The following is a 72,089-nucleotide window of genomic DNA, read 5'->3' as shown; positions in this document are numbered from 1 at the left end:
TTCAGTTCAGATTTTTAAATATTATTTCTCACTCCAGCACCATGGTATGAATGTTGTTCTTAAGCTTTAGCTTGTTTTAGTCTTGTACAGTTTAGTTTTACCCTGTGAAATGGGTGTAAATCCAGAACAATTTTCATTAGTCTTCAGTACAGCAACTCTGGATTTATGCCTAGGTAACTAAGTGGCAATTTCTGTTCTTATCTTCTGCATTTTTAACTTAATTTTCCCTCTCTTGCAACCTCACTTGTATTTCTTCTGTAAAGAGGCGGCTGGCATTTTAAATATTTTCAGATTTGTCTAATTTATGTTTTGGTGGTGGGAAGAGACCAAGGCAATATTTTGGAACCACAATTCACTACGAAGAGTTCTCATCCTCCTTTTGTTTAAACAAAAATCTCCAGAATCTAAGATGGGTGAATTAGGACAGAAGAAACCAAACCAGATCAGTGATCTTTACCACCTTCTTTGATAGAGTATGTCCCAATCACTAAACTGGGTTAAAATTTGAGAAAAACTTCACTATTGTGGTATGCTGGGGAATTATGTAGCATCTTAAATGGTATAGGATTAAGGATCACCGTGAGATTATAAATAGTATTCTGATTGAATATACCTGTATCTGCCATACTCTAGAATTTATCTATACTCACAAGTTAATTCAGATTCAGGTAGGGTGTGAATTTAAAGCACACTAGTTATTTCAAAATAATTTTGAGTGACCAGATGGCCCTTTTATAGGGCTAATCCTAATAGTTTGAACTTTTTATTATATAGGCACCTATTATTCCCATCCTCATTCTGATTTTTCACACTTACTATCTGGTCACCTTAGAAATAACTCCATGTATAGACACTCTGGGTGTGTCTAGACTACAGGGTTTTGTCGACAAAATTGGACTTTTGTTGACAAAACTATACCTGCGTCTATACTGCCGCTGAGTTCTGTCTACATAACGGTGACAGAACTTGGCAGTTTTGTCAATGGCTGTAAACCTCATTCTGTGAGGAATATCACCTTTTGTCGACAGAGTTCTGTCGACAGAAGGCATTATTGCATCTACACTGTCCTTTGCGTCTACACTGTCATGTTGACAAAGCGGCTTGCTTTGTCAACAGAACTGGATGTAGTCTAGACACTCTTTGTCGACAGAAACTTTGTAGTCTAGACGTACCCTCTTATTCCTGAATTAGAATGACCTGTTCCAGTTGAATGTAGTTAAACTGGGACAATGCACTCTCATTCCAGAGCAAGGGCACATCTACACTATGGAGAAGATCGACCCTTTTCGATTTAGTAGGTCTAGTGTAGTCTCCCAAATCAAATGCTGAGAGCAGTCCCTGTCAGCATTGTGTATGCATTCTGTGAGGCATAAAGGGAGCTGATGGGAGCATGAGCTCCTGTTGACATCCCGCAGTGTAGATGCTGTGGTGGCTTGGCTTAAGACAAGCCAAATCCAGCTACACATTTTGTGTTGCTGGATAACGTACCTTAAGAATGACCTGCCTAGTCTAGTGTAGACCAGGCCCAAGAGTGTTAACACACAGAATTACTCAAGAAAAGTTACTCCAGAATTGCTATTTCTGAATAACTCCATGTGTGGATAAGACCTTATAAAATAATACTACCATATTCATGTTGTAAAAACACAATAATAGACTTATTATAAACAAGAGTTCTGGCCTAACAGCCCTTTTGTTTTTTAAAATAAGGACTTGCTTGCATCATGCACAAGCAAAAAAGAAGGCAGTCAATCAAAATGAAAAGCAAAAACAAAACAAGATTTTTCCGGCAAGCACTTCAATGATATTCACAAATAACTTTTCCCAGAAATGCCCACTTGTAAATCACTCCTGCTTAGGAGCAATAGTAATATCCAATAACTTCTTGTTGGCACAGCTTTAATATAGTCTAATACAGTAATAAGATGTACGCTACATTAGTTTTTCATTTTGAAAGCACATTACACCAAACTGGGGCAGAACAAGCAAACAATTAAAGATTAACTATTTTGTAACATACAACCAAGTGTGGTCTGAAATAAGGTATTGCAGCTAAAAACTTCTATTTGTTATATTTTTTTTGAAAAAAACATTTAAAATCCTATATTGGTAATAAAAATGATCAGTAAAAGAAACCTATAAATATTTACAGACCAAATTGTTACAATGCATATCACAACTTGATATAGGATGTTTTGATGGCATGCTTCTGACTGAAGGTCAGACTAAGGGTATGGCTACACTGCTGCTTTTCTCGATCCTTTTGTCGGAAGAGTCTAGATTTGTCTAGACTGGGCCAAATGTTGGGGAAAAAACCCTCTTTCGGAAGCCCTCTTATTCCTTGTAGAACAAGGAATACAGGGGCTTCCAAAAGAGCACGTTTGGTATTCCGGAAAAAAAAAAAGGAAGAGCAAATGCGTCCCTGGATATGGAAGAGTTTTAAACTCTTGTAGTCTAGCCATACCCTGAGGGTCACAACTGCTTGTTGTGAGAAATGTGAAGCTTGGGTGGATCCTATGTTATCATTGAAATGGTAACCTTCCTTATCAGATTCACAGAATGGCTTGTTGTGGGGAGGAACACTGTTAAAGGCTAATAATCAGCTGGTGCACTACTGAGCTATGTGATCCACTCTTAGGCAAGGTTACTGAATAACTGGCCAAAAGCAGCCTGTCCAAAATCAGATCAGGATCCATCAAGGAGACAGTGCTGTCCTTTTTAACTATAGACAATGGATATATTGTCCATGCAGAAAATGTTAGATCTGTCACAATAGGCACTCTGCATGCTACACAGGGGAGAGGAACTGGGGCATTGGCAGCAACCAGGAGTGTGCAGTTCTCCCCAGCAAGCAGAATATTATAGCTCAAACACCTTTGATTCAAATCAGAAAGAGCTTTGGATGAGGTCATTGGCAGAGCGGCATGGTGAACACCTCCACAATGGCAATAGAAATTAGGGGGAAATTAAGGCACATATCAGGATGACAGTGGTGAACACTCTAGCAGAAATTGGGGGGCCAAAATTGGGACAACTGGGGCATGCCATCCAAGATACATATGCAGCAACCATGATGCTGCTGTCTATAACAGAGGACTCTTTACAGAGAGTGACTCCAGATATCTGGAGGTGCCTCAGTCAGAAGACCCTGATTTGCAGCAGCACACTGAGGCAGTGCAGAGGAAGCTATTTTTGTGGAAGGAACATACCTTTAACCCATAAAAGGGATGATGGTTTCTGTTGTATATTGGGTTGTAGATATAGATCTTGTTGTTATAGTAACTGAGTAGGTCACTGGGGTCAGCCCAGCTAGTCTGGGCTTGTTCTAGTGAGTTCTGTGCTATGCAATAAGATGGACACTTGCACCACTTGTTATGTTGTGGGGAGTTTCACAGTATAGGAAGAAATCAGTGGAAAGGCAGAGAGCTTGAGTAGGTGCAAGTGTCCATTTTATTGCATAGCACAGAACTCACTAGAACAAGCCCAGACTAGCTGGGCTGACCCCAGTGACCTACTCAGTTAAAGTGCTCTTTTATAGCCGTGCACTTGGAGCATACTCAGTAAAGTGGAAGGGGTGTGGTTTCCTCATCCTTCAACACAGAGTTAACTCTCTTTTTGTCCATTGCACCCCATTACACGAGGGTGATGTCATGCTAGGGGTCTACTATGGACCACCAAACCAAGAAGAAGTGCATGAGGCTTAAAAAAAAACTAACAAAATTATCCAAAGCACAGGGCTTGGCATTGACTACTCAGACATCTGTTAGAAGAATAACACAGCAGGGCACAGATTACCCAACAAGTTCTTGGAATATATTGGAGATAATTTTTTTATTGCAGAAGGTGGGGAAAGCTAGTGGGGGAAGAGGAAGAGCTCCTTCTTGGTTTGATTTTGACAAATAGGGAGGAACTGATTGAGAATTTGAAAGTGGAAGGCAGCTTGGGTGAATGACCATGAAATCATAAAGTTCAGGATCCCAAGGAATGATAACAGTACAATAAAGACAATGGATTTCAAGCAGTCAGTACAAACTCAGGGTGTTGGTAGCTAAGATCCCATAGGAAGCAAGTCTAAGAGAAAAAACAACTGAAGGCAGTGGGCATTGCAATAATGCAAAAAGACATTACTAAGGGCACAAGACCAAACTCTTCCACTGTGTAGGAAAGATAGGAAGTATGGCAAGAGACCACTCTTGCTTAACTAGGAGATCTTGAAAGATTTAAAAATCTAACTAAGAGATCTTGAATGATCTAAAACTAAAAAAGAGTCCTACAAAGGGCAAAGGAGATAAATGATAAAGTAAAATCAACAATCTTTTTGTATGTTTCTGGGAAAGATGCATTGAATAACAGCTAAAGAAGGTGAAAACATGAAGTTAAATAAAATACTGACTAAATTTGGGTAATATCAAAAAATGAAAACTTTCAGACATACAGTTTTTTTATATGCATGCAAAGCACTGACCACATAGAACAATATGCCATGGTATTAAGAATCTCAGTAAAGCTGTGACTGGTGAGCTTGTTAGGCTTATAAGAAGCATACAGGATCTTTTGCAGGGGAAAAGGCAATATGTCAAATTTATTGAAAATCAGTATTGCTACTTCTAGACTACAAGCCTCTTTCAAAAGAGAGCGTCTAGACTACAAGCAGATTTTTCGAAAAAACGAGTCGCTTTTTCGAAAGAGAGTCTAGACGCTCTCTTTGAAAAAGCACAGTTTGCATTCAATACCACCTTTTTTCAAAAGAGTACTTTCGAAAAAAAGGGGTTATTCCTCATAAAATGAGGTTTACCATGATTGAAAAAACTGCCGCGTTCTTTCGATTTTACTTTTGAAAGGATGTGGCTGCAGTCTAGATGGAGGTGAAATTTTTTCGAAAAAACCCTGTAGTCTAGACACACCCTATGTGCGTTCACACACACACACACACACACACACACACACACACACACACACACACACCCTAAAAATGGTCTCAGGTACCAGCATTGCTTGAATCAATCTAATGGCCAGTTAGATTGAGCACGAGTGGAATGCTGGGTTCCATTGGTCAGAATTTGATGCTCCGAAGTCTTGCAGGATGAACCCAAAGAAATGTTGGCAATACACCTTACTTTTATAGTTGTAAGTTCCCATTCATGTCTATGGATTTGCAATGTCAGGTTGGAGTTGTTAATCCTTAACGAGTGGTTATTCCAAAGTAGTTCCCACCATGATCTTTTATCATCACATTGATAGGCATCACTGGAAGTCACCACCTTCTGGTTTTGGTTGGGCTAGTTATCTTTTCCTTGGAGTCTATGCCTATATTTTAGGGTCATCAATCTTCGCTTCTCCCAACACGGATGTTTTGTGATAATCCAATTCAGTATCTCTGAGTCTTCCACTCCCTTCTTGACCATCTGGGCCAGGTGTTCTGCATGCCTTGTTATCAGAGCCGGTCTTAGGGGCGGTTGCCCGGGCTGCCATTTTCAAGGGGCCGCCGACAGAGCAGTCTTAGGGGTGGGCCCGACCTCCCAAATTCTCCCCCCAGGTTTCTGTGGATACTCACTGCCCCCCCCCCCCCCCCGTTTTTTGCTTGACAACTTTTCCCCGGCATTTTATTTTATTTTATTCTTTGTTTGACAAATGTTTGTCCGGTATTTTTTTTTAAATCATCTGGTAACCCTATGGATGAGCCAGGCGGTTGACCAATTGGTTAGGACCGGCCCTGCTTGTTATGCATACATTCCTTACTCGTGCATACAGATCAGTAAACTAATGCTAGAGCAAAAACATCTCTTCTTTATACAAAGCAAGCAATTATTTCAAAGTACAAGGAGTAATCTTCTATTCAGCCTGAAATACTCAACCTAACTCAACCTAAGCCTCAGCATCAGGGTAAGCACTGATAGCTTATCGGTGTATTTTCCAATGGCCTTCCTGCTGTTCAGAGTAAAACACAAAGTCTAACTGCACTATCATTGAACTAAACTTAATGTAGTCCCTTTACTAAAGGTGCCTCTGCTTATTTTCTGGGAAGACCCTGTGTGCTGCAATCTAGCCCCACAGACTGCAATTCCCATGAGCTCTGGAGGAAAACAGGAAGGAACTGACTTTTGTTTTTGAGATCTGAGTCTCTTCATGGGTGTGGAGGAAGACTCAGCAGCCTATGGACTCTTCTCTTTGTTTTTGGAACAAAAGGGAGCCAGGCTGCTGTGGAGAAGTTTTTATCTAGTTCAGGACCTGTTATGTTGCAGTTACAGACTGGGACACAGAGCCTTTGGAACTGGGATCTAGCAGGCTGCTTTTGATTTCCCTAGAGGAGGGGCTCTTTGGCTGTACTTGTGGCTACAATAGTGATAGAAATGTAGCCGTGTTAGTCTGGTGTAGCTGAAACAAAATACAGGACTATGTAGCACTTTAAAGACTAACAAGATGGTTTATTAGATGTTGAGCTTTCGTGGGCCAGACCCACTTCCTCAGATCAAATAGTGGAAGAAAATAGTCACAACCATATATACCAAAGGATACAATTTAAAAAAAATGAACACATGTTGTGGCTACAAGCTACTCTGTATCCAGCAGGACACTGTGAATAACTGGGCATCTTTGGGAAAATGCTGCCTGGGACAGACCTCAGAGATTTAGACTAACTCTGGGTTCAAAGAGAGGCAGAGAGGCCAACCCAGTGAACCAGAGCTGCTGCATAGCTTGGACCCACATACACACTACCTACAGAGAATCTCCATTACAGCTACAGTTCTTCAAGCGTGCCCACGCAAGCAAGAGTCAGGGAGTCTGAGTCCAGGGGTGTGCACACTCTGGGGTGAGATAAATATTGGCAGTGCAAATGGCAGCTAGATAAGTTTCTTTTACTTCTGTGTACTTCGTTAATGGATGTTATTCACTGTTAATTTGTTAAATCCTGTTTCTTTAAGTTAAGTAAAGGTTGTTCATTCTAATGCAATCTATTAGATGTATATTATTTATGATTTGTAATTGTTGTTCTAGAGTTAGATCCAGTTTATTGCTGGAATAAGTTTATTCCTGGAGGCTCCCAAGGCACACCGGTAAGTGTGTACAGGGCCAGCCAGGTGGAGGCACTGCCATTGTACGTTCTTTATGAGCAAGGGACTGCAGCAAGGGGGTGAATAGGTTTTCCCCAACCAAACAACATCACCAGTGGGGGAATCAGGATCTCCTTTTATGTCAAGACCATCAGGCGCCCAAGCACACCTGTGAGTGTGACCTGCTCCCGAGTAACCCGGGGACAAAAAAGGGGGTTACATTAATATATATACATGTTTCTTAAACTTTCAATTGTATATATTCAGGCTACAAGCTGATAGAGTCTCTGGTCAGAGATAGAAGCATTTGTGGCATTAAAGACAGCATATTGAGAGAGATACTATTCCATGAAGGAGACTTAACTTTAGAAAAAGCTCTTCAAATATGCAGGATAGCAGAAACTTGTGAAAGCACAGGCCAAAAAACGAAATACACTAGAAGTGATTCATGTATTAAATATAAAAGAATATAGCCAGAATAGATAAAAATCAAAGAGTGGGACTACTTGCTATGACCAATACAAATCAAAGTAATTGGTTATTCTGGAAGAAATATACCAGTGAAGGGAATGCACATTGTTAATATCAGCCCTAAAAACATAGTTTATTGGCTACCTCATTGTAGTACTAAAAGAGGTGACACCAGTTTTGTCTGGTTGCATGCAAGGAATTCAGTCTGGTAAAATGGGTGCTCTCACTACAAGATCACACTGAACCTGGCTAATAGGCTTTCTTTGGGAATATCATGATATGTTTCAAGGGCTGGATTCCATGCAGGGTGAACATATAATTTGGATAAATGAGCAATGCCATTTGCACTCCATGATAACTCAAGGCTGAGCTTACAAGGATGGAAGCAATGAAAGTAACTCGGGAATGAGTGAGTTCCCTAGTCACTCTGGAGAAAAGTAATGGCCAGAGACCTCAACAAATAGCTTGACTAGCTGAACAAGGGGTTGGGGATGGATGGGAGAGCCAAAAATGGATGTTTTGTAACAAGGCTATAGAAACATTTTAAACTACCAACCAGAGAAGAGCTTATGGGTCAGTTTGCAAATACTCAATATTTCAGTAAATTGGATGCATTCTCAGGCTTTTGGCAGATAAAATCAAGTGGAAAAAACTCAAAACTCTGTATGTTCAATATCCTATGTGGAAGATGCAGATTCTTTTGCTTGCCCTTTAGCATAGCTTCAGCATCAGAAATGTACCACAAAACCACACACGTAATCTATGAACATATTAACTGTGTTAACATATCAGTGGATGACATAATCAGGGGCTCAATGATAGAGGAGCATCATCGTAGACTTCAGGAAACCCTGCATGCAACTAGAGCACCGAACCTCAAACTAAATAGGGAGAAATGTGTTTTAGGTGTTACAGAGCTGACTTTTGGGGACATTATTTCCAACAAAAGTATAAAATGTTAGAAGAGGAAGATTTCAGCTATTGAAATGATGTTATGTTCCCAGTCAAAGAAAGAAGTCCCTTGGTTACAAGGCATGATTAATTATCCTGGAAGATTCATACCTATCTATCAAAGTAGCAGCTTTCAGAAAACTCCTAGGGTATGTCTATGCTACAGAGAAGATCACAGCTGCCACTATCAATCTTCCAGGATCTAGTGAAGACATGCTAATTTGAACTGAGAGGGGTGCTCTGATGGATGCTGGTAGTCTGCTTGCACAAGGAGTAAGGGAAGTCGAAGGGAGAGTGTTCTCCCTTCGACTTCCTGCAGTGTGGACAGTGCCAAAATTCGAGCTAAGCTACTTCGACTTCAGCTACACAGTTAATGTTGCTGAAGTTGCATATCTTAATTTGACGTTGTCCCATAGTGTAGACATACCCCTAGAGAATAAAAATGAATGATAGTGGGGTGCAGAACAGGAGGAATCATGGGAAGATTTAAAATAGCTAATACAAGAACCAGTGTTGAAGTTTTATGCTCCAGGAAGACTTATTAAAATCTTAGATTATGAAGCATCTTCTGGGTTAGGTGCAGAGATTTTATAGAAGCATGAGGATTGCAGACAACTACTTGCATCTGCATTCAATCATTGACTGAGGCAGAAACCAGATACACACAGGTCAAAAAGGAGCTTTTAAGAATGCTGTTTGCCTATGAGAGACCCAATCAGTATATTTATGGACAGACAGCGGAAACAGAAATGGACCACAAGCTCCTTATAGCGTTATTTAGCAAACCGCTAAATGACTGTACCTTAAGGAATCAAAGAATGATGTTAAAGCTGTAAAAGTATGATTTGGTTGTGACCTACATGTCCAGTAAATTCATGTTCAATGTAGATGCACTTTCCAGAGCAGTGGCTCCCATGAATCCAGAGATTTTAGAAACAGAAATGTAAGCCTATATATATCTGACTGTAAAGTCAATTTATATAACTAATAGGAAACTGCAACACATAAGAGAAGCAAGAGAGAAAAAAATAATTAGGAATCCTTAAAGAAGTGATAATTAAAGAAATAAGCAGTTGCTGTCTAAGTATAAGAGACCGTTGGAACTGTAGACATATATTTACTGTTACAGATAGTGTGATTTTCAAGGGCTGTAAAGTTGTAATTCTAATGAGCCTCTGACAAGAAATGCTATGGAAAATGTACCAGAGTAATTCAGGAATTGAAAATGCAAATAACAAGCACAAGACACTGTTTTGGCTGCAGATCAATCACCACATTACTAATGTGGTAGGAAACTACTTTTCCTGGTTGAGAAGCAATGCCAACAGGCAGAGCCACTGAGAGAGACCTCATCCAGTTCACAAAGGCCTTGTGAGAAAATAGGCATTTATTTACTTGTCAATCAAAGGATTATTTAATAGTCATAGATTATTATTCTCTGTATCCAGAAATTTGCTCACTGTACAGTATTAATAGTAAGACAGTGGTAGCCAGCATGAAGGGAATTTTCTCTAGACGATATTGAATTCCAGATGAAGTCTTCATGGTCACAATTTTCCCATGTATATTTTAGGTCAGGCCTGGGCAAAATATGGCCCAATGGCCACATCTGGCTTTCCAAACTGTTGGATCTGGCCCTGGACACAGCGGGGAGCCCCCATATGCTGTTGAGAAAAGTGGCATGTTTGAACAGCTGGGGAGGGGAGACGCTTCACATGCTGCCCCTGCCCCCTGCACAATCCCATTGGTTGGTTGTCAACAAGCAGCTTGTGAAGCACCCTCCCCTTAGGTCCGTAGCTATTCAAAGACCATATGGCGCCTGTAGCCAGTGCGGGGATGGAACAGGCAGGGAGTCTGCCTGAGAAGGCTGCTGCCGGGATTCAAGCAGGTAAATCTCGCAGTCAAAGCCTGCCTCTGGTACCCCAACCTATTCACCCCCCACCCCACATAAACCTTCTGCCCCACCTCCTGTACTCATATCCTCTCCCAAACCCTGTACCCCAGTCCCCTGCCCCAGCTCACAACCCCCTCCAGCACAAGGTCATAACCCAAGCCCCTGCTGCACCCCAGGTCACAACCCAAACTCCACACCCTCTCCTATACCCCAGTCCCTTACTACAAGCTCCCTTCTGCACCCAGCCTCTATCTCAGACCCCACACCTCCATTAATATCATGGGAGAGTGAGGCCCTTGACCACTTTTCAAATTCTTGGAGTGCCACGCCCATAAAAAATGATTGCCCACCTCTGCTTTAGGCAATCACCATAGATTGAGATTCTCATCACAAACATCAAATTCAAATTACCCACAATCAAATGAACTAGTGGAAATGTCTATATGGAAACTAAAACTACCTTCTGAAAGACTTTTTGACAGTGGGGGTGGTTTGTCTAAAGTTTTATTGGTTTCACCATTCTCCAGAGGTATACTTTGTTTTTCTCCAGCTCAGATGTTAATGGGAAGAAAGATCAGATCTAATTTAACAAGAACTTGCTGAAATCTCATAACAATGAAGTCATACAGAAAATACATGAGAAGCAGAAATAGAAGCAGAAATTAATATTTTGACAAAAAGGCCTATGATCTCCCATCTCTTAACTTGGGTGATAGTATGCCTGAGGAATCATACCTCTAATTCTTGAGTCCAAAGAGGTATCATTGCAGAACAGCTGCAGCAAAGGTCTTATGAGTCTAAGCAGACCAGGAGGACATGTTTTGATGTAGTCAAAGGGATCACGGAGTAATCCCCAAAGGTTTCAACACCTTGAAAGCTGAGGTGAACTCTGGCTTTCCCATCTGACTGATCCTTTATCATCAACATGCGAAGGAGAAACTATCAAGGGACAAGTGAACAATTCAAATTCTAATGAAAGGCAGATAGTGAGACCAGAGTGGGAGATTAAACAGCCTGAAAGAATCCTGGAGACTTGCTAACCTGTCTGACAAAGTGGTATTTGAGAAAAGTGAGTGATAAAAACTCACTCGCTCCATAGAAAGGAGGGTTTACCTGCATGTCTTTAGGTAGATGACAAATTGGGATTGTGGAAGTGTACTAAACGGGTTGAGATTTACTATGTATTATTAGATATGTGTTTGTATGAGTTAATTTGTTTTTTTTAAGAGGGAAGATGTAGAAATGTTTATGAAAGATTGTGATTTTGAGACATCATCTCATAAGGGACTGTGTTGTGATTGTGGAAATTTGGAGATATGCCCTGCAGTTGGGGGTAGGGAACATTATGTGGCTGTGTGTGGCAGTTCACCAGAGATGCTCTCCAGTTTGTTTTATTAAAGTTTTACTCCTTTCTCATTCACTGGTTTGTTATCTAATGAACCCCCAAATCATTACAATTTCTTTTGGGGTTTTTCAGCAAGGAAGGATATGGATAGAGCTTTGAAATTTAGGGTTCTGCAGTGGTGGGGAAGGGACCAGACATCCTAACATATACAATTACCCAACATTTCCAGTGTCTGAATGAAACAATCAGATGTATGAAAAAGCCTGATTTGGAACTAAGCCAGGGCAAAACACGGATTATGTAGTTGGAAATATCACAAAAATCGCATGGAAAATGTAGTTCTATTCTGCTACAATACTTTTTAAATAAAGTTCTAATGACTCTAACAATGTCATGCTTTATTACTGGGCTTGTCTTGACAACCTTAACTCTCAATTTGTGAACATGTTATGCTTAAATTTGCAGTATTAGTATCGCGTTGATGTAGTTTTTTTTAATTCAGCATGCTGAATTGGAATGCTGCAGAAAACAAGCCTCTTTGGACCACTGAATTCTGATTCTATTTTATGTTAATTTATCCAGGCAATCTTTCTGTACAGTTAGTTTTTTAGATATATGAACTAGGGGATAATTTATCTATTCTGAGAAAGAGGAATCAAATCAATCTTTTTACGTTTAAAAATGCTAGATCTTATAAATGTGACAAATCTAAAATATTTGCTACAATAGAGTTTTCATTACCATTTAAAAATTTGTCCCATATTTTATCTGAAGTACCAATCCCAGTTAAAGTGCATATCACACTTTCAGGTCTTCCCTAATCTTCACAACTCAAAACTACACAGAACAGCAATAAAATAACCATTCATAAACAATGTTCAATATGGAAATGCTTTCTTCACTAGGGCCCTAATTCAGCAATCACTTAGCACATGTCAACTCCATCTCTGTTCATCAAAGCACTTAAGCATGTGTTTCATCTGTTTCAGTTGTACTCTCAATGTCTAGGCCATCTTTTCAATATGAAACTTTTCCAGAAAATTGTATTTTTGTTCTGTCTTCTCAAACCAAATATCCCAAAGAGATCCTATAGCACATCTATCTTTTAGTATCAAATTGTGACAGGGCGCCTGCCCTGTACTGGCCCTTTAGGGCCAAGACTCAGGCCCTGAGCCGGGGCTGAAAACAGAGAGGTCAGCTGAGGCCGTTAGGGCTAGTGAGAGCCCAGCTGGCAGGTATCTAGTGAAGCACAGTTGGCTTGAAGAGGCCAGATGAAGCCGTTAGGGTGAATGAGGGCCCAGCCAGCAGCTATATAGAGAAGCACAGTTTGCTTAGAGAAGAAGAGCCAGTGAAGGGTTGACTGTAGAGGAAGCCGGGGCTCCCAGGAGGTAGAACAGCTGGGGATAGCCAGCTAGGGCTGAGAGAGGGCCAGCCAAGACTCTTCCTGGCTAGGGGCCAGAGGCAAGGCCCAGGGTTCAGAGACAGATTACAATGCAGCCTAGGTAAGCGGGGCAGTAGGGATAACCCCAATGCCAATGATGAGCAACCTGTACAGACTGTAACTTGCCCTGAGAGGGGCTAGATGAGGACAGTCAGGGGGCACTGAGGCACGGTGGGGTGTGTGCACCCTGACACAGATCAAAAGAAGTTGCTTGTTGAATTGACATGCAAGGAAAAGCTAAACTAACAACATCTTAATTTTTCCATGTCTGGGCTTCTGGGAACCTAAAAAAGCATCTCTACAAAATAGTAATATGCCCAGCAAACTACAGCAGTGCAAAGGGTGGGGGAAATGCAATACTTCCTCCAAGTACAGGCCATAATAATAGAAGCAGATTAACCTGAAACACAAACATGAATACCAAATTTGAGAGAATTTCAAATTCAAATTTTTAAATTCTATAGTGCCCTCTGGCTTACTCAGGTTTAGCGATTGTATGTGGTGAAGGATAGGTAGATCTGTGTGTAAGCTGCAGTTTGCTGTTACTTGCATCCATGTTACATCCACTGGGTGAAGTGGTCATATAGGTGGGGGTTGAGATGGCCCAGAGAGAATTGATCCTGGAGGGATTCCAAGTGAGAAGGAGGTGCAGCGTCCCCTCATTACTCAAAAAATTCAGTACGGCTCTCACTGACAGGGACTAGAAAAGTGTATTTATTCTGAGAGAATGTCCTCAAACTATAGTCCATGGAATACTTCTAGGTGTCCATGGATCTGCTCTTGTCATCAAGTTCAGTACTTGTCCATCTTCAAGCAGTGATAATGGTGGTTGGATATAGTCCAGTCTAGAACTCTCTCAAGGCACAAGGATACTGAATCAAATTGCAAAACTCCTTCCTATGATTATAGCAGTGTAAACTGGAGGCAAAATGATTGTAAATGGTGCTAATAAATGGAAAGTCTGTTCTCAACAAAAGGAAATAAATTAAAGAAAAATAGATACAACATGCTGGTGCAAAACTGCATCTTCACACAGGTAATCTACTTTGACAACTGGATGCAGAACTACTTTTGGTAACTAGTGTCCTGTGCTGAATCGCCAGTTTATTTGTTGGAAAGCAGCCATTCTTTGGAAAGAGGACAGTAAATATAACAAAACATAGAAAATCTAGCCCCTGCTTTTCCTGAGTCTTCTGGGGTTATGGGAACAGGGTGAGGAAGAGGATATGGGTGTAGGTAATAAGTGCATGGAGATTTTGCTCTTTGACTTAGAGTCTCATTTCAGCTCTAATTTGGAACGTCTCCCAGTTCTCTACAAGAACTGTCAAAAAGACTGAAAGGCAAGCCTTTAAAATAATAAACTACATTAAGGGGGTAGTAGACTAGGATGTTAACATTTGAAGTAACAGCTGCAGTTTTTTCTTTTAGTCGAGGGCATTTTAGTCAAAGTGTAGCTTCTGTATCCTAGGGCAAGAGAAATTGGGTTTGGAGTACTCATCACATTCCTGGAAGCCTTCACTAATACTTAGCACTTTTTTACCTTCAAAGCACTGTGCAAACCTAAATTAGCTAAATTTTGCACCATCCCTGAGAGGCAGGTAAGAATGATTTCAGTTTATATATGGAGGATAGTGAGACAGTGTTTTTAGGTAATTTCTGAAGACCACAGAGTTTGTATTTGAACTCAAATTCCTGGCTCCTTGCTCTGTGCTAGTGTAAGCCACACACCTAGTCCACGTCTACATAGCAAGCCATTACTTCAACATAATGTCAAAATAATGTTGAGCTGGAGGACTTCTTACTCTGACTCCTGTAACCCTCATTTTACAAGAGGTAAGGAAAGTTGGAGGAAGAGTGTTCTTTCTTGGACTTCCTGCTGTGTAGACAGCGCCAAAAACCAAAATAAGTTATTTCGACTTAAGCTACACAGTTGACGTAGCTCAAGTTGTGTAGCTTATTTTGGCATTAGCAGTACTGTGTAGATGTGCCAAAACAAATGCTTACTGAAGCTTTATTAATTCTTCAAGTCACTTTGTTCACTCTAGGTTGATCTGTTATCTTTCAGTATTCCAGTCAAAGCCCACTCCAACTCCATTACCTTTTAAATAAAATGGAGTACAAGTGTTACTGGGTTGGAGAAGAAGGTATTGTGTGGTGTGAATGAGTTCTTAGCATTCCTTATCTTTTAGCAATGCTCATTCTTCAGTTTGTCCCATAGCAGCTGAAACATGCCTAGTCGTGCCAAAGAATGTGAGGAAAGTAGATGAAAGAGCATAAAGCACATCCCATCACTCATTCCCTGTTATCTGTGTGCTCACCCTGGTTTTGTCTAGTATAAAAGCATATTCAGTTAATTGAAAAATCCTGCTGTTGCTCATGGAAACAAAACAAGAAGCTCTTCCATTCATAATCCTTTGAAAGATGTTTTAAAAGGAACAGTGCTTTTCAGTATTGGTTTTGTTTTTAAAGCATATGATTAAAAGTATTGTGAAGCCTTCAGGGCAATTGCACATCTTCTAAGAAAAACTTCAAACATTCATGCCCAGAGCCAGCACCTTGTAAAGGGAAGCCTATTATTTTCTGCTGTGTGGCCTGACATTGGCAGTCATACAGCTGTGGAGCGTTCTTTACTGGCCCTGCTTTTGAAGGCATTAAAAGGCAGAGGAAAATAACTCCCATAATCCTCTCAAACTTCTGTACAAACAAGCCACACCCTTGTGCCCTCATCTCAAAAAAATTTCCCTTTGTCCTTGCTTGCAATCCATTATTTAGTAGTACTCAGATGTGTAAAACCGATGTGACTCTTATGATGGATTATGCTGATGAGCCTTAAATAATGAATTACAAATAGGACATTTTTAAAGGTTTGTTTTTTTTAATGTCAGTGGTTGAAGTGAAACTCAGGAGTTTCCCTTTCGCAAATGTGCTAGAAGGCAAAAATCATTCAAAAGCATTTCCTTTATTAATTTCTCTTAAACACTCTACCTTCCCTGCCTCTGCACTGTAGTTTCAAGGAGCCCAATGGGATTATTAGATTTTCCCAGTTGCTGAGTAAGTGTAAATTGTAACTGGGGTAAACTCCTCCTTTGTTGAAGAGCTCTGTCCTGAGCTCTCAGATGATCCATTATTTGGATAAGACAAAATCCAACCCTAAATCCTGACCATTTAATATCATCAATGAGCCAATGGCATTTTTGGCAAGAGTAATTATGTTAGCCCTAGAAAAATTCCAGATGCCGTAATTGAATTCTGCCTCCCTGAATGTTCCCTGTACAATACTTGGAGGAGGTTTTTGCTTCTCCTCTTAAAAATGTGCTGCAATGTTGGTTAAAATAACTGTGTTGTGAGGTATTATATAAATATGATTCTATAGTTTTGTATAGTGCTGCATGAACACATCAGGCAGGATCCCTGCCTATGTGAAGCTTGGAATCTACTAAGAATTTACATAGCTAATTGGCAGATAACTAGAAAAACTTAAACAATGAATAGTCTAGTAGCACCTTAAAGACTAGCAAAACATCTAGGCTACGTCTACACTGGCCCCTTTTCCGGAAGGGGCATGTTAATTTCAGCGATCGCAATAGGGAAATCCGCGGGGGATTTAAATATCCCCCGCGACATTTAAATAAAAATGTCCGCCGCTTTTTTCCGGCTTTTAGAAAAGCCGGAAAAGAGCGTCTACACTGGCCCCGATCCTCTGGAAAAAGCGCCCTTTTCCGGAGGATCTTATTCCCACTCTGTTGATGGCCTTGACCACCTGCACAGGGACACACAAAAGTGAGAGACACAGGGGTACCAGGGTGGCTGAGAGTGCTCCCTCCCCGCCACTGCCCCGTGCCCCCACTCTCCAGGAGCAACCTCCCCCTGCAATCCTGGCCATCACGGCCAGTCCTTAGTGCTGGTGGGACAGAACAACCCCCCTCCCGGGAGGGGACTTTCACCCTCTCACCCCCTTTTCCCTAGGATAGCCCATTCCCTCTTTGCACCCTCCCTCCTGGCACAGTGGCCAGAGATTGCCATACCTGCATGAGAACCGCTCTGACGGTGGATCTCCCCACGCCGAACTGGTTCGCCACGGATCAGTAGCTATCCGGTGTGGAGAGCTTCCATAGGGCGATGGCCACACACTTCTGGAGGGGAATGGCGGGCCTCATGTGCATGTCCAGTCACTGTAGAGCAGGGGCGAGCCACTCACAGAGCTCCAGGAGGGTGTCCTTCTTCATCCTGGAGTTCTGGGTCCACTGTTGGTCGTCCCAGCACTCCAGGATGATGTGGTCACACCAGTCAGTGCTGGTGACCAGACGCCAGATGCAGCGGGGCATGCTGGCATCCAGGAGCTGCAGCTGCTTCTCCACATACCCTAAGAGGGTTTGGATGATGGCATGGGGGTTGGGCTGCAGCAGATACTACAAGGCAGCCTGCAGAAAGTGCTGCCAGGCTTGCAGCAACACTTCCATGAGAAGCACGAGAGTGCCCTGGGGCAGCTCTGGCTTCATGTTGTAGAGTGCTGTGGTGTCCTGAGTGAGGGCAACCAGAGCTCGCAAAGAAAAAAATGTTTTGTTGTCCCTCAGCGGGGTAGGCAAGGAAGCAGGGAAACCTGAGAACCAGCTGTCCAGGGGGGTTTCTTTAAGCACAAGCCTCAGATAACTTGTGTGGCTGCTGCCCGAGGCTAACTCCTGACCTGATTCCCTGCCAGAACCAGTTCCAGCCAGCCTTAAATGTGATTCAGTGTGGACAAGCTATTTAGAAATAGCAAAATGCTATTTCGAAATGCATTTTGTGTGTAGAAGCGTTATTTCAAAATTAGATATTTCTAAATAATGCTGTAGCGTAGACATACCCATAGTGAATTAATCAGACCTCTGAGTATACCAGCAGACTGCTGGCAGCATTCAAATTGAAGCATTTTTGGGACAACTAGGACAGCAGGAGTTTACTACATGACCTCTTGGCTGGGCATCAGGAGGCCTGGATTTATAGCTGGATCTACCACTGCTTTACTCTATGAACCTATGTAAGCCACTTAGGCCCAGATCCTCAGAGGTTTGTAGGCACTTAACTCCCATTGAAATAAGTAGGAGTTAGGCACCCAAATAACTTTAAGGACCTAAGCCCTTATCCTTCATATTTATTACGTAGTTCATTTGTAAAAGGGAAGTAACAGTTACCTAAGGGATTTTTGAGTTGTACAGCTAAGTGTGACATCTCCATTCTTTGAACAACATGTTTAATAGGATGAATTTTCATTTAACTCCCCTCCACCTGGTTGTTAGATCATTGGCCTGCGAGTTAGGAGTCCCAGCTCCACCACTGACTTCTGGACAAGTTGCTTCATCTTTCTGTATCTGTTTCCCCCTCTCTCATGTCTCTTTAAAAAATAAATTATTTTTGGCAGAGACTTTCTCTTATTATGTATATGTATAATGCCTGGCAAAATGGGACCTCTAATCCTGGCTGTGCCATTTAGACATTAGTGTAGTACTGATAACAGTAAATAATCAAGTTACTAATATGCCTGTTTAGGTAAGAAATTAAAAACAATCTAGACCCCAGGAATGTCAATGTGTCCAAATTTAGAATAAATACATTAAGGAACCTTGCATAGTGTTCTCTCATGTTGACAAGTTATATAGTTCATGATTTATGTTTTGATTTTGCATGATTCATGGGCCACGCTTGATAATGTATTGATAAAATAAACATTCATTTCTTCTACATTTCCATTATGTACTTAAATACTGAGATGATATTGAATGCTTTAAAGTTTTTCTCAGTAGGCCATGAAATCGAAAGTCTGCTAGCATAATGATTGTAGATGCCTCTAATGCAATTTAAAATGTCAGATACAAGGAATGATCTTTACATCTTGATCTAACTAGAAAGACTGAACTTTGTAAACATTGGCAATTGCAGTGACTGTATAATTGAGATTAGCCATTATTTCTCTAGATGGATCATCCTTTCTAAACCAAAGCTTTCCTTTACAATTAAGTTTGAAACTCCTGTACAGTATCCTTGATTGGGTTTCTTTCTTATCAAAGCTTAATTACTCTCTTCAGAACAAGAGATGTACAAAAAACATTCTTGGTACTCCAGATATGAGTCTGTGAACAAATGGTTTGACTCTGGTATCTGATAGAGTACTAATGAGTTTCTAGTAGTTCCATGTCAGTACATTCTAAATATCATTTTATCAAATATTGCTGAACAGGGGCCTAACTTATGTGAGCAAAATGATGACTTGAAGCAGCTGGAAGTAAGATGTATAAAAATCCTCTAGCATCAACCCCTTAGATTTGGTTTTTAACTGAAAACTTATTTCTACTGTTTTAGGTCTTTGGAATTCCCATCTGATGTACAAGACAAGCATCTGTTTCCAGACTTTTCTGCACCAGAATTATTCCCTATTCCCTCAGCTCTACCTGACTTGTTAACACAGCTGTGGCTTAATTAGCCATAGTTAGTCAGTTCCAATGGTAATCTACTATCAGGAAGTAGCTGACAGATTCAAGATCCCTCTTATTTTCATCTGATCAGTTTACGTAAGTCTGTTGATCCTTCTACAGCTCAGTAAAGATCATACTAAACTCAGGACTGGTCTACAGTAGAAAATTAGATCAACCCATCTCAGGTGCTTTTGGGGCTTTGAAAAATCCACACCCTTGATTCGACATAGTTAAGCTTAGCTAAATTCCCATGTAGAAAGTGCAAGGTCAATGGAAAAATTATTTCAGGGAGGTGGATTTATTATAGCAAACTCCTCCCATTGCCACAGCAAGTATTATTCTGGAAAATGTTTTAAATGTAGACAGTCTACATGGAACGAGGTGTACCGGTAGTTCGGAATAGGAATCCTAGTCCGAACTACCTAGTTCGAGCCCTGTGTAGCCGCGCTACATGGGGTTCGAACCAGCGGGGATTTAAAAATGGCGGCTCCCTGCTTATGCAAATGAAGCCCGGGAAATTCAAATCCCAGGCTTCATTTGCAAGTGCGGTATGCCTACATTACCCCGCTAGTTCGAACTAGCGGGGTAGTGTAGACATACCCTTTGAGACTCTAACAAAACATGTAGATGGTATCATGAGCTTTTGTGGATACAACTGACTTCTACAGATTAACTCGGTTACCCCTCTGAAGCTAGGAAAATGTGTTTCTTTTCTGCTCTTAGAAGGATTGGAATAAACAATAGTAGTTTAGAAGGAAAAAGGTGAAGGTTAGATATTTCATACACCATCCACAACTCATTAATTGTCTTTACCCTTACACAGACTATAAGAGAAGCAAAATCTCAGTACAAAGATAGAATTTAAAAGGACATATCCCCAGGCCTTGTAAAGGAAAAAGGATGGCAATTTCATCCTCCCCTTCAGTGGCTTTTCTCTCAAGAATGTCTGCTTTCAAAAAAGCATGCGAGTACGATAGAAGGAAGCAAAGTAACCCCAAACCCTGCTGTGCAGTTCCCTGAAAGCCTTCCTTCCTAGACCCCAGATTAAAAAGATGGGGAAAAAACGTTTCTTAAACAGACCATCCTGTGACACCATCTCTGTTTTCAGAATATTGTACTCTGTGGGGTTTCCTAAATCCATCTGCATCATTAGAACAGTCTCCAGGATAAACAATGAGGTAACCATACTAATGTTATGGTTCCTCTCCTTCAATTCCTTCCTTTAAAACACATTTCTTCAAGGAGGCCAGTAAACCCCAGTCTATTCACTCTCCCCCATCTCCTAGCTGAGGTGCTAGCTAATTTTATTTGCTGAATAAGAGCCTGATCCAAAAGCCCATTGAAGTCAGTGCAAAGGCGCCCTTTGATTCAAGTTGGCTTTGGACCACAAGTGCATTTGAAGAAAAATTCCAAATTATGGAAGTACATGATCCATGCTTAGCTTTTTTGCATACATTGTTTTCCGTCCCTCCTCTTCTTCACACTTTCTATTTTGACTGAAAAAATTCTTGTCCTGTAGAGCCTTCAGTTTACTTGTAAGATTTACTAGTACACAATGGGTCCAATCCAAACAATAATAACATTTGTTGCAACTCTAGTTGTACTTGGAGATGGTCCTGAGCTACAAAGTCTGCATTTGGATTCCAACTTCTTCATAATTGAGGAAGTAGGTGTTTGGAGTAGGCATTTTAGTTCCAGCTTCTTGTTAGATGTGTCAATTCCAAAAATTCCATTTCCCTCTCAAAAAACACATGAAAATGATGTCTTAACTACAGTGCTATACTTTGTAAAGTCTGTCTTGCCCTTTGTGGCAGTAGTCCTTTAATTTTCCTTCTTGTCTGTTTTAGGAGAGGAAAAGAGTGGTAGATTTCTCACTCTTCCTAAAATGCCTTTAGTTGTTTACAGCAGCAGGGGTTTAAATATGTGTTTCTCTTAACTAAAGGTAAGGATGTAGCCAGATTTCTTGTTATTTATAAGTGGTGATCTTTTCAAACCACTCACTGAAAGACCATACCCAAAGAGTAGTTATCAATGCTTCACTGTGAAACTGGAAGGATGTATTTAGTAGGTCTGGTACAAGTCAATATTTTCATTAATGACTTGGATAATGGAATGGGGAATATGCTTATAAAATTTGCAGATGATGCTAAGCAAAGCACTTTGGAGGACAGGATTAGAATTCAAAAGGACCTTCACAAATTAGAGAATTGGTCTGAAATCGACAGGATGAAACTGTATAAAGAGAAGTGCAAAGTCCATCGCATTCTCAACTATATCCTGCACTTAAAACATTCTGGCCTAGTGCTGTCTTCTCTCAAGGTTCACCTTGCTGCAATTACTGCCTTCCGACAGCCAGTGGAGGACTCTGCGGTGTTTGCTCACCCGATCACTAAGAGGTTCATGAAAGGGGTGGCAAATCTCTACCCACCACATAGAGAGCAGCTTCAACTGGTCCTGGATGTCCTTCAAACCCTTGGCGACCTGCTCTCTACTGCTATTAACTACCAAGGTTGTCTTCTTGTTAGCAATAACATCTGCATGCAGGGTAGGGGAGCTTGCTGCTTTCTCTGCTATACTTTCCTATACAGTGTTTACAAGTCAGGGGGTTATACTCCACCTTCAACCGACCTTCCTACCAAAAATAAACTCGGATTTTCACATCAACGTGCCTATCATCCTCCCAACCTTCTATCCCAAGCCACACTACTCCCACTGAGATGCAAGGCTCCACACATTAGATGTACATAGGGCACTGGCCTTCTACATCAATAGAATACAACCTTTCTGGAAATCTCAATGACTGCTGATTTCGAAGGCTTATCGTTCGAAAGGTGAGTCTTTCTCTGCACAGCTCCAAACTCATCATTTCATGTATAGTGCATTGCTATTCATTGCAGAACAAGCCTCTACCAGAGACACTAAGGGTACGTCTAGACTACATGCCTCTGGCGACAGAGGCATGTAGATAAGGCTACCCGACATAGTAAAATGAAGCGGCGATTTAAATAATCGCCGCTTCGTTTAAATTTACATGGCTGCTGCGCTGAGCCGACAAACAGCTGATCAGCTGTTTGTCGGATCAGTGCGATAGTCTGGACGCGTGGGTGTCGACATCAAAGGTATTTGTCGACCACCCAGGTAAACCTCATCCCAGGAGGCATACCTGGGTGGTCGACAAATACCTTTGATGTCGACACCCACGCGTCCAGACTATCGCGCTGAGCCGACAAACAGCTGATCAGCTGAAACAGCTGTTTGTCGGCTCAGCGCGGCAGCCATGTAAATTTAAATGAAGCGGCGATTATTTAAATCGCCGCTTCATTTTACTATGTCGGGTAGCCTAATCTACATGCCTCTGTCGCCAGAGGCATGTAGTCTAGACATACCCTAAGAGCCCATTCTACCAGGGTAGTAGCAGCTTCTATAGCCTTTCTCAAGGGAGTTCCCCATGTGACATCCGTCGAGCTGCCACATGGTCCTCTAACTACAACTTCGCAAAGTATTACGCTATCCCCAACAATTTCATTAGTGACTCAGCAGTTGCCTCTGCAGTGCTGTCCACAGCGGCGAAACCTTAAGTCCAAATCCCAACTTCCTTATTTCCAGGCCACTGCTTGAAGTCACCTACAGTGGAGCACCCACGGGGACACCACTCGAAGAAGATGAGGAAGTTACTCTCCTTGGTGCAGTAATGACAGTTCTTTGAGATGCGTGTCCCCATGGGTGCTCCACTACCCGTTCTCCTCCCTGCTTTGGAGTTTCTCCTTTGTTTCTCAGATACTTGGCGATTAGGAGGAAATGACGGGAGCTGGACTGCAAACTCTAAGAAACGGCATCAATGGTACAAGATGCCTAACATACATGCACAGTCCAGCAGACTACTGCTGATGAATATCCGATCTGCAGCGCTGGGACAAGCCTGACACCTAAAGTGGAGCACCCATGGGGGCACACATCTTGAAGAACCGTTGTTACTGCACCAAGGTGAGTAACTTCCTCTACTTCACATAGGAAGGAAACATCAAAGGCACAGCCTCAAAAAGGGGAATAACTGGCCAGGAAAAGACTTTCTGGAATATAGTGGATCACAAATTGACTGAGAGTCAACCATGTGATGCAACTGTAAAAAAGGCAAATATCATTATGGGGTGTATTAACCAGAGTGTTTTATGTGTCTTGCATACAAGGTAATTATTCCATTTTACTTGGCTCTGAGGAGGTTTCAGTTGGAAAGTTGTGTCCAGCTCTGGGCACTATGCTCTAGGAAGAATGGACAAATCGGGGAGAGTCTAGATAAGAGGAACAATAATGGTGAAATTGGAAAGCCTGATCTATTAGAAAAGGCTAAAATAACTAGGAGATCTAGTCTTCAGAAAAGAAAACCAGGGAAAGACTGGCTAAGTCAGGGGTGGGGAACCTCAGGCCTAGGGACCAGATATGAGCCCCAAGGCTCAGCTCCCCACCCCCCAGCATTCAGGAGCCCATGCTAGCGCTCCAGCCCCCCTGCTGCTTCACTATGGGGCTTGAACACACAAAATCTAGTAGGCTGGGGCTTCCCTAGGCTCTGGCATGTGAGAGGAATGTGGGGAATGTATTCGTGTTTTTTTCCTGCTCAGTCGTGGGCTATGTCAGTGAGGGTTGTTTTTTTTTTTTCTTTTCTATGGCTCAGCAGCCTACAGCCCAAAAAAAGTTCACTACCCCTAGGCTAAGTCTTCAAATATGTTAAGGGCTGTCATAAAGAGCATAGTGATCTATTTTTCTCCATTTCCTCTGAAGGTAGGACAGGAAATAATCTACTTAATTTGCAGCAAGGGAGATTTAAGTTACATGCTAGTGAGTCCATAATAACATCTTACCACCCACAAGGTGATCCTCAGCCAGAATGATTAAATTGGACTCTATTAGATATGCTGGGGACTTTACACCCAGAGCAGAAAGCATCCTGGAGCCAGCATGTGGCATTTTTGGTGCATATCTACAATGCCACAAAGAACGATGCTACAGGTATTGCCCCATATTTCTTGATGTTTGGACGAGAGCCAAGATTACCCATAGACCTATGATTTGGAGTATCAGGGAATGGAAAAAGCAGTGAGGCACATCTACTGTATATTTCCCAACTAAGAGAAAAGCTGCAGGATGCCTATCGATTGGCTACAGCTGCTTCCAGCAAGAACTCAGATTGTAATAAGCACCGGTATGATACAAGAGTGCATCCGTAGGAGCTCCAGCCAGGGGACATAGTTCTTCTGCAGAATTTGGGTGTTGTTGGCAAACACAAGATTGGTGGCAGATGAAAGGCAATACCTAACTTAGGTGTGGAAAAACGTAGAGATCTGCCAATCTACAAACCTGAGACAGGGTCGGGGCAAATAAAGACATTTCATAGGAATCTCCCACTGCCTTTTGGAGAACTTGTAGGTGCCCCTCTTGAAATGGATCATGATATGAGGCCTGGAAGAAAAAGAGGTGCTGGGCCAACTCTATCACCCAGTACGCTCAGTTGGCCTCATGTGGCTAATCCACCCTTATCTGAAAGTGAAGCTGAAGAGGAAGATGGTCCCATGGAGTATCTTAGGATGGAGACCGAATTCTGGACTCCACCAACTTAACATGGGGAGAGCTCCACTTCTTTGGCACAGAATCCTATGGTAGAAGTATTTAGGCCTGTGGCTGGCAACCCACCATCCATAAGATCCCCTTACTCCATTCAGCTCACAAAGTGGGTTGTGCCCACGAAAGCTCATGATACCATCTACATTTTTTGTTAGTCTCTAAGGTGTCGCAGAACTATTAATTGTTTTTTAAGTTTTTCAGTTACAGACTAACATGGTTACTCCTCTAAGACCAACATGGGATGATGAACTTGTCCCACCCACATTCCCAGACCTCCTGGAAGAAAAACAGACCTGTGTAGAAACACCATGATTGGTGGACAGAGGGGATGTTCAAGTGGGAGGTGTCCCTGGTGCCTTGGAATCCCAATACTTCAGCAAGTAAAGAGGGTACCTTTATGAGAATCCTCATCATTCCTATCCCCAGAAGAAATTCCCACAGCTCCTGCTGTGCCCACTCTCAATAAGCGCAATAGGATTATAAGGCCAGTAAACAGGCTAACTTACAATGCACCAGGAGTGGTTAGTGGTGATGTGATACACTTAGCTCACAGGCTTGTGGAAGACATAATGGGCTTCCTCAGACCCTTTTAGGAGAACTCATGTAGTTGTATAATCAGGAATGTGATTTGCCAGAATGATAAATTCTCAGCTGGGAGGAAGATGTAAGCAGGGTCTGAACCAATGCTTCCATCATTACAGCTAGCTGAAATGGGAGATGAAACCTGGGTGTGTCTATGTAAATACAGTTTGCCTCTGCTTTGCTTGGATGTGTTAGAGATAGTCAGCTGATGAAATAGTGTTTTGCTTATTGTAATCAGTTTGGCTGATGATGGGTCACAAATTGTGTTAACACTAATTGCAATATCTGTAATTATTGTGGGAATATGAAAGAAGAAAGTTTGTGCTTAACTTGGCACAACGGAGAGAGACACTGCCAGTGTAAATAAACTTGGATGGACAGAAGCTCCACTTCCAGAGCCCTGGAAGCTTAAGCTGGGGAGCGTAGGACTCTGAGTCACCAGGCTACTTGCCCTTCAGGTATGAGCTGTAAGACTGGTTCAACCTGTTTTTCCCCTCTGTCTCAATGATAGATCTAAAGATAGGCTTCATAAGGCGTCTCTTTTATTATTTAAATGTATTGCAGTGGATGCTGGAATCTCTTGTGGCTAGACTGTGCTTTGCATCAAGAGGTGAAATCACTAGGTTTGGCCCAGAGCCAAATCCACCAAGAGCCGGCAGAAACAGCAGTGGTGGAGAGATGTGGCAAGTGGCCAGCAGAGTGGTGGCAGCATGATGAGCAGCCAGCAGAGCAGCAATGGAGACGTGAAATGAGCAGCCAGGAGGTCAGCTATGGAGAGGTGAGATGAATAGCCAGCAGGGCGGCGGTGCAGAGATGCAATGAGTGGCCAGCAGGGCGGCGCTAGAGAGCAATGAGCAGGTGTGGCTGGTGAGTGATCAGCAGAGTGACAAGATGCCTTTTTACCTCCCCCACTCAGGATGGGAGGTGGACTCTGTGGATGTACCTCTGAACTCTGGCTCTGTCCTGACCAAGAGCAGCAGCTGAGAGTGGGGAGCAGAGAGGGATTGGCATGTGAAGGAGACATTTACATTACTGGACTTAAGAACCTGAAAGGAAAAGGATATTGTTCAACCTAGTTGGGGTGAGACTGTTACTCATGGTTTTGGTTATAAACTCTGTTTGTGGCATTAATGCCATATTACTTCCCTCCCCTTTTATTAAAAGTTTCTTTTTCTATAGACTCTGTGCTTATGAGTGGGAAAGCATTGCCTCTTACAGGCCCCAGGGGTGTTGTGTGAATTCTCCAGGTTACTGGGTGGGGGCTCAAGCCAGTTCTGTGTTGGATGGATGAAGAGGAACCCCTAGATATTGTACCCAGCTCTGGCTGCTGCTGGGCTACCTAGCAGAAGGGTTATGCTAGGAATAACTTTCGAACTATAAGGTTAGATAACTACTAGAATAGATTGCAAAGGGAGACTGTGGAATCCTCAGTACTGGTGGCTTTTAAGAACAGGTTGGATAAATATGTGTCAGGGATGGTAAAGATATACTTGGTTCGGTCTCAATGTGGGGGGCTGGACTAGATGGTCTCTCAAGGTCCCTGCCAGCCCTACATTTATGTGATTCTATGAAAATGCTTAGTTTTGTTTATGTTTTGGTTCATTTGTCTTTTTAAAATAAGAATATGGTTTTAGACTATGATGTTAGGACAAAAGCAGGAAAAGTTTAGCTCAACAAGAATATAAAGTTCTTACTTGAGCAAATGTAGCAATGAAACAGGTTACCAAATTAGGTGGCTGAAGGCATTATTAGAGCAGTTTGTCAAGGACATGTTAGACAACTCATTAGAGGAAAGGATTTATGGAGTAGTCCTGCAAAATGTAGCAGGTCAGAAAGAATCATCCAAATAATATGCTGTTTTTGCCCCCCCCCATCAGCCTAGGCCAAATTCTATTACTATTGAAGTCATGACAAAACTCCCACTGAGTTGTGTAAAACCAGGATTTGGCTCTCCAAATTTGGCCTGGTCCAGTTGTGGAACTATCAAAATAGCATGAGAGTTTATTCTTTGAGAGTCAGTGGCCCTGTGCCAGTGAACTATTAACTTAGGGGCCAGATGGCTCATGGTTGGGGCAATGTAGCTACTAAATCCACAATTCAGGCCTTGTTTTATGGCTGGTTATATTATTGTACTTGGATTTGTTGCAACTGTTTTGACCTAGGGATCACATTTCAACTAACTATTTTAGAAAATTTCTTTTTCATCTGAAATAAATCATTTTAATAAAATGTATGTTTTTGGTGGTCTGGGCAACTGATAGAGCAAATTACAGACAGATGTCCAGTAACGCCTATAAATATCAGTTAATAAATTAGTATTAGGAAAATATCCTCAGGGGAGTAATTTCATTCGCATGTGGCAGGTATCTAGGTAACAGATTGGAACAACATTAAAATAACTTGTTTTGTCCTGGATTTAGTGAAAATAAGTGTATGGCAGTTAGAAGATAAGATAATTAATATCCTTCTTAATAAGTGTGTTCTAAGAGTAATTGAAGATCTCATTTATCATCATAGCTGAGGTCTCCTAACATAAGAGTTAGTATTTTGTTGCTGGTTCTGTTACTGACTTAATTCTTCTGAGAATTAGGCATTGAAAAAGCGTGAAGGGTGACATTTTTCATCAGAAAGTTCCAGTCTTGCTTCCACTGAGATCAAAAGCAAAACTTCCACTGTTTTCAGGACTAGAACCAAAGTCTGTCTGTGTAGGGTAGTAAATTCTCACCTAGCAGAAAGTCAGTTTGATTTTTTAAAGTTATCTTTATCTAGGTACCTCCATTTGTATGTGATGTATTATAGCTGTGTCATGGCTCCTTCCCCACTCTGGCACGATAAATGCAGAAGCGGGGGCCAGCAAAAGTACCCCAAAACTTTATCTACCAGGCTTTGGTATAAAACTTCCCCCCAAAATCTTAACAACCTAGATTTTGGGCATAAAATCTCTGCTGCCACCACCCAAGTATTGTTACAAAAATCAGGGGAAAGATTACTTGGGAAATCTCATCTCTAAAGTACAAACCAGGACACAACCATTAACCAGGCTAATAAAAAGGAAAGAGAAAGAACTTTTATTATTACCACAATATTCCTGTTGCAAGCATAATGACTAGATGGAAAAATAACAAAATAATATACTTATGGAGGAGAAATTTATCATGGGCCAGGAACTTAGTTACAAAGGAGAGCAAAACCCATTTTTAAATGCACAGACATTTCCCAAACCATAAAACAATAAAACCTAATGGATTTATCTAAACTTTACCCTACTTACAGAAAGTGAAGAATGGTTTCTTGGAGAGAGAGAGACACATGTCTGTCTCTCTCAGTAGTTGGAGAGGAACTGCCCAGGACAAAGGAGAGGGAAAAAAACAAAAATTCCTTTGTCCCAGTTTGAAATTCCTACCTACATTTCAATTGGCTGCCTGCTACTTGATTTAGATAAGGGACATAGTTAACCCCTTAGTCCCCAGGATGTTGGCTAACCCCCATGATCATGACAAGTTATAATATAATTTGAAACTAACAAAAGGGCTGAATAACTGTTGTGAGATCACATCTGAGAGCAATCACAGCCTGCTGACCAGCTATAGTTCTGCCTAGGTTCTTATATTGCTCTTATCACCAGGGCTCACCGAACCGTGGTGAGCCCTGCTCACCAGCCATGTTGTCCGGTGATCTGCGCATGTGCAGATCGTTCTGCGCATGCATAGATCCCCCGAACCCGGCTCTTCCGGGTTGCAAACTACTCGCCATGAGCGAGTAGATTGCATTATTTATCGAGCCCTGCTTATCATCATAGTATCTGAGCACTTTCCAGTAGTGTATTAAGTGATGTGACTAACTTCTGTTACATGTGGTTCTTTGTTTATCTTGCTATTCTACCTCTGGAAAAAAGATCTTTGTGTTGTAGTGTTCTGTTTTGGTATGTTTTTTGTTCTTTTAAAAAATGTACATTCTACTATTGGTTAAAGTAGACAAGATTGAAGAAATGTGTCTTGCACTAGGTCTACGTCTACACTGGCCCCTTTTCCGGAAGGGGCATGTTAATTTCAGAAGCCGTAATAGGGAAATCCGCGGGGGATTTAAATATCCCCCGTGGCATTTAAATAAAAATGTCCGCCGCTTTTTTCCGGCTTTTAAAAAAGCCGGAAAAGAGTGTCTACACTGGCCCCGATCCTCCGGAAAAAAAGCCCTTTTCCGGAGGATCTTATTCCTTTGAAGTAGGAATAAGATCCTCCGGAAAAGGGCTTTTTTTTCCAGAGGATCGGGGCCAGTGTAGACGCTCTTTTCCGGCTTTTTTAAAAGCCGGAAAAAAGCGGCGGACATTTTTATTTAAATGCCACGGGGGATATTTAAATCCCCCGCGGATTTCCCTATTACGGCTTCTGAAATTAACATGCCCCTTCCGGAAAAGGGGCCAGTGTAGACGTAGCCTCAGAGTGGAAGGTGGTAAGGTTTGTCATGGTTCTTAGCTCCTAGGGCAGGGGTCGGCAGCCTATGGGTCTCAAGCCAAATATGGGCTCAATATGGAACTAAATATGGCTCTTTTGTCAATCCCAAAATACATGCAACTTTTTAAATTAAAATGAAAAATTAATTCAAAATATTAAAAATGTGTAATTACTTATGTAGCTTGAATGCAGGCATGAACCTGAATTTGACCAGTTATGATGTAAACTTCAAAGAAATGTACAAAAAGGTACAGCAGCAGAAGTCCCAATAAATAAAGTCTGTGAGTACGTTTCATTTATGCTATTATTAATCATCATGTCAATTATCAATAATATTAAGTTGTATATTTTCAGTCATGCAAATAAGCATTCTTACATGGCTTTTTGTTGACCACTCATTCTGAACTTTGATGTGGTTTGGCTCTTTGATTTGAAAAGGTTTCCAACTCCGTCCTATGCACTACAGGCCATTGCTGCTACATATAGATTCAGTAAGATCTCATCAAGGAAGCTTGGGTGCTGGGAGCAGAGTTGGTTCCAGTTTGGCATGATGGAGCAAGAGGTGAGAATACATAAAATTTAAGAATATTTATCTTCATGCAACAGTGCAGAATACTGAAGATTTTTTTTTTGTAAAAGTTGAAGAATTAAAGGCTGAAAAGCACTGGTATTTTACATGCCAGAAAACAGAACTGAGAAACCCTCAGATATTATTGCTACTATTAGTGCCTAGAAGCTTAGGTGAAGAACCAGAATCCCATTTTGTTAGGTCCCCGGACAAAGACATGGGAGTCTTTTGCATTTATTTGCAATCAGGTGGCAAAATGTATAATTTGCTTCTCGCTCTTATTTTGCTGTAAGGCTAAAATTTTCATATTCAAGGTGTTCAGAGTTAGGCAGCTAAACCATATTTAGTTATTTAAATAGTTGGTTTCACCTGAAGCTCAAATTGTCTGTACTTATGAAAATCAGGCCTCTTTGAGATATGTAAATATAGCTCTAGATGCTCAGGTTTATGCATCCATGTTTTAAATGTTTGAGTTTAGTTCATTGTTTGTGTTGACTTGTTTCCCTGGTATCCTCTGTTCATTGGTAAGGCCTTTGACTCACTAGCAGTACTGATTAAGCTATCTTCTTTATGACATATAACTCACTAGGCCCTGACAACACTTTTCTACTCTTCTAATCTAACACTGAGCACCCTGGAACTTCGGGTATGTCTACATTGCATTACTCTTTCGAGAGAGGAATGCAAATACAGACGAATGAAATTGCAAATGAAGCATGGATTTGAATTTCCCATGCTTCATTTGCATAATCGTGTCCGGGTGCTATTTCAAAATACCCTATTTCAAAAAAAGAAACGCTGTCTAGATGTGGTTATTTTGAAAGAAAACCCTTCTCTCGAAATTACCCTTACTCCTTATAAAATGAGGTTTAAGGCTAATTTCTAAAGAAGGGTTTTCTTTCAAAATAACCATGTCTAGACAGTGTTTCTTTTTTTGAAAATAGCGTATTTCGAAATAGCGCCCAGACGTGATTATGCAAATGAAGCGCAGGAAATTCAAATCCATGCTTCATTTGCAATTTCGTTTGTCTGCATTTGCGTTCCTTTCTCGAAAGAGGAATGCAGTGTAGACATATCCGAATAGTCCCTGTCCCTCACTTTGCATACATTTAAATTCCTCAAATACTCTTCATATTCTATTTCACCTCTGTACTCTTCTGGTTATCTTAAGTTTCTGCCCACTCTTCTTGAGTTCCCCAGGCCAGGGGTCACTCCCCTTTGCCCTGCCACCTTTGCTATCCCTATCATCTCTCCACATATGTTCCAGGCTCCAACATGTCACACATGTCTCACAGCCAATTGATTCTACAAGGTTGCTTACATCTTAACAAAGCTATTGGTCTTTTGCTGTGGAAATGAAACACTGAGGCTCTGTCTAAGGGACTTTCAGTGTTTTGGGAGATTGCCTACTGGGAACCGCTGTGCACAGGCAGGCAGCCAGGTCCTGTTATTTGAGACCTGGCACATGGGCATTTTTTGTATGAGCTAATTTAAATGTAAAGTTATTCTGGCAAAAGTCATATTTTCTCATGTTATATAAACAGTATTTTAAAGACATTTATTCACTTTCCTCTTTAAAAAAATGTTGCATTCTACCATCAAAGCTCTTCATATTTCTCAGGGAAGTAGCTGAGAAGATTTTAAGGGTAATTCATCTAGAACCATTTCCATTTTAACTATTACCAATTCCACATACTGAGTGCTCTGGTCACTTTAATGAAAGGACATGTACACATTTCACTTTTTTACTCCCAACTAAAATTATGTGTCAATCTCTATGTGTCAAGAAATGTTTTAAAAATATACTTCAGTATTCTATTGTACTAGAATAAAATACTGTATTATCTAATATAGAATGTAACATCTTACTGAAGAATATTGTATAATTAATCTGAGAGAAGATGAGACCTAGGTGAGCAATGATAGTACTTTAACAATGGGCTCCTGCAACTTTTACAAACCAAAGGGGAAAAATGTATATATTAGAGGGGTAATAATGTATATATCAGAGGATGGATGAGAGATTGGGGGAAATTGATTAATTCTCCCCTCCTACTTTATCTTAACTTTGCCTAAGAGTGAACATCACTCTCTGTGAAAGCAAACTTGAGTCACAGTTTGATAGAAATTACACAACTTTATTCATATAAATATACTATGTACATTTTTAGCATAGTACATGGTTTAATTTTTGAAATGTAAAGAAAGGGTGGGATGTCCAAGTTCTGATATTGAATTAGATGGACCACTGGGGGGCACCATTCCTGTGTTCTTATCTACCCAAGTAGTTCAATTTATGGTTTGATGAGGTATATGAGCCTCACACTGGGGGCGAGGTTAAAGAACAGCCCTGGGCTCAGAAGGCCTCACCCAACCACACTTGCTGGGAATGCTCACATTGGAGGCATGTTCAGTAGGGGGCAACTCAGCTCAGTCTTAGGGTAGCAGATGAGCACTTCAGCTACTCAGTCCCAGCCCAGTGCCCCATCCTGCACCCCAAGGCCCTGAGACAGCCAGATGAAAATGAATGAGGGAGGGAGGGGAAGGCAAGTGACAGAGGGAAAAGAGATGGAGTGAGTGAGGGATGAGGCCTCAGAGAAGAGGTGAGGCATGGGGTAGAGCAAGGGTGTTTGGTTTTGTGTGAGTAGAGTAGAAATTTGCCAACACTACATGTGCAAGGACCTTGTTCATTAACTCATAGAAAACACCAATCCACAAGCACATTTTGTATGAAAAGGAGACAGTTTTAAAGCCAGACAGTGCTCCCCACACACCTTTCAGCGTGGCTGTTCATAGCCCTGGAACCTCCTGACCAGCAGATGCTGCTCTCTGGCTGCCCAGTTCTGCAGTGCTACACCATGTTACTCTTACTTTTGTGGAACTGCTGATGGCAGTGCTGCCTCCTCCAAAAAAAGTCACACACTTGGGCATCAAGAAAATGAAGGGGTTTTTCTGATCTTTCATATTAATGGCAATTGCTAGTATCCCCTTCTCTTTTCATGTCTTGTTACAGTGATGCAAATTCCTTCAAAAATGAAAGCTAATGGATTCTGCCCACACATTAGCCAGACTGACAAGTTCCCTAAGTAATATGTCTTTCTATACATATTTGTAAAATATTTCAGCTGGTCTTTCTACCTGTCCAAAAAATGTTTTGTAGGCTATTACCACCTGCTATTCAGTGGGAGACTTTATTTTTAAACTTTCTATGAAGAATGCTTGGTATGGAATCAGACTTTACAAGCTGAATGAGAGTTCTACTGGATACATATACAGTACAGTGCTTTAGTGTACACACCGGAAAAGATTCAATGCTGGACTCTCTCCTTCTGCACTTCATGTTTAAATGCTTAACTATAAGCAAAGCCTCATGGTAGCAATACAGATTTATACATCGAGAATCTACCTTCACATGCCTGTAACTTTCAGCAAAAAAATATGCCTTGCTCTAAAATTCCTTATATTGAAATTCTCAGGCCAAAGGTGAATTGTTGTGGAAAATTCTTGATACAATCTCTTTAGAACTCTTTAGTTATTAAAGCTTGACTGGAGTCGTTTTTAATATGTTACATTTTCTTTTTTGGGCTTAGTTAACTAAAAGTAACAGTGTGAAGATTTCCAGTTTGCCTTTGCCTTTTATTTATTAAGGAAGACAAGTATCTGGTGACATGCCACACCAGTATAGTTCAACGTAGCATGTGGCCCATTTCTCAGGCAGGTTTCAAACAGGGCGATGTTAGGAACCTCTTAGAACACCAGCAGGATCTACATGGGGCTGTAAGAGCTTAACATGTTAGTGCATTATAGAGTTCACACTCCCCTAGCATGCTCTGCTGTGGCTGGCAGATAAGCCCTAATAGTTGCTCTTTTTATTTATATCCACAGTGAAAAATAAAAAAAATAAATAAATTAGCTTTTATTCTCAGGTTGAAAACTTATTTGGGGAGGGGACTACATGAGTCTCACAAACTGCTGACAGAAGTACACTTGTATACCTCAAGGACCATTATAGTTTTAATAATTCCTCAAAAGGAGGCTTGCAGGAAGCAAACTTCTGAATGGGTCTTCAGTTTTCACTTTCGGTAACTTTCTCTTATTCCTTCTACATCCCCATGATAGGGTTTCTTTTGCCTTTTATTTTAAAGGGAATTATCTTCTATTTCTGATATGCAGGAATACAAGAAATGTTCAGGTTATGTGGTTCAAAGAAATAGGAAATTGGTCTGTGTCTCTCTCGTTTACAAATCCATGCTTGAGTTTCCAGTGAACCTTAGGTCTGCTGATTTTCTTTTTCCAACTTGTGCTCCTTTAGCCCTGGTCTACAGTAGGGCTTTATTTCAAAATAACCCCCCTTCAGTTGAATTTATAATCAGAGCATCCACTCTACCAAGCCTGTTATTGCAATATAATGGGCTGGCTATTTTGAAATCTGTACTCCTGCTTTTCTCGGGGAATAATGCTAATTTCAAAATAGTTATTTTGAAATAGTGTTAATGTGGATGCTCCAGTGCTGCTATTTCAAAATAATTACTCCCCAGAGTAATTCAAACTAATTACTCCCTAGTGCTTTCTGGGGCTCTAAATCAAAGTAACGCATCCACATTAACTGAGCCTGCCTCGGACTAAATTCAATAGTTCCCCATAGTGTGGACAGGCTATTTTGATTTTGTAATATTGGGAGTTATTAAGTAAAATTTAGTTATTTTGAAATAGTTTCCTAGTGTAGACATGGCCTTACTGTATTTGGTAAGCCTGCTTGTGTTTTGCATGTCTCACTGTAGTAAAGTAATGCACTGATCTGAGGCATCTGTGAAATTTATAGTACAGGTTGGACTCCCCTGTTCAGCACCCTTGGCACCTCACCAATCCCCGAACGAGGGGATTTGCCAGAACAAGGGAAGTCCTTCCCATGGCCCATACTGTCCTGCTGCCTCTGGCTATGGCTCCAGCCTAGTCCCGCTGCTACCTGTCAGGCCGTGGGTGCCACTGGGGTCGGAGCTCTGCAGCTGGGGATAGAGCTCCCTGGCTGCCACTGGAGCTCTATGGCCAGGGCTGGAGCTCTGCCATTGCTGCTGAAGTCCCTCAGCTCCGTGGCTGGGGCCAGAGTTCCGTGGCTGCTGTTGCTGGGCCCCCACTACTGCTTGGCCACAGGGCCAGAGCTCCCTGTTAAGCCTCCCACCCCTCTGAGCCCTGCCCCCTGGCTCCTGGCTGAGTCTCTGCACCCTCCCCCTGCTGCTCCTGCCCTGCAGCCTGACTTCCCTATACCTAGCTTCTGTGGTCCAGGAACATCTGTGTTCTGCTAGACCATTGATGTTGCTGGACAAAGAGATTCCTAGTTAAGGGAGGTACAACCTGTATTGAAATCTACTTAATGTTTTCACTCTTTGTGGCAGGCAGTATGCAGTATTCTTATTAATGACTGATTGCATTGTGGGTATATTAATGCTGGTGAAATTTGAAAATTATGCTATCTCTGAGTGGAGTGTAGGTCTCCCCCATATTTATCTTTCTAATTTATTTTCCATCTTTTTAATTTTTCTTGTCTTTAACTTTAGGGGGGCCCCAGTGCTCTTTGATGGGAGAGAGTATATTGCTTTGACTGAGATGGTGCCAGAAGCTGGCTTTTTTCTGTTTTGTCATGTGAATAGTACCTGGAATTACCCTAGTTCTTGACACATGCATAGTTCTTTCCTGAAGAATTGCAGGTTTCTAATGGGATTTGGTCCCACTTAGTGCTAGTGTGTGGCTGTTATTGAAACCCAGATTTCACATTAGTGTAATACTGCTAATATAATTATATTAGCCAACGGTTTGTACGTAGCAGAGACCCCTGCATTCAGTGAAATCCTTCTGTCATTCCAAGAGAAGCTATAGAGCTGTATCACAGTGGTTCAAATTTGGGTGGCCAGCAGAGTTTCAGATTGCATTGTCTAGGTGAATTTGAATGTACTGGGGCTTATTCCAGAGGGCTCTGTAACACCAAGTGTTAGAAAAATGTAATGGAAAATTGCAATGTAATAGGTTCAGAACTCCAGACACGTCTGTGAGCATGTGTACATCTGGAACACTGCACACTGAAATAAATACAATGGCATGTATTTGAATGCATGAGACAGAGATTTATATACATACGAGAATAAGTCTTGGATTGAACATTCAAATATACACGAGTACAAGATTTTAGTTGGCTGTTTATCACAGTTCTGGATTTTTTCATTTTACTTTTTTAATTACAAAAGAATTAATTCAAACTTGTAACGGGAATGTTAGTTAAGAATTCAAATGGACAGAAGTGAGGTAAACTGGATGTATAGTTCCCAGAACAATTATACAGATACACCAGGTCAGGAAATGGTCTGGGACCACTGCTGTTTCTGAGGAAGGAGCTGGAGACTGGTGATGGGGATGCTGGTAGCATGTAGGCTGGGGTGACTGTTGGTTCTGAAGGGCTCAGTATGTGGCCCAGGACCATAGCTGGTGCTGGGAGTGGTGGTGCATGGCCTGGAACTACTGCTGGTGCTTGGGGAAGCATGGGGTTATCGGACACTGCATGAGCAGCAGTTGGTATAGCTGATCCTGGGGTCACTTTAACTGGCTGCTGCAGAAGTCACAAAGATCCTGGAAAGTCATGGAATCCAGGACTTCCATGCCCTCCATGACAGGCTCACACACTTGCCCATCACCAGCCATTTTTTACCCCCATTGCTCCTCTGAGAGCTGTTCCAGGACTTCACTCCTCTGATACTTAGAAACCTTTGTCTAATTTCAAGCCTAAATGTCTTGATGAGCAGTTTATACCCATTTTTGTGGTGCCCACATTAAATACAATGGGCTAAGATTCCGCCTTTTTTATTTATATTTGTATTTGTATTTTTAGCCTCCTCCCCAGTAAAATTGCTGAAATCCATGTACTGGCTGCATATGCAAAAGTGAGCCCTTTGCAACTTCTCAAGGTGCACTCTTCCACTCTTGCCTCTCCTGGCGTGACACACTGCCTGCTTGCAACAATGCTTGAATGTCACAATTTAGACCTTAATAATTTAACTGAAACACTTTCAGAAAACCATCATCCAGCATAGTCCATCAAACTCTCACATGGAACCTGTAAGGAAAACGAAAAAAAGGAAGACCTCGGACAACGTGGAGAAGATCTACTGAGTTTGAAGGACAACAACTGGGGTACTCCTGTAGTCAACTAGAAGTTTTGTCTCAAGACAGAGTGAAATGGAGGAGACTTGTAGATGACCTATGCCCACTCAGAGTACAAGGGTTTAATAATAATAATAATAAGAAGAAGAAGAAGAAATTAACTGAAACCAGTTCTTATTAGACTATAGAAATAAAAGGTACCTAAAAATTATCAAACCTGTTCAAGCACACTTTTTCTAATCATTGTCACGTTAGCTATGGTGCTGCTAACTCTTGCCTCTCTTGGTCTGGAGGCAACATGGATCCAGCATTGTGCGTCTAGTTAATACTTCTTTGCTAGAGACTTCCTGGAAGCGGGGAAGGAGTGGAACAATGTATCAACATTCTGTAACTTACACTGTGGCCTGGTGAACTGTTAGTAATCAAAAGATTTTAAAATAGTAGTAATTAAACACAGATGATAAAAGGTCAAGGGTACTGCCTCGCCACAAGCACACTTTGTTTCTTTTATTCTGAAAGATGTAGTTCTAATTGTAATTGTTACAAGAGTGCTTTATATCTGCCTATGTGTAAGTAAGGTGCCAGTAGATGGCACTAGAGAACTGGTACACAGTTCCTGGGTTTTGACAGTGTAATATCACTTAGCATTGCAAATGGTTTCCAATGTGCAGCTCTATACATTAGCTCTTAATTGTAATACTGATACTTACTACACAGACTATTAACATGCCGAGTAAAAGTAATTAAGTGTTAGTAATAGTTCTGAGGATAGCCTCTGCTATGAAACATTTGCTGAGAAGTGGAACAAGACTAGTGCACTTTTGTGATCATTACTAAGTTACATTTAACCGAAGTGAGAATTAGTGGAATTTACCATATTTACCTATGAGAATTTTTTAACCTAGCTCAGGTCCCTTCTTTAAAAACGCTAATGACGTTTGGGATTTTTTAATGCTAAACTGAACTGTTAAATGAATTTTCATAGTTAATGCTGTCTTCCAACAGCAAAGCAGCCACAATATCTAATTACTGTAACTATACAGAGTATTACAATTCTGGATGAAAAACAGACAGCAAAAAATGGCATTAGTTGCTGCTTTAGTGAGGCATCTCTAATCTAGCTTTCATTTTTTAAATGATTCAGTCAATCAAAAGAACAACTTTTCCTTCTTGATGTTTTGCTGAGTCCTTAACTTAAATCATGAAACACAAACCCTTCTTGAAAAAGTGATTGTTTATGCTCCCACCCCCCTTTTTTTTAATATACCAAAGGCCTCTTTACTTTGGAATAATCAGTATTCCTAAACAAAAATTCCTGAGATGTCTACAGCAAACTGAAATATATAAGGGAAATTTTTACCACATGCATTATGTTTTTCTTGTAAACCATTTTACCAGAATATTCATTCAAAGCAATAAACAACATTTTGTATCTGGGACTTACGGATGCATTAGGAAAGCAGGTGGTCTAGATTACGTGTTCTGGAACAATTTGCAGTGTTGGATGAAATGTTTAATCAGGGTGATGATTAAACTGTAGCTTGTGTCTTGGTCCCATGAAAGAATCACAACAGAAGGTCTTCAGTTTTTGGGCACCAGAATATTCCAAACAAATTCTGGCAAAACATCATAATTGCAAATTCATGCCACAGTTGAATGCAACAGCCTCCTTGTCTCTATTAGCAGTGTTGTGTTCTAAAAATACCTAGCACATTGTCATTAATAAATAATATACAGAAGCTTTGAAAGCCTCCATAAAAAGACAGTACAAAATGGCATCTCTTGTCTAAAATACAGCATGGCTTGCTTCCTATGACTTATGTGATAGAAAGCAAATGGGATGTTTACCATGGTGCTGATTGCAGTACTTAAACATTCATAGTGCTTAACTGAGTAGAGGTATTGAGAGAGGTTAAGATGGGGATTATGGTGAACTTTGATTTATGGCAGGAATGATAGGAAAGTGTCAATCTGGCATTGCTAAAACACAATTCAGTGTTAGCTGGGATATTTGGTTCTTCACATGATTAACAGCATAAGTCTGTTTTCTCCTACTATCTCCCAGATAATCTGGCACAAATCTTCCACACAAATTTGAATTAAAGTTGCAGAAATTATCTTCAGGAATATAGTTTAAGTTTAGTGCAGTGGGCAGGACTGGAGCATGTCCCTGGCAGTGAGATGCCAGGGATTAAAGGTGTTGCCACTGCCACAGTACATTCCAAATTGTGAGTGGCCTTTAACTTTTTTTGCATACATTGCAGAAAATGTCACTGACATTCACAGGGACTGGGATTGAGAGAGACTGTTGGAGCTGAAGATGAAACGAAGCTTTCCTCAGTGAAGAAGGTTAATGGCTATACAGAAGGTTACAAATAATATATCTGTACAATGTGTGTGAGATGGAGTCTTACCCATCCTCTGTAAGTATGACTTGATAAAACCATGAGATTAGGAACATTTTACACACCTGATTTGTCTGCAGAACTGTTTTATGCAGCATACTGTAATCCCCCACATCATCTTTGTTCAGCCATAAAATCTGCTGTTATCATAGCTACACATTTCCTCCTTTCATATAATACCTCCCCAGAATGCCATCTGGATTGATGATATTGTTCTTCAACAGTAAAAAGCAGGGAAGTTTCCAAATATGAAACAAGGAAAAGAGGCATCTCTCTGGTTTTCACTTTCCCATCAAAACTTTATATCCAGTTTAATTGTAATACTTTGTACTTTTATTGGTGCCTTTCTGTTGAGGATCTCAGAGCACCCTACAAACATTAATGTAGCTCCAGTCAAGTAGGGAAATATTCTATCCATATCTTACAGCTGAGAAAATGACTTGCCCAAAGTTACACTGTGGTAGAGCTGGGAATAGAATCCTGGTCTCTTGACTCCCAATATGAAACTTGTACATACATACAAACAAACAAACAAACAAACTCTAACCCTTCCCTCATTTATATGGAGACTTTCATTCTCATTTTGTGTGACAGATATTGCACCACATGCAATATCTGTAGGAGATTCTGTTCTTCTACATAGGGGAGGGTTACCACAGTTCCTTCAGGGCCAAAAACACTGGGGAGGAGTGTGATTAAAAAAGAGTGCTGTTCAGACAAACCACTGTCATTGCTCTTGGACAGAAACTAAAGAGCAGGGGACTGGATATTTGTCACCTCTTTCTGGAATAATCACAGTCAAGAGCAAAAGGTCTATAGCCTAAAATTCCTGGTGATAAGGGAGTGGAACATGTGGGTCTGCCAAAGAGAAGTGAGACCTAAGGCACACACTTGAGAAGATCATTGAGTTGGGGGTTAATTGTGCATTTACCCTGTAATGCTTGTAAATAGATATCCCAACATTTAAATGATCCCTTTTTTAACATCTCATCAGTTGGATTTTTCTATTTCAAACAAAAACTTGGATGGTTTCCACTTCAGTCAAGCCCTTTTAGTTGAACCTGGGATTGGGGTTGGAATAGGACTCAGATAAATTTCTTCTGTATTGGTCCATTTTTAACTGCAAGCCACTTAAAAATGGTCTCTGTGTGGAAAACTTGTGCAAGCTAGACAGGCCAACATAAAATCCCAGCAGAGGTTTTTCCTAGGTTAAAATACTGAAATGTGGAGCATCAGTGAATTTTCCCCAAAAAAACCATTGTCTGTGGTTCTGAACTGATTAAAAACCTGGATCTAGACATAGGCTGGAGGCTGCTAATTAGAGAGAGGCTCAGCAATGTAGGAACATACAGCCCTGCTAAAGCCAGCTAGCAGGCTACAGTCTGGGCTGCTGGGAAAGGCTGAGGAGGGTTTAGAGGTGGTACACCTAGAGAAGAGGGTGGGACCAGAAGAGTAGGGAGCAGTTCAGGAAAGGAACAGGAAGGACTGAGAGAGTAAAGCCCAGAGATGTTGGTTTGAAGGTCCCTGGACAGGAACATGGGCTAGTAGGTGGGCCCAAGCTCCTCTACTGACTACTGGGGAAATGCCACCATCAGGGCAGTGCCAGAGAAGACTACTGATATTTTTTGTATGGAAGAACTTTGGGTAAGCCATGAAAGGGATAACATCATAAATAGGAATTTGCAGTTCCTGGAGCAAAAGGGGCCACAGGGCAATACTGGATGGATGTGGATACCACCAGAAGAGGGGTGGAGGATAATGCCTAACAGAGATATTCCCAGCACAGTCATGAGGAGGTGCCACTAAAGGTGAGAGCTCCCCATGACAATCATATTTACTATTCCTCCCCCCAATCCATTAGGCCAATTACCTTGTGAAAAAAGAACAAGTAGTACAGTGACACCTTAGACCAGTGGTCACCAACCAGTAGTTCAGGATCTTCTGGTAGATCTTGGAGCCTTTGACAGGTGATCCAGACTGGTTTGACCAGGAAGCTATTAAGCACTGGCACTTCACTTGCCCCTCCACCCACTATCATGCTGCTCCTTCCCTCTGTCTTGGAGTTGCCCCCCAGGAGGCTTCTGCTTGCTGTGCAGGAGTGGGAGGGAGAAGAGGTGGGTGCTGATGTCAAGGTGTCCCCTCCCCCACCACTTCTGTACATGATCTCCACACAGTGAGAAGGAAATGGAGGGAGCTTGGCAATGCAAATCTCTGTCACTCTCATACCCTGTGGCTGTGTCTAGACTAGCAAGTTTTTCCACAAAATAATCTGCTTTTGTGGAAAAACTTGCCAGCTGTCTACACTGGCTTCTTGAATTTCCGCAAAAACACTGACAATCTCATGTAAGATTGTCAGTGCTTTTGCGGAAATACTATGCTGCTCCCATTTGGGCAAAAGTCTTTTTCCGAAAAACTTTTGCACAAAAGGGCCAGTGTAGACAGTTCAGATTTGTTTTCCGCAAAAAAGCCCCGATCGCGAAAATGGCGATCGGGGCTTTTTTGCAGAAAAGTGCATCTAGATTGGCCACGGACGCTTTTCCGCAAAAAGCGCTTTTGCGGAAAAGCGTCCTGCCAATCTAGACGCGCTTTTCCGAAAATGCTTTTAACGGAAAACTTTTCCGTTAAAAGCATTTCCGGAAAATCATGCCAGTGTAGACATAGCCTGTGTGTGTCTATGTCATTCTCTCTCTCTCACTCACTCACACACACACACACACACACTGTCCTTCACTCTCATCTCCCAACCCAACACATATGTGAGAGGTTATTGTTACTACTTTTACTGCTTGCAAAGTGTGTTAGTTTTGGTTTTTGACTAGTCTGTGCATTTCATAATTTTCTTTTCTCTCTCATGCTTAAATTTTATTCTTTGAATAGTGAGTTCTCAAATGCCTAACATGTCATGGTTGGAATAATTATCCCTGTGGTAATTGCTGCTCCTGGAAGTGGCTGGTATTTGCCTGCCGCCCCTGAGAAAGGAAGAGCAGAGGGTCTCCACTTGGTGTCCTTGTGTGCAGACACCACTCCAATAGCTCCCATTGGTCAGTATTAGGGAACCATGGCCAGTAGAAACTGTGGGCTCAGGGCCTGAAGATGAAGGGCAGCACATGGTGCCATGGAGCCATTGCTGTACATGCCAGCTGCTTTGAGGTGTAGGGCCAGGGCAGGAGTAAGCCTGCCTTCTTTCCACTGCTCTACCACCTGGACGCTGTCTCTGTTAAACAATGCCCAGCCAGAGCCTGGTTCCTGAACCCCTGACCCAGTCCTGAATTCCCTCCTGCACCCAACCTCCTGCCCCAAACATGAGACCCCTTGCGCCCAAACTCTTTCCCAGAGCTTGCACCCTGAGATCCCTCCTGGACCGCAATCCCCCACCCTGGGCCAAACCTGGAGCCCCTCCCACACTCCAAACACCTTGGTCCAAGACCAGAGCCTGCACCCAACCTCCATCCCAGTGAGATGGGGGAGGAAGGGTGATGGAGTGAGCAGGGTGAGGCCTCAGAGAAAGGGTGGAACTGGGGGAGGGCCTCAAAGAAGGATGGGAAGGAAGTGGGGCAAGGGTATTTCAGTTTGAGGTAGATCTTACATTGCACTTAAATTGAAAAAGTGATCTTGTGGTTAAAAAGGCTGGAGACCACTGCCTTAGACTAACAAGCACATATATAGAGACATGCGCTTTCGTGGCAAAACTCACTTCTTCGGATGAGATGGGAAATTTGGTAGGCTTGGCATGATTTGTTCTTGACAAAAGGGTTGGCTAGTATCAGCTTGTTTAGTCTCTTGGTGCTTAAAACTGTTTAATTTGTTTCTTTCCGGGTATCAAAGTCAGGCTTACTGGTCTGTAATTCCCTGGGTCCTCTTTGTCCTCTCTGAATAAATACTAATAGCTCTGTGATTGCTTCAGCTAGTTCATTGAGTACCCTAGGATGACTCTCTTTTCAGACCCTGCCAATTTGTATATATTTAATCTATCTATAGAATCTTTAACCTGTTCTTTTCTTATTTATGACATGTAATACAAGAGCAGATTAATCTCTGGTAAAATTTCCATTGGCTTTAATGGCAGCAGGCCTTAAATAGGAATGTATTCAAAGAAGTGAAAGTGCTATTATATTAACAGCACCAATTTGATCTGTTAATGTAATAAAAGGGGGCTTAATGAAATGGCATATAGGAAGTGAGGCTTTTTAAAGACCATAGATGTCATAATCTGACATTCAGAAAAGAATGGAAAACCTCATCACTAGGTGTGTCTGGTCCAATTTATCTTCTAATGTAGTCTCCTTAATTGTCACTCTGAGGTAATGAAAAGGAGGTCTTAATTGACACTAGATGTTAGAAAAAATACATACTTAGTATTTCACAGAAATGCATATAAAGATAAAATTAGTAAGTCTATTAATGAGCTACGTATATATTTAACATTTTTTTCTATTAATAGAAAACCACTGTATTTAATTAGATGATTCACTAACTACTTGGCTTTACTGTGAAAGCCCTTCACAGCCTCTCCCTATTCTACCTATCCTTGCTAATAAACTATTGAGACATCAACCTCAATCTTAATTCTGCAAATGATGCCAGTTTTGATTGTCTTTTTGTATAATTTTCCAACAAGTGCCTTCATGCTTTTTTTTTCATGGTACCTCTGATGATTGAGAGGAGTACCCTGTGAATATAAGAACACCTCATTGGCCTCATTAAACTTCTTTTCTACTGTGGTGTTGTCCTGGGTGATCCTTTCTTGCCTTCTCTTCAGGTCTCCATCACTATTGTGCTTTATAATAGTGGTCTAGCAGATCATCTCTTGTAATGCTGTTTACAAATCTCAACCATCTTATCTAACTGCTTCTGGGGGAAGAGAGCCAACTCTACCTTTATCAGGCTCTGGGCTCTTTCCTTCTAGGCTTCTTCCTCTCCATTTACCTTCTCCTAGCTGTCCCTCCCCCCCATTAGACCTTCAGTTGTGGGACCACTTGTTAATCGATTCTCCAATTAGGTTCCACTTAGCTTATAATGGAGGAGATTTGAGTGACAGGATGTCGAGTCAGCACTTGATTTAGCACCCCAGGTATGCCTACAAAAAACTTGCCAGTGACTAGTAATCTGGTGGGCTGTGAATCACTGCTTACCATAATTTTCAGAGGGATAGCCGTGTTAGTCTGTTAGCAGAAAAACTTAAAACAAATAGTCTTGCAGCACCCAAACACTCATTAATGGATCTCAAAGTCACCATATTATTTCAAACCAATTTCAAAAGCCAGCTCAACAGGGAAGCTATAGAACTTAATTTTATTTACAAGTTTGATTCGAACAACAGAAGTCTAAACAAACACATTAGTTGGATGGCCCACTACATTCCACATCCTAATGGCATAAAATACTAAACAAAGGGTACTTAAGAGTGGGTAGTAAGTATCTTATCAGCTTCATTTAGCATGGACACTCTAATTGACAATTTCTGTCTCCTTTTTTTCTTCTTTTTCCTCCTCTTATCCTCCCCCCATCCCTCTCTGTGCTGTTTATTTGAAAACTGGACCGCTTAAACTCAAAAGCCAATAGGAAGCACATTATTGTGCTGAATAACACATCTTTTTTTTTTTTACATTAGTAGGGTGAGTAAATTTCAGGGTATGGTAATGGTTGCTGCAGGTAGAGTAGATGCAATAAGCAGGGTCACTTTCTGCTGACTTTCTACTAATGAAGTTCTTAGCCTGATGATGGTATTTTTCATTATCCTGAGGTTTTGTAAAGTAGTAATCAGAACCAGGCTGCATGCATTAACATCACTTGGGCTGCTGTCAGGTGCCCAGTCTCACTGAGAAAAATGCTGGCAACAAATCTAGACTGTTTTTTTCAGTGCTGGCTTTGAAAATCCACTTTCCAGCTTGTCAAGATCCTCTACAATTTTTATAAGTATGACACCATCCACTTATTTTGACCAAAATAACTTCCTTTTTTATTAAATTAAATTAAACATTGATTAGATTTGTATATCCACCAAGGGGCATATTTTAGCTTGTGTATCACATATATCACTGCCTAAAGTGTAAATAACTGAATAATATCTCATTTTTTATGTTCTACAGTAAACTTCCAATAATCCGGCACCTTTAGGACCCAGGGGGTGCCGGATTATCAAATATGCCAGACTATCCGAAAGGGGGGGGCGATGAGGGATCTGGGGTGGGGTGGAGTGGGGGGATGCCACCCCAGACCCCTCATTGCCCCCTTCCGCTAGTCCGGCTCTGCCCCAGGTATTGCCAATTCAGCCTCTGCTGGTCAGTTTCAGCAGTGGCTGAATCGGGGACACTTGGGGCAGAGCAGCTGGGGTGCTGCCGGGTTGGTCCGGTAGCGCAGCCCTTAGAATCATAGAGCTGGAAGAGACCTCAGAAAATCATCAAGTCCAGCCCCCTGCTCTAGGCAGGGCCAATCCCAACGAAATCAGCCCGGCCAGGGCTTTGTCGAGCCGAGACTTAAACACCTCTAGGGATGGAGACTCCACTATTTCCCTAGGTAACCCATTCCAGTGCTTCACTACCCTCCTAGTAAAATAGTTTTTCCTAATATCCAACCTGGATCTCTCCCACCACAACTTGAGACCATTGCTCCTTGTTCTGCCATCTGTCACTACTGAGAACAGCCCCTCTCCATCCTCTTTGGAACCTCCCTTTAGGAAGTTGAAGGCTGCTATCAGATCCCCCCTCACTCTTCGCTTCTGCAGACTAAACAGACCCAACTCCCTCAGCCTCTCCTCATAAGTCATATGCTCCAGCCCCCTAATCATTTTGGTTGCCCGCTGCTGACCCTCTCCAGTGCGTCCACATCCTTTTTGTAGTAGGGGGCCCAGAACTGGACACACTACTCCAGATGTGGCCTCACCAAAGCCGAATAAAGGGGAATAATGACATCTCTGGATCTGCTGGCAATGCTCCTCTTAATGCAACCTAATATGCCATTAGCCTTCTTGGCTACAAGGGCACACTGTTGACTCATATCCAGCTTCTCATCCACTGTAACCCCTAGGTCCTTTTCTGCAGAACTACTACTTAACTGGTTGGTCCCCAGCTTGTAACTATGCTTGGGATTCTTCCGTCCCAAGTGCAGGACTTTGCACTTGTCCTTGTTGAACCTCATCAGACTTCTTGTGGCCCAATCCTCCAATTTGTCTAAGTCACTCTGGACCCTATCTCTGCCCTCAAGCATATCTACCTCTCCCCCTAGCTTAGTGTCATCCGTAAACTTGCTGAGGGTGCAATCCATCCCCTCATCTAGGTCATTAAAAAAGATATTGAACAAAACCGGTTCTAGAACCGAACCTTGGGGCACTCCACTAGAAACCGACCGCCATCCTGACATCGAGCCGTTGATCACTACCCGCTGGTCCCAGCCTTCTAGCCATCTTTCTATCCATCTTACCGTCCATTTATCCAATCCACATTCCCTTAACTTGCTGGCAAGAATATTGTGGGAGACCGTATCAAAAGCCTTGCTAAAGTCAAGGTATATCATATCCACTGACTTTCCCACGTCCACAGAGCCAGTTATCTCATCATAGAAGCTAATCAGATTGGTAAGACACGACTTTCCCTTTGTGAATCCATGCTGACTATTCCTAATCACTTTCTTCTCTTCCAAGTGCCTCAAAATGGATTCCTTAAGGATCCCTTCCATGATTTTTCCAGGAACCAAAGTAAGACTGACCAGCCTGTAGTTCCCTGGATCGTCCTTCCCTTTTTTGAAGATGAGCACTACATTTGCCTTTTTCCAATCATCCGGGATTTCTCCCAATCTCCACGACTTTTCAAAGATAATGGCCAAAGGCTCCTCAATGGTATTTGCCAAGTCCCTCAGTACCCTCGGATGCATTAAGTCCAGACTTATGGATTTGTGTACGATTAGCTTTTCTAAATAATTCCTAACCTGTTCTTTACCCACCAAGGGCTGTCCATCTTCATCCCATCTTGTGTCACTTAGCTCATTAGTCTGGGAGCAACCTTGTCCATGAATACAGAGGCAAAGAAGGCATTGAGTACTTCAGCTTTCCCCACATCATCTGTCACTAGGTTACCTCCTTCATCCAGTAGGGGCCGCACACCCTCTCTGATCACCTTCTTCTTGTTAACATGCCTGTAGAAACCTTTCTTGTTATCCTTTACATCCTTAGCCAGTCGCAATTCCATTTGCGCGTTCGCCTTCCTGATAACCCCCTGGCCTTTTCGAGCTATACATTTAAACCCCTCCCTGGTCATTTGTCCAAGTTTCCACTTTTTGTAAGTTTTCTTTTTGTGCTTAAGTTCACCAAGGATTTCCCCTGTAAGCCAATCCAGTCTCCTACCATGTTTGCCTCTCCTGGTACGCGTCGGGATGGTTTCTTTCTGTGCCTTCAATAAGGCTTCTTTAAAATACTGCCAGCTGTCCAGGATTCCTTTCTTCTTCATGTTAGCATCCCAGGGGATTCTGCCCATCAGATCTGAGGGTATGTCTACACTACAAAGTTAATTCGAACTAACAGACGTTAGTTCGAATTAACTTTGATAGGTACTACACATATAAACCGCTAGTTCGAACTTAATTCGAACTAGCGGAGCACTTAATTCGAACTAGGTAAACCTCCTTCCACGAGGACTAACGCCTAGTTCGAATTAACGGCTGTGTAGCCACTTAATTCGAACTAGTGTGAGGCTAGCCCTCTTAGCTTGCCCTGGTGGCCACTCTGGCCAACACCAGGGAAACTCTTCTGCCCCCCTCCCGGCCCCAGAGCCCTTAAAGGGGCATGGTCTGGCTACGGTGCCCGTGCCAGGTGCAGGCCTGCCAGCAGCCAGCCAGCAGACCCTGCACCTGGCACGGCACGAACCAGCCACCCGCTGCCACCCAGCCCTCCGCCTCTTCCCGGGACCAGGCTGGCGGCTCCCAGGAGACTGCCTGGGGCTGCAAGAGGCGGGCGCCCGCCTGGTCTAGTGCAGACATTGTGGACCTCATCCATAACCTCCGCACTAGGCACAGGAAAGTGGCCGACTAGGGCAGGATAGCTGTCAGCCTGGCCACCCAGGAGCAGGTTTGCATGAAAATCAAGGTGGTCCAATGAGACCCCCGACCCTGAGCACTGAGCTTAGAACAGCCGTACTGGGTCAGACCAAAGGTCCATCTAGCCCAGTAGCCTGTCTGCCGACAGCGGCCAACACCAGCTACCCCGGAGGGGATGGACTGAAGACAATGACCAAGCCATTTGTCTCATGCCATCCATCTCCAGCCTTCCAAAACAGAGGCCAGGGACGCCATTTCTATCTCCTGTCTAATACCACTCCATGGACCCAGTCTCCATGAATTTATCTAACTTCTCTTTAAACTCTGTTCTAGTTCTAGCCTTCACAGCCTCCTGCAGCAAGGAGTTCCACAGGTTGACTATTTGCTTTGTGAAGAAGAACTTTATGTTATTAGTTTGAAGCCTGCTACCCATTCATTTCATTTGGTCCTTCTATTATGGGAACTAATGAAGACCTTTTTTTATGCACCCTCTCCACACCACTCATGCTTTTATAGACCTCAGTCATATCCCCCCTCAGTCTCCTCTTTTCTAAGCTGAGAAGTCCCAGTCTCTTTAGCCTCTCTTCATATGGGACCTGTTCCAAACCCCTGATCATTTTAGTTGCCCTCCCCTCTCCCACCCTCTCTCTTCCCCTCTCCCGCCTCCTTTTCCCAGTCTCCCTGAGTTTTGTTCAATAAAGAGAGTTTCTATTTTTGAACACGTGTCCTTTATTTTGTAAGGGGGGGCTAAGGAGGGGTAAGTGGAAGGAGGTGAGGGAGGAATGGGGTACGAGCCCCCGATGGGGAGGACTGGGGTGGCTCTGTGGGCTCCTCGGGGTGGAAGCTCTCCTGCAGCCCCCCGATTGACCCTCCCCCGGATGGCAGCCTGCGGCAAGTGCGTCGGGCTGATGGCCAAGTGCTGTGATCTGCCGAGTGTGGGCATTCAGGGTACTCCAAGCCAGGACTGCTTTGCTGTCCCTCATCGAGTTAGACAAGCAAGCGGGGAATCCTGAGAACTGTCTGTCCGGGGTAGGGGTTGGGTCCCTTTAAGCACAGCCCTTGGCTAGCCTGAGACAGCAGCTCCACGCTCTAAGTCCTAATCTGATGCCCTGCCGGCACTGCTTCCGGCCATCCTTAACCTCGGTTCAGGGTCCACTCAATGTGGACATGCTAGTTCGAATTAGCAAAATGCTAATTCAAACTAGTTTTTAGGTCTAGATGCACTAGTTCGAATTAGCTTAGTTTGAATTAACTAATTCGAATTAAGTTAGTTCGAATTAGTGCTTTAGTGTAGACATACCCTGAGGGAGTCAAAATCTGCTTTTTTGAAGTCCAAGGTGTGTATTTTACTACTTTGGTCAGGATCCTGAAATCTACCATCTCATGATCACTGCTTCCCAGGTTGTCATCCACCTCCACTTCCCCTATTAGTTCCTCCTTGTTTGTGAGCAGAAGGTCAAGCTGCGAACGGCCCCTGGTTGAATCCTTCAGCACTTGTGTCAAGAAGTTATCCCCAACATTCTCCAAAAACTTCCTGGATTGCCTGTGTACTGCCATATTGGTTTCCCAACAGATGTCAGGGTGATTAAAGTCCCCCACGAGAACCAGGGCCTGCGATCTGGAAGCTTCGCTCAGTTGTCTGAAGAAAGCCTCATCTACCTCATCCTCCTGATTCGGTGGCCTGTAGCAGACACCAACTACAACATCACTGCTGTTGTTTGTTCCTTAAACTTAACCCATAGACTCTCAACAGGTTTTTCTCCCTCTTTATACTGGAGTTCAGAGCAATCGTAGTGCTCTCTTACATATAGTGCAACTCCTCCTCCTTTTCTCCCCTGCCTGTTCTTCCTGAACAGTCTATACCCTTCCATGACAGCGCTCCAGTCATGCGAGTCATCCCACCAAGTCTCTGTTATCCCAATTAAATCATATTTCTTGGACTGGGACAGGGCCTCCAGTTCTTCCTGTTTGTTACCCAGACTTCTCGCATTAGTGTACCTCAGGTAACCTCTCAGTCACATCCTGAATGTGAGCTCCCGGTAAGCAGCATACCTCTTGAGATTCCAGGTCCGGACGGCAGAGGGATGGCTCAGTCCCTCTTAAGAGGGAGTCCCCAACCACCACCACCTGTCGTTTTCTTTTGGGGGTGGTGGCCGTGGAACCCTCATCCCTAGGACTACGCATCCCATGCCTTCTAGTAGATGGCGTTTCCTTCCGGTTTCTTCCTTGTGAGGTCCCTTCCAAAGCATTCAGCAGAGCCCTTTCACGTACTGCCCTTTCTGGCTCCTCTGCCTGCCATGCTTGAAGGATTAAATGCTGCTTTCTATCGAGGAAGTCTTCATCCTCTCTGATCGAGTGTAGGGTCAACACTTGGGCTTCCAGTCCTCTAATTTTTTCTTCCAAAATGTCAACCAGCTTGCACTTAGTGCAGGTGAAATCTGTTCTTTCTTCCGGGAGGAAGACAAACATGACACACTCCGTGCAGGTAACAACAGCAGACCTATCACCATCCATCACTGCTGTCCTGGAGAAGGGATTTAAAAAGAAAGGCAAGAGAACCGCACGCCCTTCCCTTCCCCTCCCCGTCTAAACTCCCTCTCTAAATTCCCTGTTAGCACTCACCTGTTCGTGAACTCCTTGGTTGCTTGCCCACTGCCTTATAAAGCCCTGGAGTGCCTGAAAGTCCCTCCCCCTACCAAGGCTCAGCCAATCAGCAGAGGCTTCTAGAATTCAAACTTTAATTAGAAGCCAACAGTTTCCACCTGCCAATCATAGCCAATCATAGCACCTGCCAATCACAGCACACACTCCATCAAGGGGAGGGGGAGGGCAAAGGGGAAGTGGGAAGAAAAAAAAAGCCTCACTCACAAACACAGGGGAAAAAACAAACAAAAACAAAAAAAGAACACACACCAACCCTCACTCAGAAACACAAGCTCAGCACACATCAAGAAAGCCCCAAATACAATACACACTTTCCTCAAGAGTCCTGTATCTGCCTCTCCTCTACCTGGAGAACTCCTTCTCTAAAGCCTCACTCAAAAACACAGAGAAGGGAAAAAGAAAAAAAAAAAACCACCACCACACACCAGCCCTCACTCACAAACACAAGCTCAGCCCACAGTAAGAAAGCCCCAATAACAACACACACTTCCCTCAAGAGTCAACACACACTTCCCTTGGGGACGCCTGGGACAGAGCAGCTGGGGTGCTGCCGGGTTGATCCTGCAGCCCCGAGGGGCAGCACTATGGGACCAACCCAGCAGCACCCCAGCTGCTCTGCTCCCAGCTTCCCCGATTCAGCTGCTGATCAGTTTCAGCAGTGGCTGAATTGGGGAAGCCGGGTGCAGAGCAGCTCCAATTGTCTGGCAGCCAGAGCACTTCTGAATTTCTGATAGTGCCGGACCATTGGATGCCGGACCAATGGAGTTTTACTGTACTTGTGTCTTATTGTTCTGAATCTGCCTTAGACTCTTCTTTTGACTCCATTTTGAATTTCAGTCTTTCCTATTGATATTTCCAAACAAGGCCAAACACTTCCCTGAGTGGAGAAAAATACTCAAAAAGTTTTGTACATAAAGAAAATGTAGTTTATTGAATATATTTGGCTTTTTAATTTTTTCAGCATTATTCCACATATGCATCTATTAAACTTGGAAAGAAGGAATGTAATCAAGAACAGAGTGAGGCTTTTTTAAATGGCTGGCTACTTGACCTAGCTAAATTACAGATTATACTCTGTGAGACTTCTGCACATGGGAGGGCTTTCAGGGTTAGACTCTGAATGCTGAATCCACTTTAACTGAACTGTAGATTCAAGATTTGTTAGGATTTTCAAACCAAAACTCAGGCTCACAGAGATTTGTCAGAAGTGGTCTAATTCCATAGGCATAGCTGGGAGCAAATCCCTCCTCCCGAGCATGATCCACTCTTCTAATCTTTGATAATCCAAAAGCTTCAAGGTTCAATCAGACCTGGTCTTGAGTGTTTCATTGTAAAATGGACGTCAGCAAACTCGAAGGAATCCAAAGCAAGCAACAAGAATGCTGCCAGTAGTCTGGCCTGCCAACAGAGAGGGGAGGAATGGGAGAGCAAAGGGGAAAATTGTTCCAGGGCCTAGTGATTCAAAAAGACCCAGGGCTCCCTGCCACATCTGCTGTTATAGACTCATAGACTCATAGACTTTAAGGTCAGAAGGGACCATTATGATCATCTAGTCTGACCCCTTGCACAGTGCAGGCCACAGAATCTCACCCACCCCTCCTAGAATAATCCTCTCACCTATATCTCAGATATTGAAGCCTTCAAATACTTTGAAGACCCCAAGATGCAGAGAATCCCCTAGCTGTGATCTATACCCCATGCTTCAGAGGAAGGCGAAAAACCTCCAGGGCCTCATGTGGTGGCCCTTAAAATCTCTGCTGGAGTGCTGCTCTGTGCAGTGCTGAGGGTTGGCAGGAGGAAAGCAGCATTGGGATTTGGGCAGCCCTGAGAGATGGCTGCCCTCCCCTTTCTGCCTGAGGCCCCATCCTTTTTGGGAGCACAGAACCAGCCCCCCACCTTGTTTGGAGAAGAGCACAGAAGATGTTGGGGGGAGGGGCCTGTAGGTAGTCGAGAGTATGACCCATAACTTTATTCATGTAGATATATTAAAGGCACAGTGTATTAGGTGCTCTTACATACTTGAGGTGATAGCAGAAGGAAGGGGAAAATGATCAATATGACAAAAAGTGGCATAACAAAAACAGCCTGAAATAAAGGAAATATTAATTGCATAGAAATTATCACTCATCTGACATGCAGTAAGCTAGATTAGGGTTCTGTTCGATCAGAGATGTGGCTGATGCATCTTCAGCTAGAGGTGCTCAAGAACAGATTAGATAATGCTTAGAACTCAATCCAACTTCCTCTGAAATTAATGGAAAGATTTCAGTTAGATATTAAAAGTTGGATCAGGCCTACAAGGTTAGTGTAGAAAACAGTCGTGCCCTAATACACTGGGATGAAAAATAACACTGGCACATCAATCGACTGCTTTTCTATGTGAGGGCTATAGCATTTCATCTGAATTGTCATGGGAATAAATAGCTAATCTGCTGTTGAAAAGATTTCTGGGATAGTGATCAGGACATGGGGATACATTATTTATGCTCCACTGAGAGGAACAACAAGAGGCTTTTGTAGTTTATCAAGGAAAACTGTTTACTTGATAAACAGGGACACAGAGAAGGGACATAGTTATCTTCAGAAACTAAGAATCTCTCATAAACAACCCCCTCACCAATTGCATTGTGGTCAAGGCTGGGACTAAGTAATCGACTTACAGGTTATAGGTTGATAGGGGAAGTACCTCTTGTTTTTTTAGCTATCTCTTTCCCATGTCAGTCTGCTCAGAGGTGAACGGCTTTTTACTATTTTCACCAATAATCTGTCCTGCTTTCCTGGAAGGAGTTGCCTTTACATATGGAAGTCAGTCTTTGTGTCTCTCACTTTTGCAGCATCTTCTAGAGATGATATCCTCTTGGTGTATTGTTTCCAATATGTAATTCCTGAAACATGTTCACATTTGTATCTTCTAGCTTGTCCTCCATAAATGCTTTCTGTACAGAAAACATTTGTAGTGTGTCCTTATAGTGGATGTATTATCCCTATTTGGAAGAGAATACCTTTAAAAAGGGCTATAAACTATTTCCATATTCACTCAGTACCCATATTTTCTGCTGAGACTAGCTATACTTATCTAATGTGGATTAAGTAAAGATTGCTTTTAATTTTAGTAAGATAAGGGATTGTCTAAGTACATGTGTGCTGAAGAGGTGATGAGGAAAATAGGACTCAGTAAAAACATATCTTCTCATTTTGGTGATGGAGGACACCAACATCAAAAGTCTTTTTTTGTGGAGTTTTTACTTCGTTGGGCAGTTTCACTTTCAAATGAAAACTAAATAAAATGTTCGAAAATAATATGTCAGAAAATCCTGAAGCCCAGAAATAGTATCTAAATCTTATTCAAAGTCTCCTCAAATGCTTAACAAAACATTGGGACATGCTTTGACAATCATTCATGTAACAAGAATTTGAACATCTGAGTGGCTGCTTTGAATCTCTTCTGATGAAGATAGGGGCTGAATAACAAAGGCAGAAATCTACTAAATTTTCCTCTTATGAAGATGCCGTGAACTCCCATTTGTTTTGTATGATGTATACCTTTTATTCTTTCTCTGGCTAGCACTTCTGACTACTTTCCCCCTCTAATCTTGGTTTTACTGTTTTATTAAAATAGTTAAATGTTTTTTAAATGGCAACCACTTACCAACCTGGCTGCTTCTTAGGTTAAAGGCTTGTCTACACAGGAAACTTCTTTCATCATAACTTCATGGTTGTTGTTTTTTTCGGGTGGCAGGAAGGGGAGATAAACTGCCTTGCTGCCACACAGAAGATTTTTAAAATTATCTGTTGGTTTATTCTGCATTCATTAATGCATTATGAACATGAACATATTTTGGAATATGAGGATAACATTTGCATAGCTGAATAGAGCATCTGTATTTTGAATTAACTATTCCTCTTCTGGCAATCCTCCCACTATTATCCCACACCACATAGATAAACAGATGGCTTCTCACTTGGATCAGCCATGTGTCATGTATTTCTCCACATCTATCTTGTCTGGTGTGTGGCTAGATGACTTAAGCTGGAATTGCAAAGGAGTTCAAATTCACACATCTAGAACCGCATAAGTACTTTAGCAGCCATGGTCTGTGTTTCTACAGGGTCCCATCAGGCGATTCTGGAGTTCCTTATTCTCTGGCTGGAGGTGCATGTCAATGTTCATCTCAGCAGCAGTTGCTGGAATGCCAAGATTTGAGTGATGGTTAGAGCAGTTGAAGGAAAATGGATATTGCCAGGACACCGAGTGAAAGAGCTTGGCAGGGTGACAGCATTGCAAAGGACAGCAGCAGGACCTCTGGTAATCCACTACCTGGGTTTAAACTTGTGTGCTTAGCCTGAGCTGCCATCAGTGTGGCAACACCCACACTGATATTTTTATCATGCTAGTTGGAGAGAAGGAACTGTGAGTTTGCCAGCCCAGGCTGGGGGACACACTTGCAGATGCAGTGGTGAAAAAGCCCAAATGACCCTAGTCACTGTTCAGAAGCAGTGGTGGAGGAATCATTGGGCCAAAGGGGCCTGTGTCCTGGGGCCCCGCCAAATGGGAAACTCTGGAAAAATGGGAACCCCAAGCTGCTTTGCTCATCTGATACTCTTGCTGGGGAACAGGGTTGATGTACAGGCACTTTCTCGGTGGGAGGGTCCCTCACTTACTCTGGCCCAGATCGCCACAGAACGTTAATTTGCCTGTGTCAGGAAGGAGATTCCTCTAGCATCCAAGATGCCTTTGGCAACCCAAACTTCAAGGTAGAGACTCAGGCACCAGAGATGCCCTCTGAAATTCAGGCAGAGCCAGCCTGAAATTGCTGCAGAGGAGAGCACTATTAGGGTATGTCTACACAGCAGGGCTAAAGTTGGAATAAGCTATGCAACTTGAGCTTAGCTTAAATTGAAATAGCTTAACTAGGCTTTAGGCATTGTCTACATAGCAGGAAGTCGAAATTATCTTTACACTGTTTTGCTTATATGGGATCCTTTTATTGAATAGCTTTGATTTTGTAATTCTTAAGTGAAGGTGGTGCTTGGGATGGCATTGCAAATGAGGAGAAAAGCTCCATTATCCTATCAATCACCTACCCAGTCTCATCTTCAACACATACATTAGTATAGCAGAAGAAATGGATAGAAATTAAAATGTTCTAAATACCCTTTGATTTTTCTAATTGCTTTAATCAAAATCTCATCTGTAGTGGCTGAGATTTTTCTGTTAGGTGTTCTGTTTACATATGTAAATTTTTTATTAAAGGGCAGTTATTACATAATTAAAGTCCAACAAGTACATAATTAGAGTTCCAAAATTCATTATTAACGTTTTCACTACAACCAGCTGTTGCAATATTGATATGAGATGGAACACAATGGCTTGTTCATAGCAGTCAAGGTTTCACTGCTAAATAGCCGCTACTTTGGATTCATTCCAGTGAATAGTTTAACTCTATAAATAATGCAATCTTGCTACAATTTCCTCTGTCCAGATTTTGGTCTCCTTAATGATTTGAAAGTTGTACTATCCCATGCTGATATTACATTGTTTTTAAATGGCTGAAGATTGCTAACTTGTGATAGCTACAGTGTATTCTTTTAATCCTGCTTGCTCAAATATATGTTGAACCTTTACTTACAAAGTGCACTTTAGTACATAAAATAAAACTTAATTAAAAAAATAAAAATAGGATTCCACTGTCCTCATGTCGTTTATTCCCCTGGAAAGGACTAGAAAATGTGACTTTGCAAGTGTGGCATTTCCTTCTTCTTCTTTCTTGATGAAGGGGAGGGACAGGTCCTTTTTTTCCCTCAGCTCTTGTATGTTGTCTGCTCTCCTCTCTACATGGGTTTCCTGTGCCTCTGCATTTCCTGCAACTTTCTCTGGTCTAGGCAGCATGGCTTCTGCAGTGTCATGTGCTAGGGACTAGAGCCCTTTCCCCCAAAACACCCCCACAAATCCAAAATGGTTTATTAGAAACTCCTGTTAGAGTAAAATGGATACTTCTAAACACCGTATGTGAGGTAGTAGTGGCTTTTCTGTGGGATTGTTGCTTTTTCCACCACAGTGCAAATGACTCACAAAGGGATGGCCAAGGAAATCAAACCCTTACTTCACTGCAACAATTTGGGAGGAACTCTGCAAGAGAATCAAGCAGATATTTCTGCTTCCCCCTCTTTTGGGGATTTTCCCATGAGAGAGGGCCACCAGGCCAATTGTTTATCAGAAGATGGACATATTATCTCGCTGCTTATGTACTAATATTAAATGCAGACATCGTAAGCATAGGCAGACATCTTCAAATATAAGGGATGACCAGGGGTGGAATGTAACACAGAGAGCAGAAGTGTTTTGGGAAGAGTTTCCTCTGAGTAGTCTAACTGTCCTGCAGTGCTTGTGAGCAAGAGGAGACAGGAGGTTTTGTCACATAGTGACCCAGTAACTTTTAAATTTGTTGTCAGTCTCACAGGGCCTTCTGTAATAGCTTATGTTATGTGCTGTCTTTCATTTTATGAGTCTTTATTCACTCAAATAGCCAATAAACACTAATACTTTCAGTAGGCTTTCAGTTTTGATGCAGTTACAGAATTCTGACCTCAGTGAATTTCTCCTTTGAGGTTAGGATGTAATCACTTTGTTTCTGCTGCCATTAGGACAGTTTACAGTAAAAGAGGAAGAATAACAAAAGGTGATACTGCAAATCAGTGATTGCCAGAGACACAGAAAAACCTAGAATAAAATGTGGATTTTTTTCCCCTGACTTTTCTAAATGGATTGCAGATCTCACTTAAAATCCACTGCCTCTCTGAGGATGTGTCTACATAGCAGGGCTTAACTTGAAATAAGGTATGCAAATTGAGCTATGTTAATTACATAGCATATTTCAAGTTTTGGAGCAGTCTACAAAGCACTTATTTTGAAATAGAGCACTCTTCCTCCAACTGCCCTTACGCCTCATAAAATGAGGGTTACAGGAATCAGAGTAAGAACTCCTCCAGATTGACAGTATTTTGACATTATTTAGAAATAACTGCCATCTGTGCAGATGCAGACAGTATCACAAGGGAACCAAGTACCTTGAAAATATTGCCCAGTTGGCTTGTCTAATTCAAGTCTGCAGCCTCAATAGGAGTTTTGCCATTATCTTCAATAGAAGCTTGATTTAACCCTGATAGACTGTGTAGGTTTATAACTATGTTTGAGGGTCAAGAGAGTAGAGTGAAAAGAAACTTGAACACGTAGGGTATGTCTACACGGCAGTGTTATTTCGGAATAACATAGTGTGTGTTTACACTACAAGCCTTTTTTCTGAAACAGTGTCGAGCTGGAGGACTTCTTACTCAGACTCGTGGTAACCCTCATTTCACAGGGAATAAGGGAAGTTGAAGGAAGAGTGTTCTTCTTTCCACTTCCTGCTGTGTAGACAGTGCCAAAAGCTGAGTTAAACTATTTCAACTTCAGTTACGCAGTTGACGTAGCTGAAGTTGCATAGTTTAATTTGACTTTAGCCCTGCTGTGTAGCCATACCCTTATAGAAGGGTGTCTTGAAGGCAAGAAAATGTATTCATAACCCTGTACTGCAGACTGATATTCCAAACTGGTTGAAGATTAGGGACTGATTTTAATGATAGACCTAACTGACTTTCCACACCGTCTTATTCAGCTACAATCCTGTTACCTTAGAACATAAGAACATAAGAACGGCCGTACTGGGTCAGACCAAAGGTCCATCTAGCCCAGTATCCTGTCTGCCGACAGTGGCCAGCACCAGGTGCCCCAGAGAGGGTGGACCGAAGACACTGATCAAGCGATTTGTCTCCTGCCATCCCTCTCCAGCCTCTGACAAACAAAGGCCAAGGACACCATTTTATCCCCTTGCTAATAGCCTTTTATGGACCTAACCTCCATGAAATTATCTAGCTTCTCTTTAAACTCTATTATAGTCCTAGCCTTCACAGCCTCCTCTGGCAAGGAGTTCCAAGGATTGACTACACACTGTGTGAAGAAGAACTTTCTTTTATTAGTTTTAAACCTGCTACCCATTAATTTCATTTGGTGTCCTCTAGTTCTTCTATTTAGGGAACTAATAAATAACTTTTCTTTATTGGCCCTCTCCACACCACTCATGATTTTATATACCTCTATCATATCCCCCCTCAGTCTCCTCTTTTCTAAACTGAAAAGTCCCAGTCTTTTTAACCTCTCCTCATATGGGACCCGTTCCAAACCCCTAATCATTTTAGTTGCCCTTTTCTGAACCCTTTCCAAGGCCAAAATATCTTTTTTGAGGTGAAAATACACCTTATAAAATATATTTATGGTGTGGAAACCATTTCATATTTAGCTAAAAGCCATTTTGTATAACAGAAGCCATTTGAGTTTCTTGCGTTTTGCACGTATACTAGAGAGTGAACCCCAAGTGAGAAAGGCCAGAAGGATGAGCTATTGGAATGTGTTAATTGAGCTGTTTGAGAGGGAGTTCTCACTCCCTCTTACCTGTCTCTTCTTCTTGATGATAACAGTTTGCTCTTCTGAGTTTAATTGATTATTTCTGTAATTGGATGCCCTGACATCAGACTTGTTTGGTTAAGGGTATAAAGTACTAGGATTGATTTGTATTATCAGCCTTAATGGGCCCGGCTCTGGGGTTACGTTTGGCTCACTTTGTGCCTTATTGATCAATAAAGCTGTTTGTTAGCCACCCAAACACAGGGAAGTCTTTTGCTTCAACAATGGTATTTGGGATTAATCAGGTAAGTGTTTTGAGTAAAGTAGCTGGTTCTGGACATTCATTCCAAATGGTTTGCCTTTTCATCACCTCATCTCAGACTTTAGATTGAGCAATTTAAATTCATTGTATTGTAAGAGATCATCCTCTCTTTCATCCCAAGAGAAGTTGGGTATAAAATTGAACAAAAAGATAACAGGTGATTTTTTACTTACTATATTTCATAACAAGAGCATGAAGATCTGTCTCCTGAATGCAAATAAGCTATTCTTTTTTTTCAATTCAGTTTTTAACATACAATATTGTGGCATATCTATATGAGTAAACCTAGGAGATAATTTTCCTGATACTTAAATACAGTTAGAACTGAACTGACCAAAAGGATTCCCACAGCAGTTTGTGGGGCTTCTTCAGTATTTTAATGATTGCATGGCTGTTAAAAAAACAAACTTCAAAACTGTTTTAACAAGCCATTTTGGCAAGATGAAAATTGGCTTAAAATTTTACTACAAATTTGAATTAATCATGAACTTGAGATTCAAAAGTCTGTTTTATTCCACCCCTGACCCAGTTTTGTGTGTATTTACATTTCCAGTCTCTAGAAACAATAAAATACAATGAGAGAGGTTATGCTAACTGTTTCTGGGTAAGACAGAAAGACAGGACACACAAGAAGTTAAGATTCTCTTCCTCCTAAATCTCCAGCTGAGGTTTGCAAACTCCAAAGCATGGAATTTATTTACTCAATTACCCCCTCCCCCCACTGCAAAAAAACCCCAAAACCCAACCAACCAAACAAAATACCCAAAACCCAAACAGCGTTGCTGGTAAACAAATTGCCAATTATATATTTACTTCTGTGGGAATTCGGGGCCATCAGATTAAAATTTCTGATTACAATATTTTAAAATTCTGCATATTTCAATGTTACTATTATACAATATAATCACATCAGTTTCAATTATTTTAGTAATTTATCTGTAGCAATACACAACAAAAAAGAGCCAGGAAATGTTTCAGGAAATAAATTCTTTACTAGACAAATTAATGGAGAATTTTGAAAAATAATTCATTTAAACTATGTTACAGAGATGTATTTTTTGCACCCCCTCAGAAACACTGCAAATGGAAGGGCATGGAGTAACAGAGGAGCTGAAAGAGAGGGAAGCAATTTCTGGAAAGGATCCTGGCAGTGAACATGGTGTGAGTGGAAACAGTATGAAATAGTTTTTTTGGGGGGGGGAAAGGGGAAAAGATTGTTAGGGAGTTGGGAAGCCTACTCCATGCAGAAACTGACACACCTCTTGTCTCTACTAATCAATTTGCCCCCATTGCTTTGTTCTTTTGTGCCACTCCTGCACTTCCATCTCCCCATCCCCATGTGGCCCTTCACCCCCACCCGCATTCAGCCTCTGGCTCAATGCTGTCACCATACTAGCTCCTGTGCCCTGCCCCAATAGGTCCTCCAACACTAGCCCTTCTGAATGCTCGTCTGTTTGACTCCCTCCTCTAGTATCTCCTTGTGTCCTGCTCTGTCTGTCCTTCCCATATCCTGTGCCTCCTCACATAAGGGATCAGAGTGCTGCGAGGAATGCATCCCCTGCCTCCTCCCTATAGAGTTCAGATTACAAAGAAAGACATTGGAATCATTCCCAAGTCTGAATTTTGAAAATATAAATACATTTGTCATATTTTAATAATGTGACGATGTTTTACCTGACTGTATGGCTAAGTGACCTTTTTGTCTGTTAGAACTATGGGTATGTCTACACTACCCCGCTAGTTCGAACTAGCAGGGGTAATGTAGTCATCCGCAGTTGCAAATGAAGCCCGGGATTTGAATTTCTCGGGCTTCATTTGCATGAAGCCAGCCGGCGCCATTTTTAAATGCCGGCTAGTTCGGACCCCGTGCCGCGCGGCTACACGCGGCACAGACTAGCTAGTTCGGATTAGGTTTCTAATCCGAACTAGCTGTACGCCTCATGGAACGAGGCTTCAAATCCTGGGCTTCATTTGCAACTGCGGATGACTACATTACCCCCGCTAGTTCGAACTAGCGGGGTAGTGTAGACATACCCTATGATTAGATGAGTCTGGATGACTCTGAGAATTGGCAGTGATTATAAGTATGATTCAGTGATGGAAGGCTTTAGGAAAAGTTACAATGAATAAAACCCCCAAAATAATGGAAATACAGCAATTTCATACAGTATTGTGTATCAAGAAAGCTTTTTAAAATCATCTTTCATTGCCAATTACCAGTGCATGTGTTATGTAAACAGTACTGTATGTGCGATAATGCAGAACTTCTCTCAAATTTATGCAAGGAAATCTCATTGTTCACTGGCAAGGGAAGAGAGGTTTCTGAGCCTTTGGGGAAAATGGATTTTTGAATCGGTCTGGTCATTTGTGTCACCCTGGTGGTGTTTCAAACTTTCTTCACATACAAAGCAGGGTTTAGCTTTATGGCTCTCTGCGATGTAGATTCAGTTATTAGTCAACCTTGCATTGCTCTCATGGTTTCATGGTGAACCTCAACGTATCAAAAGGCAGGGATTTAAAAATTAAATATAAAGAATATGGACTCTAACTCCTGTCAAAGCTATGGTAATGGGATATAGAGTCTTTCTAGGGCCATAGTTTGAATCCTAACTAAGTTAAGAACAACTAGCTGGAGCTTTGTGGAAGATGGGTGCAGAGAGCCTTCCTTTCTACTGAATGTACTGGGTCAGGGACAGTTACTGGCCTGTGTTAGGGGAGTGCAGAGGCTTGCACTTCCAGAATAAGCACACATTACCCCAAAGTGAGAGAAGTCTGGGAAGAATTAAGGACATGGCTTGTGTTGATGCATCACTCATGGAGCAAGCTAGGCATATCAAGAAGCAGGCAACAATATCTAGGGCATGATCTAGTCCTAAAAGTAATGTCCATCTGCTGGCTATTAAATGTCAGAGAATGTATGCATTTAAATCTGGACATTACGGCTGTGTCTACACTGGCCACTTATTCCGGAAAATCAGCTGCTTTTCCGGAATAACTTGCCAGCTGTCTACACTAGCCCCTTGAATTTCCGGAAAAGCACTGACGATCTACTGTAAGAAATCAGCCGCTTTTCCAGAAATACTATGCTGCTCCCGTTCGGGCAAAAGTCCTTTTTCCGGAAAACTGTTCCGGAAAAGGGCCAGTGTAGACAGCACAGTAGTGTTTTCCGCAAGAAAGCCCCGATCGCGAAAATGGCGATCGGGGCTTTTTTGCGGAAAAGCGTGTCTACATTGGCAAGGACGCTTTTCCGGAAAAAGTGCTTTTCTGGAAAAGCATCCTGCCAATGTAGACGCGCTTTTTCTGGAAATACTTATAACGGAAAACTGTTCCATTTTAAGCATTTCTGGAAAAGGGTGCCAGTGTAGATGTAGCCTACCTGTGTTATTTGCAGCAGCCCATATAACTGAATTTGGAAATTCAAATATTCTAATAACACCAAATTTTATAGGTGATGAAAGTCCCATTTGAATAGTGTGCACTTTATAGGAAGTGGCCAATTTAGACAAGCTACCAACTATTAGCTTTAATTTATACCCTTACTGGCAGAAGAGAAGACAGTGCATGAATGAGCCTGCAAGCTAAGATACCATGACAGTGGTTCTGCCAAAACTGGATCCACGTGAAGTGGAGTCTATTTCTTAGAAGCAGAATGCTTCAGATAAATATTCTCCAGCTCTCCAAAAAACAAAAGAAAGCAACCAAAGATTTGCCAGCAAAGAACAACATTTCAAGAAACTTTCAAAAAAATGTAATGGTGTAAAAAATTAACTGGAGAGTAGATAACTATGTCAAAACAGAGAAGAAACTGTAGCCAATTATCATTGGTCCAAGAAAAATCTTAATCATCCTGAAAGTAGTGAATAACAACCATGAATTAAAGGCAGTGATTTTATAAATTGAAAATGTCAGACAAAATATGAAAAACCATATAAAGAAAACTAGAGAACATGGAGGCAGTCAAAGACACAATAGAAAGGAGAAGAAGGTCCATTCAGAAGAATAAAATTCAGGTTTTTTTTTAATTCTGGAAAATCAATTATTACTTTTGTTTTAATTTTTCAGTTGATGCCAGGTATTTATATTTCCCAATGGCAGTTCTGAACATATAAAAAAAATGTAACTTGGTCATCACATGTGCATCCTACCTTTTGCTATTAACATCATGATAAAATTCTACATTTTAAGGGCCAGATCCTGTGTTGGGGTAAATCATGCTAGCTAATTAAACTACATTGATTTATACTAGCTGAAGATCTAGTTCATATATTATAGAACTGGAAAATACTGTTTACATGTCTGCTCAGACCTCTGATTTTGTAAGATTGTTTTTTTTCCTTCTAATAACGTATTCCCCTGTTCTTAACTATCTCTAGTGATGATGTCTGGGCCTTCTTTCTTGAGTATTCATTCCATGGCTAATGTTTTGTATCTGAAATCTTTCCCTCTCTCCCTTCTGTTCATATCTTGAAGATATTTATAAATTATGACGACAGAGTGTAATGAGTCTAGGACAGAAACATGGCTTCCCTCTGGAAGAGGAAGGGCCCTCTAAGATCCCTTGGTGGGCATGTCCAGCCTCTCCTAGCTCTGCCTATAGGAAGCAGGAAGGTGGGACTAGGAGTATAAGAGCTCAGAGCTCAGTTAGAACATGGTGGCCGAACAGGCCTGATGCTTGGCCCCAGCTCCCGCTGCAAAGGGCCCATCCATGCTGCGCCCAACAGGGGGACTGGGTTGGGCCACCAGGACCCCTACTGGCCCCCAATGATTGGCCCGGGCCATTGAGACTGCAGCCATGGCCTGAAGACATGCCGAGACTTCCAGGACCCTTGCTAGGCCCCGATGACTGGACCAGTCCACCTAGGCCCCGGTCTGAGCCAGAATCTACAGACACACTGCCAACACCTCCATCCCCAGCTGACCCCAAGGAGCAGCGCCTGAGCTAGGTAGGCCCCCATGGGGAACTGGGAAGTGGCCTAGGTGGACCTGTTCTCCTGTTGGGCGCAACATGGCTGGGCCCTTCGCAGGGGGAGTGGCTGAGGAGATGGAGGTCAGGTGGGCAGTGTATTGTGGCTTGGATCCCCACTGACACAGAGACCTGGTCGGTGTGTTGTGGTCAGGATCCCTGCCGACCCAGTAGCTGCCATGCTGCCACTCTCAGGGCCCTGGGCTGGAATGTAGTGGAGCGGATAGGCCTGCATCCCCCCCTGCCACCCTTCCCCTTAGGTGGCAGCCTTCCTCCTGTGGGGGTCCAAACCCCTGCGTTTGTCGGCTCTCTGCCAGCAAGGAGACTGGACCCCCGCCTGTCTGGGATCCAGCTGGAGCTTTAAACTGTTGTTGAACTGTTTGTGTTAAATGTTTGTCTGTCTGCCCCATCCTGACCCAGGGCTGGGCCTTAAAAACTGTTTGCCCAGGGCTGTGCTCCAGGCTAGGCCCTTAACTGTGGATCTAAGGCTCTGCCTGAGCTGCAGGCTGGGCCTTATAAACTGTGTGTCAGCCTAAAAATTAAAAAAAAAATACAGAGATATATCTGTCTCATAGAACTGGAAGGGACCTTGAGAGGTCATCAAGTCTAGTCCCCTGCCCTCATGACAGGACCAAGTACTGTCCCTGACAGATTTGCCCCAGATCCCTAAATGGCCCTTCAAGAATTGAGCTTATAACCCTGGGTTTTAGTAGGCCAGTGCTCAAACTACAGAGCTATGCTTCCCCCTTACTGGGAGGTATGAGTCTCTGGCTATTTAAACTGCTTATTTGGCGCTTGCCCTGACCAAGGGTGTGGCCTTTATAAACTGTTGCTTGACCTGTGGCTAGGCTGAGACGTGCTGAGCAAACTGTGTGGTGACTGCAGTACTGCAATTGCTCTTTTGCTGAGCCGTCTAGAGAGCCATCGTGGCCTCCCACTGACCTGGACCCTTTACACGGTGTTTTTAGATTATGTTGTCCTTTCATTCTTGATATTCTGATTTTTTTATCAATGAACATTCTATGCCCTAGGAGTTTAATGTGTGTGAGAGAGTCTATGGAACTATTCTGAAAATAAAAAGAAGCTGATAAATAAAGTACTTTACATTAGGACCGTTCCGGATAAAAGGTGATATATAAATAAAAATATGGTGTTATCCCACTATAATCTTGATTTACAGTACTGAGAGCTTCTAATTGATTTGTTCTTATTTTTAGAAAGATTAAGTTAATCATCTAGCAGTTGGCCACCATATTTTTACGAGATGTGGGTGTGGATTTTTGCCACTGAGCCAACTCTAGGAGGTTGCATAACATACTCATGTCCTAAGCCTTTACTGTAGCTATGGAAACTAGAAAAAAGGATGTCTAAAAAGGGGAGAGATGATAATATGTAGTATAGGCCCAAGCAACTCTGTACTCATTAAGCTGAAACTGCAGTGTGACTCATTTATTCTGCTTTGTTTATCTGAAGGGGCCTCTTATTGCATGCCACTGGAATTAAGTTCATCATTCTCTGGTATCCAGGAAACTGCTGAGAGAGAACTCCGTAAGTGAGGTTACAACTCCAGGGCTGACCATTGTGTGGCAAGTGAGGTAACAGTGATATTCAACTATGAAGATATATGAACTGATGTTTTGCAATATCTCACTACCAACTAGATATATCAAATTCTCTTTACAATGTCTTTGTATGGTTAATACTTCAGTAGCCCTGCATTAGAGTTGGTGGTAATTCTTTTATTCTCCTGCTAATACTTTTGAGTCTAAGCAACGATGTGAAATACCAGGCAAACTAATTCTGTTAATGAAAATCAGCTAAAACAACAGAAGTCTGTTTTTGTTTCCATTGGACAAAGATTAATAGTTAATCCAAACCTTGAATGGGAACAAAACTCAATACAGTTAATCTCTCTTACTGAATATGTATTTTTTGTGAGACAGTGATATGGGAGTGTTACTGACCTTCATGACAAAAAATAATTGATTCCATTTCTGAGTCCTTGGCAGGAATTTAGGTCAGAGGAAAAGACATCCAAATACTTATTTGGAAAATGTTTTGAAATTATTCAAGGATTCCTTAGAGATTCAGGTAATATCTCTGAGGCCATAGCACTATTCACCCATAATCACTACCTCCACTGAATTACAAATAATAGCACTTCTTCACTCCCAGTCTGCATAAGTATTTACACACACACAAATATCCCACTACGACAACTTAACCAGGGCCCCATGAATCCTAGGATTGGAAGAGTCCTCAGGAGGTCATTGAGTCCAACCCCATGCCCAAAGAAGGACCAACCGCAATTAAACCAACCCAGCCAGGGCTTTGTTAAGCCGAGACTTAAAAACCTCTAGGGATGGAGATTCCACCACCTCCTTAGGTAACCCATTCCAGTGCTTCACCACCCTTCTAGTGAAATAGTTTTCCCTAATATTCAACCTCAACCTCTTCCACTGTAACTTGAGACCATTGCTCCTCGTTCTGTCATCTGTCACCACAGAGAACAGTCTCTCTCCATCCTTCTTAGAATCCCCACTTCAGGTAGTTAAAGGCTGCTATCAAATCTGCCCTCTCTCATCTCTTCTGTAGACTAAATAAGCCTTAATCCCTCAGCCTTTTCCCATAAATCATGTGCTCCAGCCCCCTAAACACTTTTGTTGCCCTCTGCTGGACTTTCTCCAATGCATCTACATCCTTTCTGTAATGGTGCCCCCAGAATTGGGCACAATGCTCTACATGTGGCCACACCTGGGCCGACTAAAGGGGAATAATTACTTCTCTAGATCTGCTGGTAATGCTCCTACTAACGCACCCTAATAAGCTGTTAGCCTTGGCTACAAGGGCACACTGTTGACTCATATCCAGATTCTCATCCACTGTAATTTCCAGGTCTTTTTCTGTTGAACTGCTGCTTAGCCAGTCTGTCCCCAGCCTGTAACAGTGCTTGGGATTCTTCCATCCCAAGTGCAGGATTCTGCACTTGTCCTTGTTGAACCTCATCAGATTTCTTTTGGCCCAATCCTCTAATCTGTTTAGGTCACTCTGGACTCTATCCCTGCCCTCCAGTGTATCTACCTCTCCCCTTAGCTTAGTGTCATCTTCTCTCCCCATCTCATTTTTTCTTGTAGTCAGGGAAAGCTCAGGTAGCCCTGGGTAGATGGAGAATGCTGCAATACTTGTAAACAGGGGAAACCGAATAAAGCAGACATTTTCCTCCCAACATGGTTGTAGCATTTTCTTATTCCAGTTCTTTTTATATGGAAGAGCAGAGCAAACAGCTACTTTTAGAGTCTATTCTTTAGTCAGAAAGGAGACCACATTCCCCCCAAAAGTAGCTAAGTATATGCTTTCTGCTGAACATACCTGGTGGTCATTTCAAGAGTGGGCAGGAAATCTATGGCATGGTAATGTTTTGGTGCTGTTCTGCATTTGCAATTTTCCTGTCCAGCATTCTGATGCATTAATTGAAAGATGTTCCATTTTTCTTGGTAACCAAATACTGCTCACAAATTGGTTGATATACGTGACTAATTATACAGAAACAAATGTTGTATGCTTGTATCTCAAGGGGTTTATTACACAAGCAACTTCGTGCTGACTCTGAAATAGATTTTGGATGTGGGTTTTTCTGTCAAATAAAGCTACTCATCTAGTAGAGGTCAAAAAGTCACTGAAATTTCTTTCCCTGTCACAACATACAGTAAAATAAAGAGCTCCTTGTGCTGGGAAAGAAAAAAATATAGCAAAAAGGAGATGTGTGTGTGTGTGGGGGGGGGGGGGGGGGGGGTGGAAGGCGGGGATTGGCTACAAATTTACCTTGTTAGTGTTTTTTAAAAAACAAGTTAGAAATTATTACTTTAAAAATGTTTACTTTTTAAATGTTTAAATGTTTTACAATTATTTTTTTATAATAATAATTATTATTTTATATTACAATTAAATGGAACTAATCGGGGCAAAATATTTGCAAAAAGTAAAATAGAAGTGTTTTCATGTGTTGTGATAGTTATGGCATTAGCCCTTTCTATTAACTATAAAGTGAGAGTGAAACAAAAATTGTATGTGCTCTAAACACATCCCTGCAACAAGAGACAAAACACTAGAAAAGAGCTTTATTACTCAATCTGACAGAGAGGAGAACTATTAGGATCAATACTCTGTTTACTCTGTAGGCCTACCTGGATCTCTGGGCAGAGCAGGATGTGGGCCACAAAGGATCTCACATTGCGAGTCTTGTTATTTTTACTGAAAAAAACTCGAGGCATGATTATCCCCTTTCATCTTGGTTTTGATTTTGTGGAGCTGGAGGAAAGAGAATAACAAGAGAGTTTTCAGTAGTGGGATTAATAGACCTTCTGCATTTAATTGTAGAATGAGGATACAATTGTACATAAGCGTTTTTAGTATGGAGCACCTTATCTGAATGCTTTTTAGGCCCTTATCCAACAAGGTACTTAAGCACATGTGCAACTGGAAGCATAGGTTTTAGTATTTTATTGTCTCAGGGCATAAAACCTTAAAGATTATCTGTCAAGGAAGAAAAACAATTAGCATATTTTCCCTCTTTCCTTATAATAATGCACAAAAGGCCTAAAAAATTTACAGGGATGTCATCTCATGTGTTCTCTGGCTTTATTACAAGATTGGCTAGAGGTCTCATAGCAGACTGTGAGCATTCTCAGATCCCGAGGCCTTGAATGTAGTATGTTTATCAAACATATGTTCTCTTTCAACAGTTTAGTTATTTGACTTAAACAGTTATTAATAAACAAAGAAATATTAACTGTTGGTGAGGATCGCCATCGTTCAGTGTCATGAAGTGGTTTACCTCTCTGACACTGGCTGCAGATACTCTCTGGGTGCGTCTACACTGGCATGATTCTGACACTGGCCACAAGTATTTGCTGAAGAACACTGACTTTGTAATGTACAAAATCAGTGGTTCTTGTGCAAATACTCTGACGCTCCTGCTCAGGGATAAGCCATCTTGGGCAAGTATTCTTGCGCAAGAGGGCCAGTGTAGACAGCCACGTTAATTTATTGTGCAAGAAAGCCCGATGGCTAAAATGGCCATCGGAGCTTTCTTGCACAAGAGAGCATCTACACTGGCACGGATACTTTTGCACAAAAGCAAATCTTTTGTGCAAAGGCACATGCCAGTATAGACGATCTCTTGTACAAATACTTTTAATGGAAACATTTTTCCGTTAAAAGTATTTGCGCAAAATCATGCCAGTCTAGACGCAGCCTCTGTGTCTCTGTTGGTCATTTAGTTGAGCCTCTGGCTAAACTGTTAAGAGCCATCCCTTCAAGAGTAACAAAAATCCAAGCGAAGCAGTCCTTTGCTTTCCTCCAAGCACCATTCCTGCCTAATGCCCCGTGCAGCGCTCTCCTAATGACATCTGGGTGTGCAAAATTATTTTTTCTTTGATTGGAGAGATCCAAAATAAGCAATATTCAGCCATCTGATTGACTGTTCTGTCTCCAGGCTCTTGGCCACAATTATGACTAGCTCCCACCCTCTCTTGTACAGAAGTTCCCATCCCAGGAACTACAAGCAAGCTGATACTCACTTTGAGCAAGCTTTGTTTAGTGCCCAGTGTTGCACCCTTCTCATGCTTTTGCAGCCTGTCTCTAGGCCTCCTCCCTTGCCCCTTTCCAGACTTCCTCCTACAACTACTGGGTTTTCTTTGCAGGCCCTGCATAGCCTCAGTCATCCACTTACTGGAAATGCCAATCAGCAGCTACTGTCTTCTCAGATCTCTGTTCTTTCAGGTCTGTATTAAAAGGCAGCTAAAATGGCTTTACATGTTTTTTCTTATTTTTCTACACTAGGAAATGCTATAGTTGCAAAATTATTGTGCAATCACCTAAATGGTCTGTGGCATCTGAGATTTTGAAGCCAGAATAGAACTTCCCTGAGTTAATGACTTTTTCAAGGCCCACAGCTGAGGTTGAATGAGCACGTTTATTATGAATATTCTGTTCCCTATGGACAGGGCCATCCCTAGGGAAGTGCAGGGCTTGGGACAAATCCCCCAAACACCTACCCTATATCTTTCAGCCCCTGCTCCATTCTTGTCCAGTCTCTTTCTGGCTTCTGCTCCCCCCCCCCCTCCCTGAGTGATGCTGGGAGCTGGTGGGGGCGGGGTGGGCAGGAGCTGGGTTATTTGTTGCTAGGGCCTGGACCATCACTATACCTCCAGGCCTTCCTGTTCCCCATGTCCTAGTGAAGCATAGGGCTCCTCAAAGCACAGGGCCCACCGCAGTTGACCGGTCTAACCTATGGGTGG

Source organism: Pelodiscus sinensis, chromosome 2, assembly GCF_052426305.1.
Source record: "Pelodiscus sinensis isolate ZL-2025 chromosome 2, ASM5242630v1, whole genome shotgun sequence".
Classification (NCBI taxonomy): domain Eukaryota; kingdom Metazoa; phylum Chordata; order Testudines; family Trionychidae; genus Pelodiscus; species Pelodiscus sinensis.
The sequence above is the reverse complement of the archived record's forward strand: the minus strand, read 5'-3'. Positions refer to the sequence as shown.